The sequence below is a fragment of the Taudactylus pleione genome, unplaced genomic scaffold (genome assembly GCF_031769625.1).
Source record: "Taudactylus pleione unplaced genomic scaffold, aTauple2 ptg000110l, whole genome shotgun sequence".
In the NCBI taxonomy this organism is placed as follows: domain Eukaryota; kingdom Metazoa; phylum Chordata; class Amphibia; order Anura; family Myobatrachidae; genus Taudactylus; species Taudactylus pleione.
In genome coordinates, this window is record NW_028284512.1 from 2,228,176 (window position 1) to 2,300,264 (window position 72,089).

Here is a 72,089-nt window from a genome sequence, read left to right on the forward strand (position 1 = left end):
TCCTGACAACTCCATGCTCACCACTACCTCCTGACTCCTCCATGCTCACCACTACCTCCCTGACTACTCCATGCTCACCACTACCTCCCTGACTCCTCCATGCTGACCACTACCTCCCTGACTACTCCATGCTGACCACTACCTCCCTGACTCCTCCATGCTGACCACTACCTCCCTGACTACTCCATGCTCACCACTACCTCACTGACTCCTCCATGCTGACCACTACCTCCCTGACTCCTCCATGCTGACCACTACCTCCCTGACTCCTCAATGCTCACCACTACCTCCCTGACTCCTCCATGCTCACCACTACCTCCCTGACTCCTCCATGCTCACCACTACCTGCCTGACTCCTCCATGCTGACCACTACCTCCCTGATTCCTCCATGCTCACCACTACCTCCCTGACTCTTCAATGCTCACCACTACCTCCATGACTCCTCCATGCTCACCACTACCTCCCTGACTCCCCCATGCTCACCACTACCTCCCTGACTCCTCCATGCTCACCACTACCTCCCTGACTCCTCCTTGCGCACCACTATCTCCCTGACTCCTCCATGCTCACCACTACCTCCCTGACTCCTCCATGCTCACCACTACCTCCCTGATTCCTCCATGCTCACCACTACCTCCCTGACTCTTCAATGCTCACCACTACCTCCCTGATTCCTCCATGCTCACCACTACCTCCCTGACTCTTCAATGCTCACCACTACCTCCCTGTTCCTCCATGCTCACCACTACCTCCCTGACTCCTCCATGCTCACCACTACCTCCCTGACTCCTCCATGCTCACCACCACCTCCCTGACTACTCCATGCTCACCACTACCTCCCTGCTTTAAAACATAACCTTTAATGTTCCTAATCTTAAAAAACATTTTTGCTGTATCGTAAATTTCTAATGGCCAAATATAATAAAATCAAGAAGAAAGTAAAAAAGATAAGAAGATGTGAATTAAAAATAAATTAAACAGTTTGTTTCTCATGAACTATGTGTCTGGCTTATATTTAGTAGATGCCTTTCTTAAGAAATATTATATTTCGCCATTAGAAATTTACGATACAGCACAAGTGTTTTTTAAGATTATGCACATTAAAGGTTATGTTTTAAAGCAGCGCTAAACATCATATTACAAGTTGAGTCTCCCATATCCAAATACTCCGAAATACGGAATATTTTTAGCATGACTGAGAAAGTTAAACCTTTGCTGTCTGATGGTTCAATCAGTGGTGTAACTATTGCCCCCGCAGCCCCCGCGGTGGCTTGGAGGTGCCGGGCAGCTTGGGGGTGCCGGGGCCAGTGGTTATGCCACTGCAACTGTGAGCGCTGGCCTCTGAAGTGATCGGAGGCTAAGGAAGCCTCCGATCACTTCAGAGGCCAGCGTTCCCAGTAATGCATTGCGCGGGTGACGTTATGACATCACCCGCGCAGTGAGGAACCTGAGTGGCTGCGTCTGCTGGATCAATTGATCCAGTCAGCACGGGAGTCGGGAGAGACAGCCCAGATGACAGCTGCAGCCTGCACATAGTCAGGTAAGTAGAGGGGGAACAACTACAGGGTGCACTAATTGAAGGGGCACAACTACAGGGGGCAGTGAGCACTACTTGAAGGGGCACAACTACCGAGGCACTACTTGAAGGGGCACTAATCGAAGGGGCACAACTACAAGGGGCATTACTTTAAGGGACACAGCTACAGGGGGCACTTTATAAGGGGCACAACTACAGGGACACTACTTGAAGGGGCACAGCTACAGGGGCACTACTTGAAGGGGCACAATTACAGGGGCCACTACTTGAAGGGGCACAATTGCAGGGGGCACTACTTGAAGGGGCACAATTACAGGGGGCACTACTTGAAGGGGCGCAACTACAGGGGCAATACTTTAAGGGACACAGCTACAGGGGGCACTGTATAAGGGACACAACTACAGGGGGCACTACTTGAAGGGGCACAGCTACAGGGGCACTACTTGAAGGGGCACAATTACAGGGGGCACTACTTGAAGGGGCACAACTGCAGGGGCAATATTTTAAGGGGCACAACTATAGGGGCACAGCTACAGAGGGCACTGCCTATGGGCACAACTACAGGGGCCCCTGTATAATGGGTACTACTACAGTGGGTATTGCATAAGGGGCACAATTACAGGGGGCACAACTACAGGGGCAATACTTTAAGGGGCACAGTTACGGGGGCACTGCATATGGGCACAGCTATAGGGGGCCCTGGATAATGGGTACTATTACAGGGGGCATTGCATATGGGGCACAACTACAGGTGGCACTGTATAAGGGCCACTAATTTAATAGGTTATAAACTATGTTCCCAATAATCTGGTTCTACATGGACATAAAAACTGTGCAACCTGTCTTGAGCTGAGGTGACAGACTGGCAGGAGCGGAGAGGAGGGTTGATGAAGTAGATCTGTCAGGGTGAGATGTAATGGGCATTATTGTGTGGCATAAAGTGTAATGGGCATTACTGTGTGCACAATGTGCTATTACTGGCATTACTGTGTGGCATTATGTGTTATAAGGGGAATAATGTATAAGGGGCATTACTGTGTGGCATAATGTGAAATAGAGGCATTACGGCATCTCATAATTTGTTATAAAGTCATTACTGTGTGGCATGTGTAAGGTGCATTGCTGTGTGGCATAATGTGTTGTAAGGGGTATTACGGTGTGGCATAATGTGTTATTGGGGCATTCCGGTGTGGCATAATGTGTTATAAGTGGCATTACTTGGTGTGTCATAATGTGTAAGGTACATAACTGTATCATGAACATGAAACCGCACACCTTAAACGTCGTCTTAGGGTGTGTTTGTTTTTTGGGCAGGGCACTTGAAACTTTTTTGGCATGGGGGAGCAAAATTTATAGTTACGCCACTGGGTTCAATGTACACAAACTTTGTTTAAAGCACAAAATTATTAAAATATAATATAAAATAACCTTCAGGCTGTGTATATAAGGTGTATATGAAACATAAATTAATTTCATTTATGTACACAAACTTTTTTTGATACACAAAATTATTAAAAATATTGTATAAAATTACCTGCAGGCTCTGTATATAAGGTGTATATAACACATAGATGCATTCTGTGTTTAGATTTTGGGTCCCATTCCCAAGATATTGCATTATGGTATGCAAATATTCTAAAATACGGAATATTTCGATATCCAAAATACCCCTGGTCCCAAGCATTTTGGTTATGGGAGACTCAACCTGTATTTCAATATCAGAATCGCCATTGGGTACTCCCAGAGTACACCAAGAAATCTCATTCTCTTTTTTTCTCCTTGAATTGATACTTCGTTTCAATGCGTTTGGTGTCACCATATCTCACTACAATAATGTTAAGATATATAAATAAGAAATATAACAAATAATAATTACTAGAGATACATATAGGGACAGTAAGGGATAGGAGTGTGATAATTATCACGTATAATTATTCTGTGCAGGATTATTTGGTATTCAACTCTATACAATATATAGAGCGCCACAGTAAGCAATCTAGTTAGGATTACCATAGTAACTGGGACACTTATGAATTACACAGGTCCTGAACCAGGTGAAATGCAGGCTTGAAGTCAGTCAGTCACAGAACCTGTGTAATTTATGAGTGTCCTGGTTTAAAGGGATAGTATGGTAAGCCTAACTCTAGTAACCGTTAGACAACACAGGGACCATTTTGGTGACCATATAGAATACGGAGAGCATTCAAGTGACCAATTTTGCCTGGTCTGGGAATGGTATCTAGGAAATAGGAGATGGACGATAGTAAATCCATGAAGATTAAATAAGAGTATGGCGTCATGTCCTGCATCTGGCCTTTGGGTTTTCACAGGAGATGAAGACTCGAGGGCTCATGCTGCGTTTGGTGTATGCCAATTTGCTTTGTGTAAAATATGCTAATTTGTACTGCGCAAGCCCACACATAAATATGTACTCCTACATCCATATGCAGATTTCCATTACTCTTGTAGAGGTTGGACGGAGGAAGGACGTGGCTTGCAATAGCAGTCTGCGTACAGTATTCACTACAGTACAATTTCAGACTTTTGGGGTTGTCACGGTTACTGTTAGTTTGTGAAACAATGATGCTGAATAACATTTAGATTTTATGCTGCAGAGCAGCTGTTAGCTAAGAAGGTTGCAGCAAAATAAACATTGCACATAATTATATTATACACTGGGGCATATGAATTTGGTTTTGCAGATAGTTGAGCAACGTTATGGGAGTGATCAGATTTCAGGGGAAGCTGTGACATTAGTGATGGGACAGATATGCAAATTTACCATGTGTCACTTCTGCACCACAACAATCCCAATTTACAGACCTCACTCTGCTTATGGGGGAGAGGGTGAGGCTTTGTTGTAAACACTGTGGAAATATTGTGTACACTAGTCAGGAGCAATAATCAGCCCCATTCATGGAAATACAGATACTCAGCAGTTGGTTTCCTCCATTTTGGCCGAAGTGATGTCAAGATGGTCAGGTTCTGATCATCCATTATGACATCATAGCATATGGCCAGTTATAAAACACCAGGACCATCAGTGGCATTTCTTCAGTTCCTATATTTGCTGCTGAAGTTGCCTTTGTTGTCTTGGACAATATGAGTAGGAGAGAGTTACAGAGGCTTTTGGAGGATTAGAGAGGATGGTGTAGAGAAAATAGTAAGTTATTTGTTTGGGGCAGTAACACCAATTTAGGAAAGTTAGCAAAGCTTGTCTACCGTAATAGATGGTAACGCGTACGTCCAGACATCACAGTGATGTCTAGAATCACATCATACACTGAATTTTTCCTTTCTGTAATAAATCAAATTATTTTTGCTGCAGCTCATGTTACTGATCAACATTAATTGATGTTTATATTTTATCTATGAGTTATTACTAGCGCTACAATATAACTTTTATCTTTTCAGATGAACCTTACCAGGTTTTTATATTAGAGAGACTGCGCTCAGCCCGAAGGAGACGCCAAATGGAATGCACAGCAAATAGCGTTAGAGCACGAGAGAGAACATGCTCCAGGAGTCCTCATATGCAGGGTTCGGGTGACAATATACCAGCTAGACCGAACATTATTATAGATCCCATCCGCCGGCAGCAGAACAACTTACAGATAAGTGTCAGGTACACACTGCCTAGTTATCAGTATGCCTCGGATTGATCTACAGACTCCTACATAATCTGCATGATGGACTACCTTAACGGTGACCGCGTCTCTCGGCTGCCCTGCACACACCTTTTCCATCATGCGAGCTGTGCCAGGTGGATAATGAGGAACCCCAGCTGTCCTGTGTGCTGAACCCCGATATTTCCACCATTTGCGAGGAGACCCGGCTGCCCAGTGTCTTAAGGCGAAATCCACCGCACATATGGGGACCCAGCTTTCAACATCTACATGGGGACTCGGCTTCCATTCCCCTTTCCATCATCCACTTGGAGAATCGGATATACCATCTGCCGAGTGTTGTCCAACAGTCAGAAGTACACAAGCAGACCTGGCTGCACCATCTGCCGAGTGCTTTCCAACAGTCGGAAGGACACAAGGAGACCTGGCTGCACTATCTGTTGAGTGCTTTCCACTGTGCACATGGGAAACAGAGTGTAAATGCAAACTACGGCAGACCTGCGCTGAGCAGCCATATTGTCTGAGGGCTGATGCAAGTATATGCCAATGATGATGACTTTTGCCAACTTGACACTTTTAATTTGTTGAATAAAAATGTACCGCTAAATGTACCTCTAAAGCTGATGTATTTTTCATTTATTCTGTATATATTACATGAGTAATATTGAAAAAAACATTTTTGCAACTTTCTTTTGTACATGAGAAGGAATATTATATCTGCCATAGTATTATAATTTTTTATTGAGCGCAAACCTAATAGTGAATGCCTTCTTCACATTGAAAACAAATGTTAAATAACTTTTCATGTGCATATGACCTGCTTGGCTGCTGTAACTGTATCTTAGTGTATATATACACCTGACGTAAACCTGGTACATGAGCTACTGGTGCACATATACTACTGGTGGCAGATCTGGGTGCATCAGGTGCCTGCTTTTCAGCATAAAAGGGTATTTTTGTTAGAGCTTATTTGTTTAATACATATACATTAAATTTAGCATCAGCTCCTTGTCCATAATTCAGAGGGAATTAATAGCTTAGGTAAGCTGTTGGGTGCTAGGGTCCTCGTTTAAGCGATATAACTTAGTATAATACTCTGCACAATCAGAGGCGTAACTAGACATTTTGGTGCCCTGTGTCAGAGAGAGCACTGACAAACCAGGTCGCTCTGCTTCAGCCTCGTCAGACCTGCTTCATGTACGTCAGGGGACTCGATCCGTAGGACAGTGTGTAGTCCAGTTTCAGACCCTGGCGTCGGAATTAAAATGGAAGGAGGAGGCCCTTAAGGCGTCCTTCCTTCACGGACTTTCGGAAAGGATGAAGGACGAGTTGGCCTCCAGAGATCTGCCAGAATACTTTGCGGATGTAATTTCCCTCTGCATCAAAATTGACCTCCGTCACCAGGAGGGATGGGCTAGTAGAGGTAGAGGGGAACGCTTTCAAGTCCGGTCACACTCCTCAAGCCAGCCATTGCCCTCATCAGTGGGTGATGAGGAACCAATGCAGGTCAATAGATCCAAGCTCACTTCCACAGAACGCAATCGTCGCTTTCAAAATAAGCTGTGTATTTATTGCACGGCACCTGACCACATACTGAAAAATTGTCCTCTACTTGTGGGAAATGCGAGACCCTGACTGAAGTAGGGAGCATTCTGTTGGGGCTAATTCTCCAGTCATCCCAAATAACAGATTTTACAAGTATCGCTTTCCCATGAGTCCAGGACAAAAAGGATAAAGGCCTTAGTGGATTCAAGAGCTGCAGGTAATTTCATTTGAGACTTTAATCCGGACTTTGGGTATTCCAGTCATCTCTCTATCTAATAAGTTATTGCTCTCTGGTTTAGATGGTAAAACCATTCTGGGGGAATCCATTTCTTTCCTCTCACATCCTGTATCGATCAAGATAGGATGTCTGCACCAGGAAATGTTGGAGTTTTTCGTGTTGCCCAAATTCTCCTACAAGCTAGTGTTGGGATTGCCCTGGCTAAAAAAACACAATCCTGTATTCGATTGGGATAAAATGCAAATCCTGTCCTGGGGTCCAGATTGTTTTCAGGGATGTTTAACCAAGGTGGTTCCCTTACGTAGCCAAACTATGATTACCAACCCGCTGTGAGGTCCTCCTGTTCCAAAGTCTCTACAACTCCCCCTCAATCCTATTTACCTGAGATCTACCAAGACTTTGCTGATGTGTTCTGTGAACAGGCGGCAGATAAGCTTCCTCCGCATCGGCCGTGGGATTGCACCATTGATTTGCATCCTGGGAAGACCCCTCCACGTGGCTGTGTTTAACCCTTGTCTGTTCCAGAGACTGCTGCCATGGCAGAATACATTAAAGAAAATCTGGCTAAGGGGTTCATCTAGCCATCGTCCTCTCCTGCCGGACCCGGGTTCTTCTTTGTAGGAAAAAAGGATGGAGGGCTCCGTCCCTGCATAGACTATCGAGGACTCAATCAAATTACCATAAACAACCTGGTATCCATTACCTCTAATTTCCAAACTTTTTGACAAGGTCCAAGGGGCTTAGTTCTTCACCAAATTCGATTTACGCAGTGCTTATAATTTAATTCGGATAAAGCCTGGTGATGAGTGGAAGACCGCATTTAATACTAGAGACGAGGCACTTCGAGTACCTTGTGATGCCTTTTGGTCTCTGCAACGCACCAGCTATATTTCAAGGTTATGTCAACGAAATCTTCCGGGACATACTGTCAGGGCTCAGCCGGGGATCGGCGCCCGCTTACCGCACCGCCGGCTTCCCCTTTCATCCTGGGTGGTCGGTCGGCCTGCGCGACGGCGGGGGAGAAGCTGAGTATTCTCCCTGCTTGCTGTGGCTTCCTGGAGGGCTGGTGTCCGGCATCGCAAATCCGGACATGGGCGCCGCCATGACAGTCGGCCCATGTGACTGGATCCTTCTCCCTGATAGGCCCGCTTTCAGCTGATGCTGTGCACCTGTCTAAGGGTTCCCCTGGGTATAAAACTGTTCCACAGGTTATGGGAAATTACCTGAACAACGGTTGTCTCCTAGCGTGCTTTAGTGAGTTCCCGGTCCAGGTTCCTATTCACCCGTACAGCAGCAGTGTTACCACCTTTACCTGTGTGCCTAAACATCTCTGGTGAATACCCGTGCAGCAGTGTGACCACCTTTACCTGTGTGCCTAAACATCTCTGGTGAATACCCGTGCAGCAGTGTTATCACCTTTACCTGTGTGCCTTTACATCTCTGGTGAATACCCGTGCAGCAGTGTTACCACCTTTACCTGTGTGCCTTTACGTCTTTGGTGAATACCCGTGCAGCAGTGTACCCACCTTTACCTGTGTACCTATACGTCTCTGGTGAATACCCGTGCAGCAGTGTTACCATCCCCACCTGTGTGCCTTACGTCTCCAGTGAACATCCGTGCTTACAACGTACACCGCCTCTACCCATGTGCCTGCTATCTCTGGTGACGTCTCAAGTAACCATGAGTTGCTTCCCACTTGAAATCCTTAATGACGTTTGATCCTCGTGTCAAGGTGTTTTCTATACAGTATTTTAAGGGGCTGTTTTGTGCCTAAGCAGGCATATCTTCGCTGGGCCACGGGTGTAGTGTCTCTATCCCTGCAGGGCTTGGGTACCTGGTCAAAGGACCGCGACCTGCTCACGGGGTGCAGCTAAGCCCATATCCCAATTGGGGGGGACACTGGCGAACACCATCCTGTGGGTTAGACCGCACCTTTGCCCAGGTCTCGCCAACACTCAAGACCTGTGGATGAGGAGAACGTACATCCAGGCCCCTCGTCTCCGCTTCTTTCCCCAACTTAGGCCCACCACGTCCTCTTCTCCAGTTTCAGACGTGACACATTCTCTATAAATTAGTTGTGATTTATCTTGATGATATTTTAATTTTTTCTAAGGATTTACAGAACCATCATCGTCATGTATGGGAGGTCTTGTCTCGCCTTCGTGACCATTGCCTTTTTGGGAAACTGTCTAAATGTACCTTTGACCAAACATCAGTACCCTTTCTGGGACATATAATCTCCAGAAAGATTCTTCAAATGGATCCTGATAAATTGAAAGCCATCTCTGAGTTGGGGATTTACGAACTACTACAGGAGGTTCATTCCACATTTCTCCACATTGGTATCACCTATTACCTATCTTACGAGAAAAGGAGCCAATCCGTCCAATTGGCCTCTTCCAGTGGTACAAGCTTTCAAAAATTTAAAGTCTCCACAGCCCCAATTCTCCACCAGCCCCAACTGGATAGGCCGTTTACAGTAGAGGTGGATGCATCCTCTGTTGGAGTAGGGGCAGTATTGTCTGAAATCACCGAGGATGGGAAGACCCATCCTTGCGTATTCTTCTCCCATAAGTTTTCTCCTGCGGAGAAGAATTATATTATCGGTGACCAGGAACTTCTAGCCATGCGGTTGGCACTGGAGGAATGGCGTTATCTCCTAGAAGGAGCTAAATTTCCAGTTACGGTCATCACGGACCACAAAAATTTGATCTATTTTCAAACAGCACATCAGCTGAACGCCAGGCAGACTCGATGGTCACTTTTTTTTTCAAAATTCAATCTGAAACTTCAGTTTCCTCTAGGTATCTTAAACAAGAAAGCTGACGCTCTCCCACGTTCTTTATGACCAAGATGGAGGAAGAGGATCATCCTCAGGTTCGCCCCATTCTGGACCCAATGGTCTTTGCTCCCACTCAGGTATTATCTCCGCCACCTGGGAACATTTTTGTGGCCTCCAGTTTATGTAATAAATTGTTGACTTGGGCTCATGCTTCCTTAATTGCGGGCCATTCTGGAATTACTAAAACTTATCAATTTCTAATTCGATCTTACTGGTGGCCCACTATGAAGTCAGGGAATTTGTCTTATCCTGGGTTAAATGCGCTCAACATAAGACACCCCGCAGGAAAGTGATTGGTCCTTTACACACCTTACCAGTTCCAGTTACTCCATGGACCCATATTTCTATGACCTTTATTTCTGAGTTACCTTGGTGCAGAGGACATAGGGCCTGATTCAGACCCACTCGCAAGCGGCTGTCTGCTCGCAAGTGGGTCGATGGTGTGTACTGCGCATGCGCACGACGGCGGGAGTTTCGTCGTGCGCATGCGCCAGACGCGACGAGCGAAGGACTTTCCTTCGCTCGTTGTGTCTGATCAAAGGGGGCGTGCTGTCGATGTTGATTGACAGCACGCCCCCTTTAGTGGGCGTGCCGGTGGCGTGCCTCCCAGACGGAGGCGTTCCCAAGGGAACGCCTACCGTCAGAAGCCGGCCCACTGACATCACTAGTGATGTCAGTGGGAGTGATTTTGGCTCTGATAGAGCCAAAATCACTCCGGGCCTTGCGGTTGAGAAACTCAACCGCAGGCTCCGGCTCGCAGTGGCGATGGGCGCGATGGTCAAGACCATCGCGGCCATCAACCTGCACGCTCGTATAGGCTGTGGGTGGTGACCCACAGCTATAAGAGCGTCCAGGAGGACACTCCATAATTATGGAGGACGGTCCTCATTCAGAGCGTGCGCTCTGCTCAGAGCGTCCGGCTCTGAATGAGGGCCATAATACTGTATGGGTGGTCATGGACCGCTTTTCAAAGATGGCACACTTCGTCCCACTAGTGGGTCTTCCATCGGCTCCCCAACTGGTCAAAATTTTTATTCAGGATATCTTCAGATTGCACGGGCTTCCGAAAGAAATAGTTTCTGACCGAGGTGTTCAATTCGTGGCCAAGTTTTGGAAAGCCCTGTGCAATACATGTGGGATCAAATTAAAATTTTCCTCGGCTTATCACCCACAGACGAATGGCCAGATCGAAAGGGTTAATCAGGAGCTGGAGACCTTTATTAGGCTCTATGTGTCGTCTTCCCAAGATGATTGGGTGGATCTTCTGCCGTGGGCGGAATTCTCTCATAATTATAAATACAACTCTTTATCTAAATCCACTCCTTTCTTTACTGTCTTCGGGAGGCATCCTCAAATTCCAGACTTTGAGGATCTCCCGTCAGTAGAAGTTCCAGCGGTAACCAAGGAGGTAGAGTCTTTTTCAGCCCTATGGGGTAAAATTCATCATTCCTTGAAATAGTCTTCTAGAAATTATAAAAAATTTGCGGACAGAAAACGTCTAACTGTTCCATTGCTGAGAGTTGGGGATAGAGTTTGGCTATCCTCCAGGAACATTTGTCTGAAAGTACCAACCATGAAGCTTGCTCCACGCTTTATTGGCCCTTATCGTATCCTCAAAGTTATTAACCCAGTAGTATACAAGTTGGAACTTCCTCCACAAATGAAAATTTTTAATACGTTCCACATTTCTCTTCTACGTCCTCTGGTGCTAAACCGTTTCAAGTTGCATCCCCCAAGTTGCCTCAAGTATGAACTGCGCAGGGTACCGAGTTTGAGGTGGAGAAGATCCTGGATTCACGCCATAGGTTCAATACTCTTCAATACCTTATTTATTGGAGGGGCTATGGCCCCGAAGAAAGGGCTTGGATTAAAGCTTCTGATGTGCACGCTCCACAATTGGTCCGAAACTTCCATAGGAAATTTCCAGACAAGCCTAATGGGTGTTCGGTGCCCGCCCTGACAGGGGGGGTACTGTCAGGGCCCAGCCAGGAATCGGTGCTGCCTTACCATCGCGCCGGCTTCCTTGGACTTTCAGGGCAGTCGGGCAGCTGGTGCAGGCGGCGGAGGAGGAGCTGAGCATTCTCCCCAGGCTCAGGAGACAGCAGGTGGTCCCCAGGCTCAGGAGACAGCGAGTGGATGCACTGTGTGTCAGCGCATCCAGTGATCTCCGTGCAGCAGTGTATTACCATCTCTACCTGTGTGCTGAAACGTCTCTGGTGAATTGTCGTGCAACGGTGTATTACCATCTCTGCCTGTGTTTCTACGCTTCCAGTGATCTCCGTGCAACAGTGAGTTAAACATCTCTGCCTATGTGCCAAATGTCTCTAGTGATCTCTGTGCAGCAGTGTGTCTTCAGCTCTACCTGTATGCCAAACGTCTCTAGTGATCAGCGTACACTGTGTGTGCACGTCTCAGCCTGAGTGCACGATTACCAGCATGCTTCCTGTGCCACAACTGCCCTAACGCTACTACTGAAAAGTATTATAAGTGCCTTTTATTAGGCATTCTCTCCCAGGGCCACTGTTATTTGTGCCTCCATTCCCACAGGACTTGGGTACGTGGTCAAAGGACCACGACCTGCTTGCAGGGTGCAACTAAGCCCAAATCCCGCTTGGAGGGGTCACTGGTGAACACCACCCTGTAGGTTAGACTCCGCACCTTTGCCCAGGTCTCGCTAACACCCAAGATCTGTGGATCAGGAGAACATATATCCAGGCCCCCCGTCTCTGCTTCCTCCCGCAACCCAGGCCCACAGTTTCCCATACCTCTGCTACAGTGGTGACAGGGATGACACACCACACATGTATTATACTTGCCTCTGAGGCATCCACCATTTTCCTGGAGACCCGCGCATGTGCAGTCCAGAACATATAGAGGGCGCCATGCTCAGAGATGCCTGCACACACGCAAAAGACTCAGGGGTCTATTTACTAAGGAGAGATAAGGGGTTAGAAATGCTAAAGGCAGACAAAATCCCTGTACATACTGCTTCTCAGTACGTACTAAACGGATTTTCTCTGCCTGCAGCCTGCCAGTGCTACAACATTGCACTGCACCTGGGTCACGTAGCACTGCCATAAACACCTATTGCAGCGCTAAGTGTCCCAGGTATTTCTAAGAGGAGATGCCACTTACCGTCAGGTGTCTTCTCCAGCGCTGATACCGCCTCCTGTAGCTGCCGGTATCTGCTTCTTCTCATTGGAGAAGCAGGAAGTGCTTGTTGTAATTGTACAGTGAGTTAATAAAGATTTTACAAAAAGAAAAAAAGTCACTGCCGCAGCTGGAGATGGTGAGTCACAGAGGGCTGTCAGGGGAAAGGGGTCTCAGCTGTCACCTCCCAGGGGGTGACTTAACATTCACCCTCATTGGCGGGTCTATTGTTCGTGATACCAGCGGTAGCCAGCTCTTGCTTCGCAGTGGTAGCAGGCAAAGCAGGAGTGGCATTAACTAGTGTTCACTAGCTCCGGCGGCAGGCAGGGCGCCCGAGCTAGAGAGGGCAACCTTATGCGCGCGCGCCCGAAAAGGGGGCGTGGTTATGAAAAGGGGGCATGTCTATAAGACGCATCCCCTTTTCGTCATACTTGGCGGCGTGCCCGGCGCTTACGGACATGCCGGGCAGCCCCCAAGCACTGCAGAAAGGGAGAATAGATGCCGCATGTTTCTCCACCCACGGGACTCTGCGTCCTGCGGGTGAGAACGGCACCCGCAGGCTGTGAGGGCAGGGCGCTTTTTGCCCTCCTCCTGGAGGGCAGGGTGCTTTTTGCCCTCCAGAAGGAGGGCAGGGCACCGCGCCCCGCTAAAACAGCCTAGCGGGAACGCTACATTAACTCCACGATATGTGGAGTCAGTAAATAGACCCCTCCGTGCCAGAGCCTACTCGCAGCTGTGTCATGGAGAGAGGGGAATGGGCACACGGAGACTGCACATAGACCCCCCTCTTCTCTTAATCTGCCCCTATTAATATGTCTCCTATTGTCATGATTATTGTATTACACAAGTGGGGAGGGACTGAACTGTATTTTAGTAGAGAAAAAATGAAAAGCTGAAATGAATAATATTGCTTTCCTGGGAGCAGTTCCAAAGGGATGCACCTGTGTATGTATGTGAACATATGTGCAAAACGAAATTCTCGGAGGCCCCATATGTTCATCTATTCCTACACGTGAAATTAAGGGGCCTATTCGTCAAACGATAAATGGCCCGTTAACCATGCGGAAATGCAGCAAACTCAGAAAACTGAAAGTTTTCGGAGTTTGATTGTGAGATCAAGCACCATCTTGATGGCGCTTGTTCTCATAGCCCCGCTCCTATGGGAAGGAGTTCCGGGGCTGCGAAGAGGAATCCACCGACTTATCACTGCCTCCCCGGCGGCTTTGCGCATGTGTCATGCATGCGTCGAAGCGGCAATGAGGCATGTGGGCTCGGTGACGGGGGAGAGGTAAATAACTGCGCTGCTTTTCGGAGCTGCTGTGCCTGCACCAGAGCAATGATGAATTGCACCGGTGTTAAGTATCCCTCGCTGCGAGGTGGATACTTAATCATCGGGGGCTATACAGCCCCCTGATGAGGAATAGGGCCCTTAAACTTTAATTCATATTCCAATTTTAGCTTTAGGTGACAGGGCAGCAATGATGATAATGATGATGATAATGACATAGCACTGCCACTGCCATTTTACTGTATATATTAAGTGTAAAGGAACTAGGGGTGTGCACCGGCCACTTTTCGTGTTTTGGTTTTGGATCTGGATCTTTCTTCGTGTTTTGGATCTGGATTGGTTTTGCCAAAACCACCCTTCCGTGTTTTGGGTTCTGGGTTTTGTGTTTTGGATCTGTATTTTTTTGAAAAAAAGCATAAAAACAGCTAAAATCACAGAATTTGTAGGTTTTTCTGCTCCTATGCTATTATTAACCTCAATAACCTTAATTTCCACTCATTTCCAGTCTATTCTGAATACCTCACACCTCACAATAGTGTTTTTATGTCCAAAAGGTTGCACCGAGGTAGCTGGATGACTATGCTAAGCGACACGAGTGGGCGGCACAAACACGTGACCCATCTAGGCGTGAAACTGCAGTGGCAGACAGGATGGCATTGAAAAACTAGGCCCCAAACTGTACATAATGCAAAGAAAAAAAAGAGGTGCAAGATGGAATTGTCCTTGGGCCCTCCCACCCACCCTTATGTTGTATAAACAGGACATGCACACTTTAACAAACCAATCATTTCAGCGCCAGGGTCTGCCACACAACTGTGGCTGAAATGATTGGTTCGTTTGGGCCCCCACAAAACAAGCTGGCAATTAATCTGTCCCTGCACAAACTGGCTCTACGGAGGCAAGAAGTCGTCCTCATCCTCCTCATCCACAGATTCCTCACCCTCTTCAGTGTTATGTACATCCTCATCCTCACAGAGTATTAATTCGTCCCTGCTGGAACCACAGGTCCCTCTGTACGTTCTGGAGGCTGGTCTCCCTGGAAGAGTTGATCATTCATTTTATGAACATCATCTTCTCCACATTTTGTGGAAGCAACCTCCTACGCCTTTCGCTAACAAGGTTCCCGGCTGCACTAAACACTCTTTCGGAGTACACACTGGAGGGGGGGCAACTCAGGTAAAATAGAGCCAGTTTGTACAGGGACCTCCAAATTGCTTCTTTTTCCTGCCAGTACAGGTACGGACTGTCTGACATGCCTACTTGGATGCTGTCACCGATGTAATCCTTTAACAGACAGACGCACGCTTGTCGCTGCTGCTTTGAGGATTCAAGTGCGGCTACAGCCCACACAATTCACAAAGACAGAAAAAAAAAAAGAATATTTTTATTGTTTGTGGAGCACACTTTGAGGGTTACACCATCCTCTAACAGACAGACGCACGCTTGTCGCTGCTGCTTTGAGGATGCAAGTGCGGCTACAGCCCACACAATTCACAAAGACAGAAAAAAGAAGAAGAATATTTTTATTCTTTGTGTAGCACACTTTGAGGGTGTCACCACCCTTTAACAGACAGACGCACGCTTGTCGCTGCTGCTTTAAGGAAGCAGGTGCGGCTACAGCCCACACATTTCACAAAGACCGAAAAAAAAAGAACAATATTTTAATTGTTTGTGTAGCACACTTTGAGGGTGTCACCACCCTTTAACAGACAGACGCACGCTTGTCGCTGCTGCTTTAAGGATGCAGGTGCGGCTACAGCCCACACAATTCACAAAGACAGAAAAAATAACAATATTTTAATTGTTTGTGTAGCACACTTTGAGGGTGTCACCACCCTTTAACAGACAGACGCACGCTTGTCGCTGCTGCTTTGAGGATGCAAGTGTGGCTACATCGCACACAAGTCACAAACACATTAAAAAAAAATTTTTGATTTTTTGGAGCACTTTGAGAGTTACAACACCCTTTAACAGACAGACGCACGCTTGTCGCTGCTGCTTTGAGGATGCAGGTGCGGCTACAGCCCACACAATTCACAAAGACAGAAAAAAAAAGAACAATATTTTAATTGTTTGTGTAGCACACTTTGAGGGTGTCACCACCCTTTAACAGACAGACGCACGCTTGTCGCTGCTGCTTTGAGGATGCAGGTGCGGCTACAGCCCACACAATTCACAAAGACAGAAAAAAGAAGAATATTTTTATTGTTTGTGTAGCACACTTTGAGGGTGTCACCACCCTTTAACAGACAGACGCACGCTTGTCGCTGCTGCTTTGAGGATGCAAGTGCGGCTACATCGCACACAAGTCACAAACACATAAAAAAAATAGTTTTTTATTTTTTGGAGCACTTTGAGAGTTACACCACCCTTTAACAGACAGACGCACGCTTGTCGCTGCTGCTTTAAGGATGCAGGTGCGGCTACAGCCCACACATTTCACAAAGACCGAAAAAAAAGAACAATATTTTAATTGTTTGTGTAGAACACTTTGAGGGTGTCACCACCCTTTAACAGACAGACGCACGCTTGTCGCTGCTGCTTTGAGGATGCAAGTGCGGCTACAGCCCACACAATTCACAAAGACAGAAAAAAGAAGAAGAATATTTTTATTGTTTGTGGAGCACACTTTGAGGGTTACACCACCCTCTAACAGACAGACGCACGCTTGTCGCTGCTGCTTTGAGGATGCAAGTGCGGCTACAGCCCACACAATTCACAAAGACAGAAAAAAGAAGAAGAATATTTTTATTCTTTGTGTAGCACACTTTGAGGGTGTCACCACCCTTTAACAGACATACGCACGCTTGTCGCTGCTGCTTTAAGGAAGCAGGTGCGGCTACAGCCCACACATTTCACAAAGACCGAAAAAAAAAGAACAATATTTTAATTGTTTGTGTAGCACACTTTGAGGGTGTCACCACCCTTTAACAGACAGACGCACGCTTGTCGCTGCTGCTTTAAGGATGCAGGTGCGGCTACAGCCCACACAATTCACAAAGACAGAAAAAAGAAGAATATTTTTATTGTTTGTGTAGCACACTTTGAGGGTGTCACCACCCTTTAACAGACAGACGCACGCTTGTCGCTGCTGCTTTAAGGATGCAGGTGCGGCTACAGCCCACACATTTCACAAAGACCGAAAAAAAAGAACAATATTTTAATTGTTTGTGTAGAACACTTTGAGGGTGTCACCACCCTTTAACAGACAGACGCACGCTTGTCGCTGCTGCTTTAAGGATGCAGGTGCGGCTACAGCCCACACAATTCACAAAGACAGAAAAAATAACAATATTTTAATTGTTTGTGTAGCACACTTTGAGGGTGTCACCACCCTTTAACAGACAGACGCACGCTTGTCGCTGCTGCTTTGAGGATGCAAGTGTGGCTACATCGCACACAAGTCACAAACACATTAAAAAAAAATTTTTGATTTTTTGGAGCACTTTGAGAGTTACAACACCCTTTAACAGACAGACGCACGCTTGTCGCTGCTGCTTTGAGGATGCAAGTGCGGCTACAGCCCACACAATTCACAAAGACAGAAAAAAAAAGAACAATATTTTAATTGTTTGTGTAGCACACTTTGAGGGTGTCACCACCCTTTAACAGACAGACGCACGCTTGTCGCTGCTGCTTTAAGGATGCAGGTGCGGCTACAGCCCACACAATTCACAAAGACAGAAAAAAGAAGAATATTTTTATTGTTTGTGTAGCACACTTTGAGGGTGTCACCACCCTTTAACAGACAGACGCACGCTTGTCGCTGCTGCTTTGAGGATGCAAGTGCGGCTACATCGCACACAAGTCACAAACACATAAAAAAAATAGTTTTTTATTTTTTGGAGCACTTTGAGAGTTACACCACCCTTTAACAGACAGACGCACGCTTGTCGCTGCTGCTTTAAGGATGCAGGTGCGGCTACAGCCCACACATTTCACAAAGACCGAAAAAAAAGAACAATATTTTAATTGTTTGTGTAGAACACTTTGAGGGTGTCACCACCCTTTAACAGACAGACGCACGCTTGTCGCTGCTGCTTTAAGGATGCAGGTGCGGCTACAGCCCACACATTTCACAAAGACAGAAAAAAAAAGAACAATATTTTAATTGTTTGTGTAGCACACTTTGAGGGTGTCACCACCCTTTAACAGACAGACGCACGCTTGTCGCTGCTGCTTTGAGGATGCAGGTGGAATCTAGACGGGATTTGGAACCGAGGACACACTACCTCCATCAATTGTCTAAATCCCACTGCACTAATGTCGGATACCGGACGCACGTCTAACACCAACATAGCAGTCAAGGCCTCAGTTATACGTTTTGCTTCAGGATGACTGCTGTCGTACTTCATCCTCATCGCTAGGGACTGTTGGAGGGTCAATTGTTTAGTAAAAGTAGTGATGTTCCTACTTCCTCTCTGGGATGATGAACAACTCCCAGCAGCAGCAACAGCACTAGTAGGAAGTGGTTCTTGATCTTTCCCTATTTTATTTTTATCAGAGAAAGTTTGGTCCTCCATTTATGTTATATTGATATATATACGTGCGGCTAAAGCGCACACAAACACAGAAAATATTTTTTTATTTTTGCTGGAGAGTAGTGCACTTTGTGGGTTACACCACCCTTTAAGAAATGAGCCAGCCGGCTCTTTACTTATGGGACACAGGCGCACGCTTGGCGCTGCTCCTTTGTTGATGCACGTGCAGCCACAGTGCACACAAGTCACAAACACAGAAAATATATATTTTTTTGGTTTGGAGTGTACTTTGGGGGTTACAGAACCCTTTAACGGTCAAGCCAGCCGGCCCTTTACTTATGACACAGGCGCACGCTTGGCACTACTTTGTTGATGCACGTGCGGCTACTGCGCACACAATTCACAAACACAGAAAATAATTTTTTTTTTGGTTTGGACTGGAGTGTACTTTGGGGGTTACAGCACCCTTTAACGGTCAAGCCAGCCGGCCCTTTACTTATGACACAGGCGCACGCTTGGCACTACTTTGTTGATGCACGTGCGGCTACTGCGCACACAATTCACAAACACAGAAAATAAATTTTTTTTTGGTTTGGACTGGAGTGTACTTTGGGGGTTACAGCACCCTTTAACGGTCAAGCCAGCTGGCCCTTTACTTATGACACAGGCGCACGCTTGGCACTACTTTGTTGATGCACATGCGGCTACTGCGCACACAATTCACAAACACAGAAAATAATTTTTTTTTTGGTTTGGACTGGAGTGTACTTTGGGGGTTACAGCACCCTTTAACGGTCAAGCCAGCCGGCCCTTTATTTATGACACAGGCGCACGTTTGGCACTACTTTGTTGATGCACGTGCGGCTACTGCGCACACAATTCACAAACACAGAAAATAATTTTTTTTTTGGTTTGGACTGGAGTGTACTTTCGGGGGTTACAGCACCCTTAACGGTCAAGCCAGCCGGCCCTTTACTTATGACACAGGCGCACGCTTGGCACTACTTTGTTGATGCACGTGCGGCTACTGCGCACACAATTCACAAACACAGAAAATAATTTTTTTTTTGGTTTGGACTGGAGTGTACTTTCGGGGGTTACAGCACCCTTAACGGTCAAGCCAGCCGGCCCTTTACTTATGACACAGGCGCACGCTTGGCACTACTTTGTTGATGCACGTGCGGCTACTGCGCACACAATTCACAAACACAGAAAATAATTTTTTTTTTGGTTTGGACTGGAGTGTACTTTCGGGGGTTACAGCACCCTTAACGGTCAAGCCAGCCGGCCCTTTACTTATGACACAGGCGCACGCTTGGCACTACTTTGTTGATGCACGTGCGGCTACTGCGCACACAATTCACAAACACAGAAAATAATTTTTTTTTGGTTTGGACTGGAGTGTACTTTCGGGGGTTACAGCACCCTTAACGGTCAAGCCAGCCGGCCCTTTACTTATGACACAGGCGCACGCTTGGCACTACTTTGTTGATGCACATGCGGCTACTGCGCACACAATTCACAAACACAGAAAATATTTTTTTTTTGGTTTGGACTGGAGTGTACTTTCGGGGGTTACAGCACCCTTTAACGGTCAAGCCAGCCGGCCCTTTACTTATGACACAGGCGCACGCTTGGCACTACTTTGTTGATGCACGTGCGGCTACTGCGCACACAATTCACAAACACAGAAAATATATTATTTTTTTAGCACTTGGGGGGAGCACCCCTGATGGACAGAGCACCCCCTGGACAACACTACAGCACCTCTTTAGGACTGGGACACTGCACAGGACTTTGGAGTGGACACAGCCCCTATGGAGAACTGACTGCACAACACAGTCCAGCCAGCCCCTATGGACTTTGAAGTAGTGGACACAGCCCCTATTAACAACAGCAGCACAGCACAACACAGCCAGCCCCTATGGACTTTGAAGTAGTGGACAACAGCAGCACTACACTACACTACACTACACAGCCCTAACTCCCACCCTCCCTCTTCACTGTCCACAGCCGAGTGAGAAAATGGCGCCGACGTGGGTACCTTATATAGGATCCAAAACCCGCGAGATTCGGAAGGCGGGATGATGACGTTTTGCCTCGATTTCAGATCCGAGTCAGGCGGGAAAAGTCGAGCCTGATTCGGATCGGACTCGGATCGGGGGGGTTCGGATTTCAGAAATCCGAACCCGCTCACCCCTAAAAGGAACCAATATAATATAGCAAATGATGTTATAAAAGTGATATATTTAAATGAGTAAACAGGTTGACTTGTTACATTATAATTTATGACAGCGTTTGTAGCCTCAACACATGACTATAACATTCAATTGGCCAAATATCTAATTAACTAATGTCACTAAATCTCAAATAACCCCACAAAGCAAACTGCAGGGGAGCCGAAAGTTAACAGCTAATGTGAATGACTCCCCAAATTGCTGTCTGAGTGATCCAAGGGGAATTAGACAGAATCAGCCATCATAACCTCGTGCTCAGAGGAGGTATCTGTATACACTTGTATAGCATAGGAGGAGCTCAGATGGCAGCAGCAGCAGCAGAGAAGCCTGGCACAACTAAAGGTAAGTTTTTAAGGGGGCATTGAGAGAGCTGTGGAGGCAGTGGTGAAACTCCCAGAGTCAAAGGAGGCATTGGCCTCTGGGCCCCAGCTGTCAAGGGGTCAAAAAGGAACAGGTCTGGTGATTAAGGGTACAGGGGGCTCAGTTTTACTGGGCCCTGGAGGGGCCCACAGATAAATCCAGCTATAATCACTGCCTGCTGTAAACTGCAGTAGTACAGGCAGCAGTTATGCCACTGTGTGGAGGGCACAGCAGGAGAGCCATGGAAGAGACAATGATAGAAAGTTAAGAGGACAGTGAGATAACTATGAAGGGAGCAATGAGAGCCCTGGAGGTGGCAGTAAGAGAGCCATGGAGGGTGCAATGACAGAGATATGGATGGCGCAGTGAGAGCCATGAAGGGGGCAATGAGAGAGCTGTGAAGGTGGCAATTAGATCATACCTGCCTACTTTTGAAAAAGCATTTCAGGGAGATTGTGAAAACAGCACCTATGAGCGCACGTAACAGTGGGCGTGTACTGCTACATCTGGAGGTGTATCATAAAATTGCCTTACATCCACATGTAAACTAGCCCAAAAGCAGTCAGTAAGATCTATTGGTGTTGATGAAATTACACTGATACTTTCCAGAAAATGCATGTAGCCATAGGGATCATTGTGCTTTATAACCAATGCAGGGAAGTAATACTAAAGATCCCATGTTTATATCTCTGGGTTATTTTTTACTATAACAACTTCATAATGGGGGTAAGGTGCAATCAGGGAGATTGGTAGACTCTTCAGGTAGACAGGGAGATTTCTACTATTTCAGGGGGTCTCCCTGACAATGAGGGAGAGTTGGCAAGTATGAATTAGATATGGTGTGAACTTTCAGAGATATGTGCCGAGGGAACCAAGAGAAGGAGAGGGGGAAGGAGAGGTGCGGAGATGAGTATTTGCCCCTGGTGAAAGAAAGCCTAGCTTGACCCCTCCTCTGTATTGTACACAGACCATCCGTCAAGTCAACAGTAATTTCACTAGTTCCTATGAAATTAATAGGCTGCAATCTGTCATACTGAAAAGGATCTTTCATATTCAGCCATCATCCTCATACACTCACAAGACATATGCTCCAGTGCCTTAAGATGTTCTGATTGAAATCATGTGAGACTTTAGGTTTGTGATGTAATGTCAGACTTGGTGCACATGTGAATTCCAGATAGGATTTTATTGCCCAAGATCTTACAGATCACTTTTTACACTTACCCGTCAACATTATGCCTGTGGCTTGAGGTATGCTTTAATCCCATTGCTGCATGCATTTACCAACATATCTATAGTGTACACTGAAAGAACTACTTCTTTTGAAATATAGCAATAAAAGGCAATGTTCTATGCATTTTGCTTCATGACACACGTTTAATAATGCAGGAGAGCGAACCCTGGGCTACTGACCAATGACAGAACAGAGATCGTGTTCTCTGTAATAATGCTTATTTACATAAATACATCCTTCAAGTCTCTGATCACTTACATCCTTCATAAACTGTGTATGTTTCGGGTAAATCTTCATGTCTGAGAAATGGTTTGTTATAGCTCCAGCAAAAGTGTAATGTTGACATGGGCTGTCGGCACACTGCCTTTATCTGGTTTCTGTGACATGCCTTGGTAGCTACTAAGCAGGTGCTTTAGAGTTTACATTGTGATAGAAAATAAACTATCCATACTGTGTGGAGTGCCACAACAGAAATGTGTATGCCGACTGCAGAGAGCCGGCTAGGACCCACCAAAGCCATTACCATTAGGTCTGAGGACCTGATTCAGACTCGGATGCTAAGCCGCGATCGCTCGCAGCCAAATGGGGCCGGGTATGCAAATTCCACGATTGCACTGTGTGGCGTAAGGGCGCCCTCTATGTCTTAGACAGCAATGGCAGTGAGCGAACATTGGTGTATAAAGACGCCCACTTTCCTTTTTTAACACATGTCATCTCCAGGAAGTATATAATTAATCAGTAACATTGAGAGCCATCGGAGCTGCACGCAGCTCTTGAAGTAGACCCTACCCCGATGCAAGCACTGCAATCCATGCTGACTGAAATACAACCAGGTGACGTGTACAATGACGCCTCCATGCTAATTATGCACGCCCTTTAAATGCTGTTTTGATGCCCAGACACTCCTGTATTCGCACCACCACTTCCCTGTTCACAAGCACCTTCCCCTGTTACTACCCACAAAAGGCACTATGTGTCACTTAAAGTAGCGCTCAGTCTTTGTGCTACGAGTGCACGATTCCCGATCGCAGTGGCTGGCTCGCGCACTGAGATACATATGCATGCTCAGACGGGCAACAATTGCCCCCATAGCAAGTGATCACAGCTTAGCGTCCGTGTCTGAATCAAGCCCTGAGTTCCAATACACTGCTACTGTACACTGCACTTTTAGTGCGCAACTTTCTCCATTGGCTGTATGGATGCACCCCTGAGACTCTCCACTCCACCGAGTCATAGGAGGCCCTACAGTGGGCCCCAGTACCAGAGATGAGAGGTTTGGTTTTTGAGAAAACCGAACACACTCGAACTTAGGGATTCGGAGTTGAACCGAGTCCCAGTTTTGAATCACTTTGGGGTTTCTGGTAGAACCAAGTCTTCTCGCAACTCAGAACTCGGATTTAGAAAAACGGATCTCGTGTGTTTGGATTGCATTTAAGTCCCTCCATCGTGATTTCAAGTGATGTGAGGTGGTCAAAATTGACTGGAAATGAATGTTATTACGTATTGTTAAAAAAGTATAGGAACAAAAACAGATCCAAGTTACATGATTTTAACTGTTTTTATCAACTTTTAAAGAAATCCAAAAATGTATCCGAACCAAAAGACTTGAGGGTGGTTTTGGCAAAACCAAAACCTTTTGAGGGTGGTTGTGGTAAACTTCTCCCCACCAATAACCTGGGCTACCACCTTATACCATAGGGCAGTGGTTCCCTTTTCGAGGCACCCTTAGGGTCTCCATAATTTTTTCAAGGCACCCCTAAGTAAAAAGAATTACTGAGCAGTCCTGTGTTTAAGTAGTTCGGTCAAAATAATGTAATAAGTATTTAAAAAAGAAAGAGAAAAACGGTGCTATTCTTACCCTTTTCCCCCTCTGTCTCTCTCCTATTGCCCCCTCCATTTCCCCCTCTGTCTCTTTCCCTTTGCCATGTACGTGTCTCTCCCTTTACCCCTCCATGTCTCTCCCTTTGCCACCTCCGTGTCTCTCCCTTTGCCACCTCTGTGTCTCTCCCTTTGTCCCTTCATGTCTCTTCCTTTGTCCCCTCTGTGTCTCTCCCTTACTTACCTTTAGTTGTGATCGTCAGCACAGTTCTGCAGCATTGTAAAAGATATACTTTTCTTAATCTTCAGAAAGAGGACATTAATACAGTCATACTAACACATTTACATTCCTGACACTTTTCTTGATCTTTGATGAAAAGTGTAAATGATATAATCAAAGCTTGTTTCTTTTAAAATGTGATTTTCCCAGTTCATAAGTGCTAGGCAGCTCAGGCGATTGTCAGTCATGGTGGTCTATTTTTAACAAGTTTTAGCTAGGAAAATATCTTTCACTGTTAACGTAAGCCCAGGTCTGCACCCCCCCCCCCCCCTTCGTAATGTCCCCTGGCTAAGGGACATACGGCGCCCCCCCGGTGGAGCATGCAGCGCTGTATGCTATTTTTTATTTACTTTTGTAAGGAGGCATGGCTACAGATTTCTACGGCCCTGATCATAAGGACCAAGTAAAGTCGTAGGGCTATTTCAACATTAGGAAAAGAGACCCTGATTGAGATCCGGACGCTCTGACAGAGCGCTCGCTCTGAATCAGGGCCGTCCTTCTCTTTTTTTAGAGCGGCCTCCTGGCCGCTCGCATAGCTGTGGCGACCATCGGGCTTGTGACGAGACCCTTGTGGTAGGGTCTCGTTGCTGCAAGCCCTGGAGTGCTTTTGGCTCTATCAGAGCCAAAGGCACTCCCACAGACATCACTTGTGATGTCAGTGGGGCCGGCTCCAGATGGGCATCCACGCCCCCGGCACGCCCACCAAAGGGGGCGTGCTGTCACTCACCATCGACAGCACGCCCCCTTTGGTACGAGACCCATAGCGACGGCTTGCGCATGCGCACTGGGCCAACAGACCCACTCAGCGCTCGCGAGCAGGTCTGAATCAGGCCCAGAATCCTTAACTTGCTATTCCAACAATAATTTTTACATTCAACGCTCTTAACCTATATTTTGCATGTTGCGATCTCCTTGCCGATGGAACCGGAGATCTGCAAATAAACAGTGGTTTAGAATGGCACCAAACACGGTGTGCTTGTCATGTACTAAACCCTAGATATCAAATACCTGTATTTCACAACATAGTTGATAACAAGTAAAACCTCTAATATTTTAACATTAATGCTAAGGAACCTTATTATTGTTACAATTTAGGCCTCAGCCAAACATCCCGCTTCGACATGGGATAAAACTCTGAGTCCAAAACTTTTCAGATGGAGTCAGCTGTGCTTCAGGCGTCTGTTCAATGCTAAGAGGTGTTAGAGACACGTTAAGCTTGTGTGAGCGATGTGTCACATATTCCTTAACACCTGGATTTTCACCCCTTGTTGCTCATATTCTGGGAAACATTCCCTCTTTGCTTCAATTGAACCTTTTAGTGATTTTACTGCAGCAATGGCTGTATTTATTTATTTATTACCAGTTATTAATTTAGCGCACAGATATGCCACAGTCCCTGCCCTAGCGGAGCTTACAATCTAAGGTCCTGATTCAGCACAGGACGGATTTGCAAAGCCGCACACAAGCAGCTTTACAATTCAGTCTTTGCTATTATGTTAATGCAGCATGAGGTGTCAGGCCTCCAGCATGCATTAATGATCCGAGCTGCGTCCATGGACGCAGCATCAGATTATTTGCGTGATACACGGCCAGCTGAGTACCCATGGGATAATGCAGGCCAGCCATCGCAGATGAGGAAAACAGGACGGACCTACCTCTGTCAGCTGACGGAGACCCTGGCGTCTTCCCCACCCCCCCCCCCCAACGTCGGCAACACGTCTCCATTTTGGGAAACAAGGCCGTCGCCACCCCGCTGCCCAAAAATGGCAGCAGACTTTCAAACACTGACAGTCTGCTGCCGCTCTGCATCTAATCACGTAGGACCCGGGTCCTGCGCAGAATCATGACTATCAGGAATCTGCGATCATCCCCTATGTTCACTCCCACATGTGCACACAAATACACACTACGGTTCATTTTTTATTGGGAGCCTACCAGTATATTTTTGGTGTGTGGTAGGAAACTGGAGTACCTGTGGGAAACCCATGCAAACAGTTAGGGCCATGGTGGGAATCGATCCCAAGACCGTTAAGCAGTAATGCTAACCATTACACCATCCAGGGTTTTGCAGTGTCTGATTGGCTTGATCAACTCGATCTTGGATGTCGTTCCAAAAACTACGGATATATATCCCTGTTTCAAGCTTGGAAATCTTATTGTACAAACCTAGAGCATCACAACGGGCATTGACTGTTTTGTCATTATTTTGTGCAAATCTGTACAAAACATCTCTCATGTTGTCATACCCATGGACTAAAGTTTTAGAAGCATCTGCATTTTTTTACAATGCTCAGCTGATGTCAAGGATTTCAATCAGAAAACTGTGCCGGTGTGTTGAGCCTGTAATAAACAAAGAGTTTTTCTAAAAAAAAAAAATACAGCAATCTGTACCAGATTTTCCCACTAAATTCAGAGAATGCGTAGCACAAGCAATCCATAATGCTAACATGTTCTCTGCAGATACCAGTGCCTGAAGACCATTATATTTGCCACTCACTGAGGACATGTCATAGGATTGCCCATGACAGTTGTTGACATCTATATCATTCTCTTACAGAAACCTCATCAAGCCATCATACATATAGTATCTCGGTATCCCTGGTTAGCCATATATGTCAAAAGTCTTTCAGCTTTGGTTGGGTACAGGATGCCAGCGCTCGGGATCACCCTAAACCTAACCACCCCCCTTAGTGCCTAATCCTAACCCTCCCCGTAGTGCCTAACCCTCCTCCTAACCCCACTACTTACCTTCTGGATGCCAGCAGTCGGTATTCTAAGCGCTGGGATCCCATGTGCCAGGATATTGACAGCATGCTGTCTCCTATATATCAGAAAATAAGTGTTAGTTGATCCACGTGGCCTTCATCAGGTGTTGAGTCAAATTAAATTGAATACCTTGAATGTTTGATGCGGGAAATAATCTAATGAATAACCCATTCACCAATCACTTCTATAACTTCCTCAAAAATTGTTGATGAGAGATGTTAATATGGCAACTACCACGATTTCCATTGTTTTTAACATGCTATTTGAGAAAGTCATGATACTCAGCTGTTAGGGCCTGATTCAGACGCGGATGCTAAGAAGCGTTCGCTTGTTCTCAGCGTTTGCAAATTCGGAACAGACCCAGCAAGGTAGGCGATCGCATGGCAAGGCATAAGCACACCCACTATGTCTTGGCGTGCGATCACTTTATGTATGCAGATGACCACTAGCCTGTCTTAAGACGCCCACCTGCGCATGTCATCTCCAGGTAGTGTATGCAACCATCGGTACATCGGGGTACCATTGGAAGCGAACGCAGCGGTTGAGGTCGACTTTACCCTACCACTGCGATCACTTCAGTGTAATAACCAGCCAGGTGACATGTACTATGACGCTGCCTGTTAATTATGCACGCCTCTGCAACGGCGTCAAGATGCTCAGACACGCCTGTGTTCGCACTTCCACTTCCCCGTTTCTAGTGGCCTGCCCCTGTTACCACCCATAAACGGTTGACCTGTCATTAATTCAACTGGGCTGTCTATGCTGGGCGTGCGACCGCTTCCCGATCTTTCGCAGTGGTTCGCGCACACGCACTGCGATGCATACGCCTGCGCACAATGCAAACCATCGGCAGCTACGAGCGAATGTTCTTAGCGTCCGGGTCTGAATCAGGCCCTTAGTTCTAACAAACCAAGGTAATTACCAGTGGCGGCTCCAACTTTTAGACTTGAGGAGGGCTGCTGATGCATGGTATGCTTCATGACGACATCACTCACACTGACCTTGGATATCGCAGCCAACATGCCCGTCAATTTTTGTACTTGCGCAGTCGCACTAAAATAACTTCTAGGGACTGCATAGTCTGCAGGTAAAATCCGCCACTGGTAGTTACCATTACTTGTTGACCCAGGTATCTCTTTGTCACCACAAAATGCCAAACTTTTTCTTTTCAGCACATCTCGCCTCTGCTTGTTTGACCAGCTTGGTATCAATATGCCCCACCTCTAGCTAATTTGATTATGGCATTGAGATGACCCCTAGATGTTTCGTGATCTATGAAGTGAGTTGTAGCATTCTTCCTGTCACAAAATCCAAAGTGTGTAAATTGTGTGAGTAATATAGAAAGCAGTTTGCATACAAAACAATAATACTTGTACTTGTCTGTCATTCAGTGAAAGGTACAGCCAGGTACATTTCATCATTTCAGGATTGAAATTCTTTTGTTCAAACAAACTAGTCTGGCACTTTCTAACAAATGTATCATTTTGTTGAAATTATTTTCTTTTCAGCAGATCTTCATTGCAATGTTGAACTGTCAAGCTCCTCATTTTTATCCAGTAATCAATTTGCCCTGACATGTTCTCGGACCACATACCTAAGTCATCGTTGACACTTGACACAATATGATTATCCTCAAGCATGATGAATTTGCTGGTGCTGAAGTTGCTGGTGTTAAATCTTCAGTTGGGATATGAAAATGAAATCATGTTATAGACAATGACATACTGTACATTCAACTCTAAAGAAAGAATTTTGTTTCTTAGTCTTAAATTTCCATTTGTATTTTAATTTTATATTTACTGTACACTTTCTTCAAAATTCTGTGTATACAGTATGTGGTAGCTGCTGGACTTGCACAGTGCTAGTAGTAAAAATACGGGGGAACCCCGTGCCATTTTTCCCCTGTATATTTACTACCAGCATATGGGCCAAGAGCCTAGTGCTGGTTCATTAAATACGGGGGACCCCTTTGTTTTTTGTGATCCAGTGCTAGATCAAAGAGCCCGGGGCTGGTTATGCTTGGGAGGGGGGGCCCTATGCAGTTTTTCTAATTAAAATTACACTTTTGTAGCTAGACACAATACACACATGCAGCCTGCACGTATATCACTGATGTGTGCAGGCTGCAGGTTCTGGAGTGTTTGGCTATGGGGAAACACAGACAATACAGATATAAAACACGATCACATACACCATCGAAAAACACAATTCAGCAAAACACAATTCTTGATAAATTTTAGTGTTTCAGCTGTCAAAAGTCACCCATGTTCCAGCGATACTGTGCAGGTTTAGACTCAAACAATCTCACACCAGCCACAATTCTTAGTAAATTTACCCCCAAGTCTCTGTACTCTGGACCTCTCCAGTCTCCACTCCCCTCCAGGACAAACACAGTGCATGCTACTCAACAGCACAGCACATGCTTCAAACGCCTAGTTGTAGACTGTGGCACAAACAAACACAACGTGTGTCAGTGATAGTGCCAGCAGGCTGCAATCACGCAGTCTCACCGGCTTCTCTGCACCCACAACATACCGCCATCGGCGGTACACAACACACTGAACACAGGTCGTGGCGGACATGTGACATGATAAACCAGCAGAGCATGGAAGGGTGCTGTGCTGGTACAACACATTGGATGCATGAGGCAGACAGACTGCGGAGGCTTCTGGGAAATGTAGTCCCAGCCTCAAGGCAGCAAAGCCGTACTGTGAGTCTGTGACTGCACAATAGCCAGCTCCACCTCCACTACTGCTTACTGTGCATGTCGTGGGAGCCAGGTAGGGATTCAGGGCTGGAGAGTTCACTTCCCTGAGTGCTAATGGTTAGGTCTAAAATGAAGTGGGCTACAGGACCTCTGACGCCACAACCATGTGACCCGCGACAACAGGGGGAGGAGCAAGGTTCAGAACATGGGGCCCAACATGCACCCTTGCGGACTTGTTTCGCGAGCCATGCTTTGGGCACGGTGGCTCGCTTAGTTCGCCACAGGTGTATATTCCCCCTCTATGTCCACGTGGATAGCAAAAGTGGTAGCTGACTGGCCCTGCCGTACCGGTCACATGGTTGTGATGTCAGAGGTCCTTCTGCCTACTTGGATCTAGCATCAGCCAAGTGTTAATGGTGGGAGCCCTTGGGTGGTGGGGACCACAAGGCTGCAGCCTTATCAGCCTGCCCTTAAATCCGGCCCTGCGCAGTACTGTGTGTTGCATACATGTTCCAATCTACACTCTGAGCCACACTCACTCCTCTTGTATCAGTTGAGCCCTCTTTGAAAGTACTAAGCAAACGCTCCCATGAGCAGGGCCCCATCCTACTATTTGCTGCCCTATCTGCATTTGTCTTCTCTTCCCTCTGTGTCCCAGTTTTATATATGGTCTGTTTTACCTACTGCCCAGGGCTGTGGACAGCGGAGAAATCAACAATCTGAAAATTCCCACAACCAGTATAAGGTCATTCATACCACTATCACACAGAAACCCGGCTTTTACCCAGTATTTGAGTGCCGGGACGTTTTGCCGGTCCCAGCCTGAAAAGCAAATTACCTGGTCAAGCATTTCTACCACGTAATTTGTTGATCAACACAGGTATTTCTTCTGTGTGAAAGGATCAACCCGGGTTGAAATTCCCAGTTCTCCAGGTAATTTTGACCCGGGTTGACCCTTTCACACAGAAAAACGACCCGTGTTGATCAGCAAATTACTGGGTAAAAGTGCTGTACCCAGTAATTTGTTTTTCTGTGTGAAAGGACGGTCAGAAACTTTATAGAAAATATTTAGTTGGTCGATTTCATCATTCCTAATACTGGCCTTTTTTATTTAGGTTACACTATTGTGTGGTTACAAAAATGACGCTTGTTTGTACTGGCCAAAAGGTAGTAAGAAAACAGAAATGAATTTGCAAGTAAGAGAGTAAACATCTATAATAGAACATATATTCCATTACTTTATAATGTTATCACACATTCATTGTACAGGTAAAACTTCACAAATTATAACGTGTTTTGTCAGACACGATTTTCTGTTTGATTTTCTTTTTTCCATTCTGCAGGACGCTTTAATCTTTGTTTAGTCTTTGTAATAATTCCCATCAGGCTGTGGAGATAGAGTACCTATGGGGTGCAGCCCCAACAGGCTTGTAGCTGTGACAACGAAAGTTACAATTATCGCATAACCCAACTCCCCAAAGGCTCCTCCATAACATGCCTGTAGTGCTGGTAAGTGCAACACACACGGCTAAAGTTATACAGGTAAAACATCTAAACAATAGAGCTGAGAAGAAGAGTCATCTAATGGCATGAGTGATTGATCTCAATTGCAGAAGTCATGGAGAAACAGGTAAGACAAAACAGAATTAGAAACCTTACAAACTTCAAGGTTGGAGGGAATGGAGTACATTTGCTTTTCAAAAATATTCATATATGTATAATGATCTATACACAAAGCCAAAGTGTAGTCTGCTAAGCTATATTATGTACACAGTTATGCTCCCACAACCAGGGCTGCTGACAGCTCTGCCAGGCCTCGGTACTGAGAAGGGGTGTGGCCAATTTGGGAAGGTGTGGCCAGACTCCATCCTTACAACAAATAAACAATATACTATGTTTTCAGCTACACAGGGGGGCTCCAGTGACAGATCTGGTGTGTGATTGGGTGGCGAGTGCAATTTCTCATCCCCGCACATGATGCAGGGAGAGAGAGAGGGCTGATTGCTGCTGCAGCGGCCTCTCTCCCTAGACCAGCATACAGCGGCGTGTGTGCTGGGCTGGTGAGAGAGGCTGCGGCAGCAGCAGTTTTTGCTCTCCTTGCCCAAAGTACAGCATCCTCTTAAGTGAACGGGGCGGCAAGATTCGAGCCCCCGCCTGGCCCATCCAACATTACCTGCTCACCCCCCCTTCCTCTCGCGCCCCTATCTACAACCATAGATGATAATCACTAATTTCCCAACACAGTCTCTGCCATGTCTGGCGTGTTGCAATCTTTTCTGACACTGATTAAAGCAGATTCTAAAAAATTTATTTTTATTGCAACTGATCAGATCTTATATTTATATATATATATATATATATATATATATATATATATATAGATAGATAGATAGATAGATAGATATAGATATATATATACATATATTGTGATAGAAGCACTGTAGAAGTGTGGAATGGCTTCTATATCTGTCCAAGATTCCTGTCTTATGTCTTTTGAAACCCCCAGGAGAGTCTGTTGGATAAAGCAGACTAGAAGTGTTGGCTTCTGTGAAAAGCCGGAATGGGTCCTGGGGGTGTGGATGTGAGGAGAGGGAGGACTCCATCCACAGGCCCCTCCAGGTGTTGGGCCTGGCAGCAGGCTCATTAGGACTTGCACCTGGAAATGGCTGATTTATGCTGGGTTTAGTGAGGGCTGAGTGTCTCATACCTGGAAAAGCAGGCCCGCAAGTTAGTTTGCTCAGAGACACTGTTGGCTACAAACCAGAAGGTACTGTGGACGGGGATTTATTTAGTGTTCTGTTAGTGAGGGAACTTACTGTCTAGTTAGTGCCCAGCCAGGCCAGGGTTTATTTTATGTTTGTTTCTTTGATTATTGATATTGCACAATAAAAACTGGCGCCGACCAGCTTGCACGAAAACCAATGACTGGAGTGCTATTTCCTGGCTGCTGTGTGTAAGGAGGTGTCCATTTACCCCAGGAGAGGGACCCCCTACCCCAATCTTATCAATATATATATATAAATATATATATATATATACCACAAAAAATCCCAAACTGCGCTGATCAATTCACATACAGCAGCACCCTTCAGTAAGTCCCCTGTTAGAAGGACTAATTCAAAGATATACAAATGGATTACTGATGGGGCGCTAAATTGCAACACAATTTATTTTAAAATTTGTAAAACACAATGCAATCTCTCCAAAGGCTTATACGTCTTCTTTTTCTTTTGAAGAGACAACTTCACCGTTATTCCTACTCGTTCTCAATTTTGATCAATTAGTCCAAACTATGAGTTCGCATTAAGTCCTCCTCGAGGTTCTAAAAAAGATACCCTTGTACCAAGACACCCAAACACAGGCCCAAGGCCAACGTTAGTAAGAATTAGAAAAATAGAAAGTAAAATAATTCTTTATTAAAATTTAACAGTATGCTAGATGGACAATCTTACACAATTTGGTAATGCACAGCCTTCCAATCTTAGGAAAGGGATATCATACACCTTTCGATCAGCAGATGTTTAAATGTAGTGTCCACCTTTCATTAAAATCCTACGCGTTTCATCTCTTTATGAGACTTCTTCAGGGGTAGATCTAAAATATATGATATATATTATATATACTAGGTGTCACTGGTAATGAATTGAACTCAAAACAATGGTAATATTCAAATACATCTCTTTCAAAATGACCATGTCAACAGTGTACGGGGCGGTTATAGTAGGTTGGTGCCACACGTGACAAGGATTGTCACTGTGAGGTCCGACGTATATGAATGTTAGCCGGAGGTGGGAACCATGACAACGGCAACATAGATCAGAAGCAGGTCTATCACATGGGCACATTTAACCAATGGAGAGAAAAAAAAATAAAGTATAAAAAAAAACACAGATCAGAAGTAGGTCTATCACATGGGCACATTTAACCAATGGAGAGAAAAAAAAAAAAACACAGATCAGAAGTAGGTCTATCACATGGGCACATTTAACCAATGGAGAGAGAAGTAAAAAAAAAACAAATCAGAAGTAGGTCTATCACTCCCTTTATGTTTCTGCATTGTTGGAGCCCTTGGACTCTTTTTGGTAGACACCCCAGAAATACTATTTGTATATAATCCCCTGTTCTACACTGTCCCAAAGGTTCACAAGAGCCTCAGTGATCCCCTTTGTTGTCCTATTATATCGGCCAGGGGGTCACTTTACCATCCACTTTCTGTGTTCAGAACATCCCATCCTATTTAAAGGACAAGACCACCTTACTACTGTATGTAAACTTCAACAACTAGTTAATTCACCTAAGAATGCAATAATGTGTAGTGCTGATGTGACTAGCCTCTACATCTGCATTCCATATGATGAGGGTGTAGAGGCAGTTAGAAATAGAACATAACCCGCTATACAAGGGTCTTCACTTGGTTCAAATCCCGACAGCGGCATCCCGGCAGCAGTGACAATCCTGATCGTCGAGAGGTAAGTATTCACTAACCTATTCTCCCCCCTAACCATCCCTTAGGGGTGTCTAACCCTAACCTCCCCCCAAGTGCCTAACTCTAATCCTCCCTCTAAGTGACTAAACCAACCCCCCCTTCCCCGCTGCCAAACCTAAGTCCCCCTGGGGGTGCCTAACCCTATCCCTCCCTTCCCATACCCTAAACTAAATCCCCCCAGGAACCCTAAACCTTGGCCCTCCCCCCGCTGCTGTCCGCGCCCGGCTTACCTGCGATCGGTAAGCCGAGTGTCGGTCTCCCGGTGTAGGAAAAATGACAGGCGTCAGGATTTCGACGCCTGTCATTTAGGGGTCTATTTACTAAGCAGTGTTAGGAGAAGTGAAAAGTGAAGAGTGAAAAGTGATAAGGTGCCAGCCAATCAGCTCCTAACTGCTATCTCACAGGCTGTGTTTGAAAAAATTACAGTTGGGAGCTGATTGCCTGGCACCTTTTCACTCTGCACTTTTCACTTCTCCTAACACTGCTTAGTAAATAGACCCCTTAGCCCTTGTAGGTATTAGACAGTCGGGAAGCCAACGGTCGAGATTCCGTCCATCAGCTTCCCGACTGTTTCCCCTATGTATGTTGTGTTCTTGTCATATGTTTGTGAGTTTTTCCTCCTCATGAAATTTATACATTTTTTAGTCATAATAGTATTAAAAGCTACGTATTCATTTTTGTGTAAATTACATTTATGTATGATGGACTAGTCCCCCACCAAAGAGAGTACTTTCTACTTTCCCGCTTGTATTCTCATATACTCTATCTAGTCTCATGGGAGCACCTCAGTGAACCACTTATATAAATTATTATCACATTCATCTATCACAAGAGTATATCCATCATCCTCATTTATTTTTTCATACTTCCCTTCATAAGGTCATTTCTACTGTGCTCATGTCAAACCCCTCATTTCCCCATCCCCACACATTTCTCATATGCATTTTTATGCCAGATCAAAAATCTGGAAAGTCCCACTCAAAGTGTCTGCCCAAACACATGCAATTGCTAATAATGTGTGCCTAAGGGTTCCCTGATTCAGTGGGGGACACTAAGCAGTAGCAGCAGCGACTTCTGTGGCAACCAGTGGCGGCTCCTAAGATGGGGCTGCAGCACAGTCCAAATTTCAAATAGGGGAGCCACACCAACTGCCATTTCAAACGCTGCCAAACATAGATGGCTGAGACTCACTGGCAGTTGGTGTGGCTCCCCTATTTGAATTTTGGACTGTACTGCAGCCCCACCCCTAGAGCCGCCACTGGAGGCAACCGTCACTGTGAAATTATGCTAATGCTATAGCCGATGGGCTGTCTGTTGAGATGCCCACCAGTTACGGCGCTAATCCGCCATGTTGCACAAAGGTGCACCATCGAGCGGACATTGGCCACAACATCACTCTTCCGATGCAGTCCCTTACACTGGCACGTCCCCGACATGCCCGCCATCATGACCCACCCCTCTGTCACCACACACAAATGCCTGTGCAGTTCCGATTTGCACTCGATGGTGGTAACATTGGACGCTTGCGCATAAATAAAACATTTTGCGCTTGTCACCGATGTTTTACTTATGTCCAACTCTGACTCAGGCCCTAAGCTTGAAAAACTTCCCAAATCGATGACAGTAATACTTGCGTCCGGGATTGGCTTGCTTTCATTTTATATTACTGTGAGATTCTGAGTGCAGGGAGTGGAATCGACCGGTTGTATGTGGAAACACTAATTAGTGTGAGTGGTTCCCTGAGGGCCCCTTAAAATTACTTCACAAACTTTATAATCCATGAGATGTGTATTTAAAGAAACACAATGAAAATACTAATTTTGAAAGCATAAAACAGATGCTACTGTATGAAGCTTTTCCTTGCTGAGTAAATTATTGTTCTTAAAGCGCGTATCCAGTAGACGATATGCTCCATGAGCGATATTGTCTAGTCTTTGCCCTGCAGTGCCAGGCTCAATGTCATTAACGACATTGAGCATCCACACTAAACGATATCATTAATGATATCATTCAGTGCCGGCACCCTTCCTCATCCCCATTACTTGCAGAACCTAACAATATCGTCAGGTTGCCCTGCAAGTACGGGTGATGAAAGATATCGTTAACCACCAGTGGGAGTGGGCATCGCTGGTCGTTGACGGTATACACACTGAAAGGTATTGCGGACAATGGGCCTCATTCAGAGCCGCTCGCTAGCGGCAGTACGCTCGTTCCGAGCGATGTTCGCACATCTGTGCATGCGTACGGTTTTTAGTACGCATGCGCGAACCAGTCAGTGCGGCCGAAAATCGTTTGTACGCTATATAGCGAGTGCCTGCTTTTTTGAGTGACAGAATGAGGCATATGTGGGTGGTAACAGGGGAAGGTGCTTGAAAACGGGGGAGTGGAATTCGAACGCAGGAGTGCTTAAAGGTCAAAACGGGCGTTTTAAGGGAGTGCATAATTAATACAGCAGCGTCATTGACCACGTCACTTGTTTTTTTTTAACTCAGAACTGCTCGCAAAATAGCAGTTGAAAACACCAACCACAAGAATAGCGAGCAGTTCATACGCTGTACGATGTACTCGATTAATCTAATAAATAGCGGACATGACGTATGGTGCATGCGGCCAGGGGGCGTTTTTATCAAATAAACGAGCGTATGTTTTGCTCGCTCGTTCAGACTTAGAGGTGTGAACAGACTGCAATTTGCGAACGGATCATTTGAATAGCCACCCCTTGTTTTTGAACGAACGACCGCAAATAGAGAACGGCTCTGAATCAGGCCCAATAAACGATAACGATATAATTCAAAATGTCCACTTTATCGTTTAGTGGATACGCGCCTTTAAGGCATAAGAGGTGCTTTGCTCAAAAGTTATGACTGCATATTGGTAAAATGTAGAGCACAATAATACATAAATGGGACTTTTAAAAATGTCTAAAACTATGAAAACAAAGATAAATAATCATTCAGTATTATTTTGCTCTAGGAAAAAAGTTTATTTAAATTAATAAAGCATTTTTTGTGCAGTTTGCCCCTACAATTACTATCCTGCTATGGCGATTGTATCTACATTTTCTGTAGGCTGCCCCTGCACCTTCATTTTCAGCAGTCTGCCCCTGCTATCACTATCCTGATATGGGGATTTCACCGGAGGCACCTGTCGACCAGCTTCTAAGCTTGGTCTTCCCCCGGCATTAGCCAGCAATAATCTTTTAGTAGATAGGGTTGGGAGAAGTCCTATCTTCAGAGAAAACTCTTGTTTTTGCATACCTTTAATAAATGAACCCCTTAACCTCAGTTGTTGGGTCTCCATGTTACTGCAGATAAGTTTGTTTTCTATACAGACAGGGATAGCAGGGTGTAGTGCACTCTTGTTTGTACTGTATGTTATAAATGAGATAACTTTATGATTATGCACAAGAATTTGAAAAAGTACATTGTAAAAACACCCTGATGTCATTTCATTATTTCACTGCCAGGCCTTACATTGATTCACTACCCAATCAACTTAAGTCAGGGCCAAATTTACTCTACAGAAAGGAGTAGCTGAAATATCAACTGAATGATGTAAACATGGGAGATCCGTTCAGTGCCTGTTCTGTCCCTGCAGAACAATAGAAGTGAGGAGAGATGTGGATGCTGTAATAGTTATATAAGTATGCAGGCCGGATCATGGCCAGATTGAAAGAGGAAAAGTAACTCTAATGGTGGGTACACACTACACGATATGCTCCCTGAGCGATATCGTGTAGTGTTGTCCCCGGCAGGCTGTGCTCAATGTCGTTGAAGACATTGAGCACAGCCGCTGAACGATATAATTAACGATATCGTTCAGCGCCGGGCTCTCTCCCCCATTCCCTGACATGCAGCAACCTGACGAGATCGTCAGGTTGGCCTGCATGTCAGCCCGATGAACGATGATGACGAACGACCCGCGGGAACGCGCGTCGTCGTCATCGTTCATCTTTTTGGGGTTAAAAATGGACGATAAAGTGGACGACTGAACGATAACGATATCGTTATCGTTCAGTAGTCCACTTTATCGCCCAGTGTGTACGCATCTTTAAATATACAATTATTTAAGAAAAATAAATAATAACAGCTGATTAAAATACAATGTTACATTTCAGGTGAATGTGCTATTTAAAGGAATGAATGGAGTATACAGTATATAGGTCCCTTTGGGCCTTCGCTACTTGTGTGCCAAGCAATGCATAGGGACATAACAGCATAGTAGGGGCCTTAATTAGGTTTATTAATACACAAATTGTAATTCTCAAAATAAACTTCAATTGTGCAATTTTCCATGACTGTATGTTGCCTTTATGTAGTAGACATTTTAGATAAGATTTGCTTTTGAGAGCACTTTTTTAAAACACTTTTCTATAGTATCTTAAGTCTGCTGTTCCAATTAGAGATGCCAGGCAAATAAGACATACAGTATAAGACACTAAGGGCCTGATTCAGAGCCACTCGTAAGCGGCAGCTCGTTCGCTCCGAGCGATGTTTGCCCAACTGCGCATGCGTACGGATCGTTATACGCATGCGCGAACCAGTCAGTGCGGCCGAAATTCATGCGCTCGCAAAATAGCGAATGCCTGCTAATTTGAGTGACAGGATGAGGCGTATGTGGGTGGTAACAGGGGAAGGTGCTTGAAAACGGGGAGTGGAGATCCGATCGCAGGCGTGCTTAAAGGTCAAACGGGCGTTTTATGGGTGTGCATATTTAAAACAGCAGCGTCATTGACCACGTCACTGGGTTATTTTAGAGCCAGAACTGCTCGCAAAATTGTGGTAGCAAAAACCAACCACAAGAATAGCGAGCAGTTCATACGCTGCTCGATGTACTCGATTAATCTAATAAATAGCGGACATGACGTAGGATGCGAGCGGCCAGGGGGCATAGTTTCCCAAAAAACGACCGCAAGTTTTGTTCGCTCGTTCAGACCTAGAGGCGTGATCAGACCGCAAACAGCGAACGGTTCATTTGAATAGCCACCCCTATTTTCAGGACGAGCGAGCGCTAATTGCATCCGGCTCTGAATCAGGCCCTAAGAAGAATGCATAAAGGACCTGATTCAGCAAGGATGCCGCAGGCCGCAGGAAGCTTAGCAATGTGATCCTTACAATCATGCAAATGCAACAGGAGGTGTATGACACCCCCTGCTGCATTTGTGATCCCAGTACTGTGACGGAGGTCGCAGTGCTGGGATCGCCATCGCGACCATCGGCTTACTCAGGCTGGCTGGCATGCGAGCCCGGCAGACTGTGTACGTCCACGCAATCTCTGGGATGGCCACTCCCAGAAAATGGGGCGAACGCAGCCCGTTTCCGGGAACACTGGCCGCCCCCGCACTGCCCCTTAAATGTCTCTGCCTGTCAATCAGGCAGAGGCATTCAAGGGCTAGCGTGCATGTTAGCAGGCCCCATTCTGCATACTCGCAGAATGTGTCCTGCGCATGTGCAGATTCCCGATAATCGTGAATCTGCGTTCAGCCGAATTAGCCCCTCACTACGGATCGCTATTCTGCTTATACGCATACAATGCAGTAGCAAAAACCAACGGTGACATGTAAATGTTTGCATTCGCATTGCGATCGCAGCCTGACATAAGGACGCCCACTTCCCCTTACTCACATCCATATACTTGGCCAACATAGACAAACATCGAGTAACATCGGACAGTTAATGAAGCCCAGACCTTACTCAGGAATTGCTTACTTTAGCACACGCTATGAGGCCTCAGGCGGTATCTGGTATCGCAGTGGCTAATTTATGCACGCCCCTGCAACGCCGTTGAAACGTACTGGCACACCTGTGTTCGCCCGACCACCCCCCCATTACCACCCATAAATGACACTTCCTGTCAATTACTCTGCCATGGGTCTGCGTATCCTCTGTGATCGCTGTCCTGATCGCAGTGGCTAGTTTGCACACATGCACTGAGATGCATAAACATGCGCAGTACGCATACGCAACAATCGATTGCATGCGTATAAGCAACTGCGTTCCTTGCTGAATCCTAGCAATCTTTATTATCCTTGTCCGTGTATTGTATTGTATTGTAAGTCGCTGGTTAATTATTTGTTTATGTACTTTGTAAGGCGCTGTGGAAAACTTGTGGCATCATATAAATAAATAATAATAATCAGGCCCAAAGTCTCTTAATCGTTTAGATGTATGCTGCATGCCTGCATTTTAACAACTGAAGGCCAGTTTTAAATTTCTGACTTTAGCAGCAGATCTAACAACTGTTGTTATAGTCTATGCAACAAGGTACAATTCCAGACCGTTCCAAAGTTATTTGTGTATTACCCATATCCCCTTTTCCTAATTGTTTTGACTGTCTTTATTAGTCATTTCTGTATTTTCACTACTGCACTGCACAGGGTTAGGTATGAAATCCCGGCTCTCGGGATGCCGCTGGCCAGAATACCGACAGCTGCATCCCAACAGCCAGAATCCATAGGGAAGGCGGGTAAGTGTTCCTAACCCCTACCCTAACCCTCCCTCCCCGGTGCCTAACCCTAACCTATCCCCATGTGCCTAAGCCTAACCTCCCCCTCCCGCACCCTAAACCTAACCTCCCCCCTAGTGCCTAAACCTAACCTCCCCCTCCTCACACCCAAATTCTAAACCCCCCTCCCCGGTGCTTAATCCTAACCCTCCCCCTAGTGCCCAACCCTAACCTCCCCCTAACACCCTGATAATTACCTTCGGGATGCTGGCGGTCGGGATACTGGTGCCGGGATCCCGACTTGTCGGGATTTCGGCGCCGGTATACAGACCATCGGCATTCTGCACGCCGAGATGCCGACTACATCCACACTGCACAGTATGGTGAAGGGTAAGTCACATATATGCCAATATAACCTGATGTTGACTCAGGGTCTGATTCACTACCATACGCAACTGCGGTTATGCACGCATTCGGTCGATTGTTGTGTATTGCGCATACGTATGCATCGCAGTGTGCATGCACGAACCAGCCACTGCAATCAGGACTGCGATCTCAGTGACTACACAGATCCATCGCAGAGTGATGGACAGGAAGTGCCGTTTGTTGGGTGGTGATGGGGACGCAGACGTGCCAGTACTTTTCAACGGCGTGGCAGGGGCGTGCATAAATTATCCAGTGCAGTGGCCTACGCAGGCTAAGGCCTGATAGCGTGCATGGAAGTTAGCAATTTCTGAGTAAGGTCAGGGCTTGTGCAAATGTGTGTGAGGCTACGATGGTACTCGATTGTACCAATGGTTTTGCAGTCTTGCTAAACAGTACAGATGTGTATGGTAAAGTGGGCCTCCTTATTTAGTGCTGCGTATAGCATTGAAAAGCAAGGGGCAGGGCTACAAAGATGTGATTGTGTCATTATGCCCCCAGACACACCCTCCTCAGCAGAGACCCATGCTCCTCCACCCCCAAACCCGCCCACCTTTGCCAAGCCCCACATCCCGCAGTGCTGACCTGAAGCAGCCAAAAGGTCAGCAAGTATGGGCAGAGGGAGGATGTTGCAGTATTAAAAGAATTTTGAGAGTCATTACAAGGCCTCTTTGTTGACTACATTGTGTGCTATTTGGCCATGGTTGCAATAGCAATCAGATAACATTCTGATTTAAATACCAACAGGTGTAGTGGAATAAATATATTCTGTTTTCCATTGTAATTCTCACAGAAATGGTGGAATGACAGAAGTTATTTGAAAAAGGAAACAATATTCTGGATTGGTAGCTCAGACATTCATGGATCCTCACAAACCTCGACTCCTGTTTGTCTCATTAATGAGAAATTAAGGTATGAGCCTTAATTGTATATGTATAACAAATACATTTGGCAGTGGCATCCCTCCCTGTGGTGTCACCCGGTGAGGGGACAGATTATGTGTGCGCGGCTAGGCCGCCAAAAAGGGGGCGTGACCTCGTGCACAGGAGCGTGGTCACATGGGAAGGGGGGCTTGGCCTCGCGCCCGAACCCCGGGGGTCTCTTTATTACTGGGGGGCATGAGTGGTGCCGGAGGTGCGGACTGCCCTGTGTGCAGTGCCGGTCGGCTCCCTCACAGTTATCAGGAGCCGAGTGCAGCACACTATACAGTGCAGGACCCAACTCCTGTTACTGAGGGGGAGTCTGCACCTTGGTGTCACCCCTCGGTGGGTGACACCCAGCTTCGGCCCTGACCCCCCTTGTGATGACACTGACATTTGGTATTGTTTGTCTGTATTTGTATTCAAAGTAATTAAAACTGTTTGGAAAGAGTTAATATCGGTCATGTTTTATTCTAAGGATTCCACAAATTATGTTTCCTAGATATCCGAAATGGTCTTTGAATTCGATTTTTGGGGTTTGGTACATAGGGATCAGATTATAGTTCCCATTGATAATAATGGGGACTGTGATCTGTAGCACTAATTAGCCTTCTGCAAGAGATTTCTGTAAAATCTCCTAAATTAAGTTATTAGTACATAGCAACAATTCATAACATTGTACAGAAACTGCAGTTTCTACATCATTTTATGAAAAAAGTTTAATAAATAGGCCCCTTAAAGTCTTACTTCATTACGGGATTCGGTCAATATCCTGGCAAAGGGAATGCCGGCGCTTAGAATACCGGCACCGGAATCCTCACACCTGTCATAATCCCGGCGCCGACATCATGACTGCCGGCATCTCGAAGGTAAGTAGCTAGGTAGGGGGAAGGTTAGGGTTAGGGGCTACGGTTAGGCACTAGGGGGAGGATTAGGGTTGGGCACCAGGAGAGAGGGTTAGGTTTAGGTAGCGGGGAGGAAGGGTCAGGGGTAGGAGAAGGGTTAGGATATCTATTGACAGGTGTCAGTATCCTAACCCTGTCGGGGTGCTGGCGTCGGGATTTTGACCGCTAGGATCCGGACCGCCGGCATCGCGTACTCAACCCCTTCATTACACTCCTGTTTTATAGATTTATTTATTCGATTGGTAGATGGAAACATTAATATCACGTTTTATCAAAGTTACAGTAGAAAGTCAGAGTAAGCTCAATGTATCTTACTGTCACTATATAATTGTCGTTTAATCGATGCATTGTTGAATAATTGCAATGCCTTCTAGTAGCTAGCTGGAACTAATGTGAAATATTGTCTGTTAGATTTGTGTTTGCAGAGTGCACCTGGGAATGTCCAGGACGTTAACGATGATCCAATAAGTAACTGCACTTAATATTTTGCAGGAATGGACTGCGGAATGCCAGACAAACCCAGCCTGAGCAGGAGGCAAAACGCCCACCTAGCAACAGATCCATTGATGTCTCAAAAAGGGAAAAACATTTAGGGCTGACAGGTGGGTTAAATATTGTACTTAAAAACAAACCATTATTGTTGATATTCTTAGACATGCATTAAAACAGTAAGTAAGCTGTGCTACCTATTATAAGTGCATGGTCATTATTGTAAAGCAAGCATGTTAATACATCACTTTATATCGGAATTAAGGAACTCTCCAGCAAACAGTCCTTTGTAACAGACGTTAGTTTTTACAATACAGCTAAAATTAATTTTTGCATAAAAGTTTTTAATTTTTAAGGTACTTTTCAAAACTGTGGATATATATATATATATATATATATATATATATATATATATATATATATATATGAGATAATGCTGTAGAAAATTTGTTTCTCTAGACTGTTAGGCTGATGAAACACAGAGGAGGTGCTAAATATTATTTGCATGCTGCAAAATACTGGGCACATAGGGCCTCATTCAGAGGCGGTCGTAGGATGCAAGCGGTCGTTCTGAAACAGGGCGGCCGCTTGCATCCTGAATGGTCGCCTCCATGTCGGTCGTTAGGCTGTGGGTTAATACCCACAGCTCTAACGACCGCTAAGGGTGATGGTCGCGATGGTCAAGACCATCGCGACCATCGGGGCTTACGACGAGACTCTAAGGTAGGGTCTCGTCAACCTTAAGCCCCAGGGAGCTTCCTGCTCTGTTTGAGCAGGAAGCTCCCCACTGACATCACTGATGATGTCAGTGGGGCCGCCCCCAAACGGCATGCGTTCCGATAGGAACGCCTGCGTTTGGCCGGGCACGCCCCCGGCCCGCCCAGCAAACGGGGCGAGCTGTCACTCAACATCGACAGCTCACCCCGTCTGCAACGAGACCCCTAACGACGGATCACCCGTCGTTAGCCGGGTCTCGCGCATGCGCACACACACTGGAGCAACATCGACCCGGTCGCGAGCTCGTAGAGCTAACGACCGGGTCTGAATAAGCTCCATAGTGCGGGATGTAGTCATCATTACGACAGGATGCCGACTGTCACCATACTGACAGCAGTATCCCGACCGTCAGAATACCAACAGATTGCGGAGGTATGTATTAGGGTTAGGGGGAGGGTTAGGGTTAGGCACTAGGGGAAGGGTTTGGCAGTAGGGGGAGGGTTAGGGTTAGGCTGCAGGATGGGAGAATTGAGTTAGGCTGCGTTATGGGTGGGTATGGGTCTTGACCATCGCGACCATCACCCTTAGCGGTCGTTAGAGCTGTGGGTGTTAACCCACAGCCTAACGACCGACATGGAGGCGACCGTTAAGGTTAGGGGAAGGGTTAGAGTAAGGGTTATAAATACTTGTCGGGATTCTGACTGTCGGGATGTCGCTGTCTGTATTCTGACCATCAGGATATGGGCTAATTGTAAGTCTTAGCAAGTAGTATTATCTCATATAAGTTTTTGGAACTGCCTATTCAGCTGCATTTGCAGGACTGCCGGTCTGGATGGAAGTGCTCTGGGGAAAGAGTAAAATTATCGCTTCAGAATTCAGTTTACTATCTCTTTATTATCGCTCCTTCATTCATTTCAACTTTTATCAACCTCTCTCTAAATAATACTATAGAGCAAAGCCTCACTTATGCATACTTGCCTAGCCTCCAAGGATGACCAGTAGAATCTTGAATTTCGGAGAGTAGGTCAGCCTCCAATATCCCCAGTGAAGTTCACAGTCCAGTGGCTTGATTCATGCTCCTTGGTGATTCATAGTCTGACCCTCACTGTGCCATGGCACAAATTACGGTATTGCAATGTGGGAGTGGAGCTGCCATATAGATGTGCCCTCATGCACCTCGCATCTATATGCCATATGGTTCAAGATACCGGACATGACTGAGGAGCTCCGAGAGGAGTAGCATACCATATTTGTCTTTACATTTTCCATCTTATGCGCATCACAGAATCAGCGAAAAGCCAGTCACAGTGTACCAGAGATGCTTGCCTGCGACTTTAACCACACAGGAATAGGTTTTACACACGTTCAGAGATTCAGATTAAGCACATCGGAACTTGGCATGAGGAAAACTGCGGCTGCTAATACTGGAGCCCATTTGCACAAATTCACACTCAGTCACACACAGATGGACAAGTTTTGCAAAGCACAATGGTCTGCATACACTAGCAATGCAGCTTTGTGGCTTCCAGTAATCCTATTTGCGTGAATAAGGCACACATTTCAGTAAAATGCCACTTGGCATGGCCGAGCCGCCCAGGACCTGACACGCTGAGAGGGACTATTTGGAGCGACTTGAGCCACCGTGTATGAGGACCCATCTGTAGTAGACTGATATAAGACATCTGGCCATATAAAGGGATCATGTAAAGATAAATGGCACAGAAGCAGTCACAAAGATCACTAAGGGGACGTTTGAAAGAGCTGCAAATTTTTTTTAACAAGTAGTTGAAAGTGATTGCTGGTATTGTGTGAGTGTATTCAGTATGTGCTGTGTGCTCCAGGACTCCCTTCAGCTACAACATCACAATATAAATACAAAAAGGTCTACACCCCATCATCAAAGCATCTTGTATTCTCCCATTGGATCTCTCTACACTTTTCTTACCCCATCTCTTTCTCTCCTTCTTTTACCCTCTGTCTCTCTCTATCCCTCCCTTGTGTCTTTCTCCCATCATATTCAGTTACATTCCTGATCACACCGCACCTCATGTCTTAATCTTTGCCAACATGATCTTGCTGAGACTGCCACCCCTGGAAGAATGGCACACTCATAGTTGGGTGGAAGTGGGCAGAATGTGGGAGAAGTGCCTACACTTCCGGGGGGGTTGGGGGTTACCTGAAAAGTCGGGAGCCTCCCGCAAAAACCGGGAGGGTAGGCATGTATGAATTAAACACGTCCAAACATGTCCAAATTACATGATTTTAGCTGGGGTTTTTTTTCAATTTTTTTTTAAATACAGAACCAAAACCAAGAAGATGAATCCAGATCCAAAACCAGAACCAAAACACAGGGTTTTATTAGTACACAAATGACCAGATTTTTACATCACCTCTGCACCATTTATAATGGCAGACCTTTTACGACATAACTTATATAAGACAATCATTAGGCTCCAGCGAGCAGGGTGCAGGTAGTAAGCGGTACTTGGAGATTACATCATCATCAACCAATTTTAAAAGAGCATAGGTATGCTCCCATGAATGTGCACAGCTGACAAATATCATCTCCACTTTTAACATGCTGATACATTTTGTGACTCCATAGGGAGATGTACTAAGCCTTGGGGATAGTTAAAGTGGAGAGAGATAAAGTACCAACCAATCAGATCCTAACTGCTATTTTTCAAACACAGCCTGTAAAATGACAGTTTAAATTTGATTGGTTGGTACTTTATCTCTCTCCATTTTATCTCTCTCAAAGGCTTAGTAATTTCCCCCCATAGATTATTTACAAATAGAACTCAAATAGTCTAAAATTTTATCTATACCAAGTACGGTTCTGTTTTCCCCTCACAGACCCCCTTTTTTTTCCACACAAAATAACTATGTAGACTAACTAAGTTATTGGACCAGGATCCTTTCAGTCTCTGCCCCCTGCTCAACCCCGTCCTGCCCTCCATTCTGTCAGATTACTTCCCCTCTGTTGTTATGAACCCTGCCGCTCCCCCACTCACTCCCCTCCCCCTCTGTCATTCTGTCCCGCACCCATCAAACACCCACCCACGACACCCACCCCTCTGGCTCCCATATCTACATTCTTCACGCTGGCTGTTCCTCTTTCATGTCTGCCTCCCTTGCAGTGGAAGCAGATGAGGCACACGCCCAGGCTTCCACTGCACTCGCATTGAGGAGCCAGGACAGACCTTACACAATTATTATGTATATTTCTGTTACTGCAGCATTGTATTTTTGTATTTTCTATGAAGAAAAGGTGCCTGTACTCACATAGGGGCCTGTTCATCATCACTTAATTTTCACAAAAGCAGGTGATAATGCACATTTTTCAGCTGCAATTGTAAAAATTAAGTTATCGTATCGGGCCATTCATCAAGTAGGTAAAGCAGGAGATATCACAGATATATCCTACTTACCTTCCTCTTGCGGAATGGCCTGCTGTCCCCATACACTAGTATCACAGATATCTCCTACTTACCTTCCTCTTGCAGAATGGCCCGCTGTCCCCATACACTAGTATCACAGATATCTCCTACTTACCTTCCTCTTGCGGAATGGCCCACTGTCCCCATACACTATTATGGGGACAGAATTCTTCAAGCTCCGAAAATATATTTTCAGAGTTTGACTGCGGGAGCATTCGCCATCTTCAGATGGCGAATGCTCCTGCTCCGGCATCACAACCCGCTTCTTCCCTATGGGAAGGAGGTCTGGGTTGCGATGAGGGATCCTTTTGGACCCCTCTGACCCTGTCCGGCTCCTTCCGGCGAACGTTGGTGCTCTTGTGCGCATGCATGACCTGTAGGTCGTGCGTGCGCAGTCCCGTCACTGTTCTGACAGGAGCAGTGAAAAGATTCACTGCTCCGAAAAGGAGCAGTGAAGAGGCTCTCGGGGACAGCTGATATCGTATGGAATGATGAATTGCTCCGGTGGCCGCTGCGAGTCAGAATGTTAATTATCGGGATCTGTTCAGACCCTGATAATTAACACCATGAATAGGCCCCAAAGTTACAAGTTGATCCAAGATTTAGTATCTTCCACACCCTGGATAAGTGTGCGGAGGCTTATTTTATTCAGTTATCAAATGCTTAAACTGATTTCTTCCCGTTTCTGGAACTAGTTATAAATGTGCGGAGGCTTATTTTATTCAGTTATCAAATGCTTAAACTGATTTCTTCCCGTTTCTGGAACTAGTTATTAGAATTAAAAATTAGACCAAAAAACAACAACAAAAAAAGGTGCCAGTATTGTGTGTACCCCTGAGTACCACCACAAAAAGCACAGGTTTGCATAGTACTATAGATGCTGGTTTAGTACATGCACTGTGGCTTGCCGCTTAGTTTACTAATAACGGAAAGCTTTAAATCCGATAATGCCTTAACATATATTCTCACATCTCCAGCAACTAGTAATGACATAATATATTACATTTCTGTGAGTGTAATCACTGCACTGTCTTCTTGGGCTACCAGGAGATTAATTAAATGTTCAGTTTGTTAAATCCTTCATTTGAGTTGGTTCCATTTTCTCACAGTGACTGATGGAAACATCTTTCTCTGCCGTTCGGTTTTGGGATCCTAGCCCAGAAAAAAGGCCAAGCATTTCATCCCACAAAAACTTTTACTTTCCTCTAAAAGTAATTGTGGTTATCCGTTAAATCCTTTGAGTGGCATTTTTCCCACAGTCGGGAAAGTTTTCCTCCTAGAATAGTTACTAACCCTAGATCATAAGCTATCTCTTATTTCAGACTGAGATCACCATGTGTTTAGCATCATGGGGGGGAGATGCTAGGAAATACTTTCAGGTCCTTCATGTTGTTTGAAGTTTTATCCACTGGTGAACAATATCCCTGTTACAAAAGGAGTTAATATAATCCAAAGTGCCTTGTGCTAGTAGAGGAAGTGCTTTTTTTAATTACATGTATAAACATTGCTGGCATATAATTTCACACCAATACCGTATCAAATGATGTTTACACGTTGTGACATTAAGTTATATAAATGACAGGAATGAACTAATGTAAAAAGAAAAAAAGGTTAAATTGAAGCGAAATTGTGAAACATTAATCACATAATCACCGGTAAATAAATAAATATATATATATATATACAGTACTGTGCAAAAGTTTTAGACAGGTGTGGAAAAAATGCTGCAAAGTAAGAATGCTTTCAAAAATAGAAGTGTTAGTAGTTTATTTTTTATCAGTTAACAAAATGCAAAGTGAATGAACAGAAGAGAAATCTAAATGAAATAAAAAATGAACCAACCTTTGCCTTCAAAACAGCATCAATTCTTGTAGGTACAGTTGCCCCCAGTTTTTGAAGGAACTCGGCAGTGAGAACTAACCACAGATCTTCTGTCTCTTCATGTAATCCCAGAAAGACTCAATGATGTTGAGATCTGGGCTCTGTGAGGGCCATATCATCACTTCCAGGACTCCTTGTTCTTCTCTACGCTGTAGATAGTTCTTAATGACATTGGCTGGTTTCTGCCAGTTCTGACCTGATTTCTACACCTGCCTAAAACTTTTGCACAGTACTGAAAATATATATATATATATATATATATATATATATTTAAGACGGATATTCAGATCGGCACTCAATCCAACCAGAGTAGCATGCCCAGGTGCCTTCTGGAATGGAGGTAAATACAAGTAACTGGAAACAAATAGCGGCACTCAGGGACTTGTGAAAAAATACAAAAGTGTATTGCAATCAATACATGATCCGACGTTTCGGGACTCGCACGTCCCTTAATCAAGGTGTATACATATAAAAACACTTACTGACTTTATATAGAGAGAAGCCACCGCAGCGTGCTCACACCGGAGAAAGAACCGGAAATCACTCACCAAGTTGCCGTCGCGGCCCGTACTGATGACGTCACAGCGCATACAGCGTCCGGTCACTATGGTGATCGGAACGCCAGTAGTGTTAAGTGTAAAAATTTCTGCACATAATTCACTATTTCAACCCATATCTGTGTTTCTTGACAACATACTTCAACCTCTAATTCTAAGACAAGATGGATATATTAAGGACACCACCGATTTCCTTAAAGGATTAATGGATATTGATATGGTCCCTTCAGGGACGATCTTATGCACAGTGGACATATGTAGCTTGTACACTAGTATTCCCCATGTACAGGGCCTAACGGCCATGAGGAACTTTTTGATACGCCCGTGTTAAACCCTGCTATTTACCTGGGTTGGATTGCCGGGTCACTCAACCCGGCGATCCAACCCTCTCCCCTTTTACACCAAGGAGCTGCCCGGGTTAACCCTTCAAAAACCCGGGTTTTAGTTCAAGTGTAAAAGGGGTATAAGAGATGTGTGGGTCCGGTTTTCAGAGAACCGACAACAACCAAATTTTGGGGTACCGAGTCGAAACGAGTCCTGGTCGGATCTTCCCTGCCGTAACTCGGATATATATATATATATATATATATATATATATATATATATATATATATATATATATATATACAGTAGAGATGTGCGGTTCGGTTTTGCTCAGATTTACTCGGATATGTTCGGATCTTAAAAACGGCATCATATTGGCTATCCGGCTGTCACGTGTTTTGGATAGCCAATAAAAGACAACCAAACTAATCCAAACTAACGATGATTTGGCGATAAGAACCAAGTAAAACCGAACCCGCACATCTCTAATATACAGCAAATGTAATAAATGTATATGTGTGCGTGCATTTGTTTATACTTCTTGGTGATGCCCTCATGACTGTGTTTTACTAGATAATACATGACACTGATACATAAATGCTTGTGTACCTTACTTTAGCAGTTGAAGGTGCTACCTACAGCCTTCAAGAGAGGCTCAACACTCAGGAGAGATTCTTCTCCCCTATGTCACGGCCCAACCTCCGCCAAATGATTGCTGTCACTGTGTTGAAACCTGAGATTGGGGAATTCAGTGCAACCTACCATAGTGATTTTCAACATTTGACACCAGGTGAGCTATAACAAGAACCTCACTAATATGACTTCGGCTTCTAAGATGATGCAATAATGAAGTGCATGTGAGTAATATAGTTATAGGGACTTTAAAAAAAAGTATATTTAATGAATGTCCTTTTGCTGAATTGATTGGTGCACGTATTCTGCCGTTGGTACTGTTATATTGCTAGCTTTTCATTAAAAGTTTTTTTTTACTTGATTGAGCAATCAAAAATAATGGGAGACCCTCACCCACAGGCATATTAATATATTATTTACTTGAGATTTTTTTGTAATTGAGATTATAACTACAGCAAGATGCAGTATCACATAGTAAACCTGATTTCCCACTGTTACAGAGATAGAATGATAAATTGTGCTTTCATCAATGCATTACTGCTTGCATAATTTAAGAGCTGATTCAAGCCATCCATTTAGAGATCTACTGTACACTACAACAGACATTGGCCATGGCTATAATTAGCTGGCACATACTGTTATGTTAAATTGGCCTGCTGGGAAATGGGAATTTTCTGTTGTGTGTCTTGTTAACTCCAGAATAATTCTAATTATGAAAAGGTTAGGCTTAATTACTGCATAGGATATGTTACATAGGATCTAATAGTTACAAGAAGGAAGATGATTGGAACATAAATGTAAATGGTGTGTTATATTCTATTTTATGGAATGGGATTGAAATGCTGGCGCCTGTTTAGCCGACAGCGGATGCCCGACAGGATCAAGATCCCGACAGGGGCAGGTAAGTACCCTAATCCCCCCTGTCCTCCCCTAACCCTCCCTTAGTGGTGCCTAACCCTAATCTCCCCTGTTAGTGTCTAACCCTAACCTACCCCAGGGGGTGCCTAACCCTAACCTCTCCCTCGGGGTGTCTAACACTAACCCTCCCCCGTAGGGGTGCCTAATCCTAATCTCCCCCCCCAAAAAACATAACCACTAGACTCCCTAATCCTAACCCTCCCCCCCGCTGCTAACGGTAAGGGCGCCCCGGACTTACCTTCATTCAGGATGGCGTCCTCGGCGTTCCGGTGTCGGGATTATGATAGGCGTCGGTATTTAGATGCCTATCATAAATCTCTAGCCGGCATTCCACTGTCGGGATTGTGACCGGCGCCCTTGCGGCAGCCGGTCACATGACTAAATCCCCTATTTATATATATTTCATGGAGGCAAACACTGTTTTTCTCCACAGTGCTGTGCCTACCCACACTCAGCCATCCAGCATATGGGGCAACAATGACTACACCCTGTTAACAACACCCATACTGTCCTAGAATGGAGCAGCACTCTGTACTGGGGCTTATTTATACTTCTGGCCAACTCTGCATGGGTTGCAATTTTGTTGATACGCCCTCTAACTGCACCAGCATCTTGTTTGTCCTGAACGGCACCATAAGTCTCAGCATGGTAGTTCCTCTTATTATGTTTAAAATTAGAGTGTGCGGTCCAGCTCCTTCCCCTATGCCCTCTACTTTGCCTATGTGAGAATGCCCTGTTACAGCCCAGATCATACTTGCCGACATTCTGGCTGCCAGGAGGGGGCAGCCAGATCGGCACGATGGAGGATGTCTTGGCATAAGGGGGGCGTGGCGGGGACTTGACACGGCATTGGGGGCGTGACCGCTTGATCACGTCATTGTGGCCCGACCCTGTTACACAATGCCGAGATTACTTGCATTGTGAGGCAGGGGACGGGGTCATGATGACGCGAATCAGCGGGGTCCGGGGGTAGGCGGCAAGCTGGGAGACTTGCCCACTTTTCCAGGCAGCCGGGAGCACCACCCGATTTTTGGGAGCCCCACGCCCGTTCCGTGAGAGTCGGCAAGATGTGACTGAAATACACATACCTCTGTATCGCCTTTACTTGCACATGCTCAGTCCAGAATACGCAGAGCTCCAAACCACACAGGATACGCTCTGCAAAGGCGCGTACGTTAACGTTCATGTGTGCATCAGCCCTAATATGCTCAGTTATATCTCAGCTTGCCAAGCATTTTCTGTGTAATCACCAGAATCTACCATGTCGCTCACCTACAGGTAGGTCAAATGGCAGAAGTACAGATCCCAGCAAACAAGATATAGCACAGGCTCCATTCAATTTAAACCCTCGGCTACTAACTGATGTACAAAAATCAGAGACAAATAAATTGCACCTCTACCTCCCATCTGCTGATTCCTATGAAGAGGACGAATCTGAAACTGCCAGGTACATGCACTGGTCTTTACACATTGTCTGTTCTTATTTACTAGACTGACCAATATTTACCTTATAATAGAGTGTAACATCTGAGTTTTGATTTTGTTTAATACAAATAAGGTAAATTTAGTTTTTTTGCCTTTTTTGTTTTTACTACTTGTCTTACTTGGGCAGCACAGACGGTGTAATGTTTAGCATTACGCCTCACAGCACTGAGGTTGTGGGTTCAATTCCCATCACGGCCCTAACTGTGCAGAGTTTGTATATTCTCCCTGTGCTTGCGTGGGTTTCCTACGGGTACTCCGGTTTCCTCCCACACTCCAAAAATATACAGGTAGGTTAATTGGCTCTCACCAAAAAATTAACCCTAGTTTGTATGCGTGTACATGTGATAGGGAATATAGATTGTAAGCTCCACTGGGACAGGGACTGATTTGAATGGCTAAATATTCTCTGTAAAGTGCTGCGGAATATGTGTGCGCTATATAAATTACTGGTAATAAATAATAATAAATACAGCATCTAAGTTGTGTTACTGTTAAACCCAAATTCGTTGATTTTTATACACTACACTCCTTCCTTGAATGTGCAGAACTATTCCCATATCCAGGAAACCCAGGCTTCCAAGAAACTCATGAAAAACAGAGAATTTGGAATGAACACACCACAGATTTGTATGAGCCAGAACAGCTGACAATGTCAGACACTTTTTGTTTTTTATAAACTGACAACTAGTAGGAGAACTGCGCTAGATAAATTACAAACCCCCAGTGAGATACTTCAGTGTCAACAGGAACATAAATTAGTAAAGAGGAAAATCCCAGGGAGAACAAGAAGGGCAGACATGGGGCAGTGGAGACAAGAGAATAGAAGGTGATAGATAAGGCATCTGAAGACAAAGGCAATGGACAGGCATTAGTCATGAGAAGGAAAATAAAGGAGGACTGATATAAATGATTGTGGCCCTTACGGTAGTTTTGCTGTTTCTAAGCACAGCTTGAGTAAGTCAGCCCCAGGAATGCCATCTAAAGGTTCCTGGCCCATACTGCTATTACTGTGCTGCATCTGGTATTATACCACTTCCACTTATGTTGTTCAGTATGCAGTGGTGTCCCTCCCCGCTATTGCACCCGAACCCTGCAACAATTGGGGAACTACGGTGGAGGGGGGGGCCCAGAGATGCGAACTGCATCCGTGGATCACTCTGCGGGCAGTGCCGGCTCCCTCACTGTGTCAGGAGCCGAGTGCTGCACGTAATGTTACAGTGCAGCACCCGGCACCTTTCACTGAGGGGGAGTCGGCCCTTTGGTGTCACACCCAGGAGTGGCCCGCAACCCCCTTGTGACGTCCCTGTCAGTATGATTTATGCCATTCTCAGTATTTATTCTTACTGTGTATGTATGCATATCTGCCTATTACTACATCTGTACATTTGTATTGTGTTTTATAATTTATGGGTCCCATCTTTTGACACCCATATGATCTGACATTTGGTAAGCCAATAAAGCCATCCTACAGATGTGACCTCATACATCTAGCCTCAATATGCCACGCAGCACGACTTGCTTGGTGTGAGTGAGGCGCCAGGTCCCATGTAACTCTGCTAGTGTTGGATGTCTGTGCTGATTAATTTGATATGTGACTGATGTATATCTGTCTGCACCTGAGTCTGTATATGAACCACAACAGAACTTGAAATGAGAAAAGCTGCGGCCACTACATTGTAGCACTTCGTATACAGGTTCAGAGGGATTTATGTAATAGGGCGTGATCTTCTGCCATTGCGGGAACTCCTGCGAGTCTTCCCACATTTTTAAAGCGGCAATCATGTTAAAGGCAAAACCAGCTTAATTTAGCCTTTAAAATTATTGCTGCTTTAAAAATACGGGAAGACACGCAGGAGTTCCCGAAGATGCAAAAGATTGCACCAAGCCCCAGAGACTCAGTCGCGCACAGATATACAGGTGTCACATATCAAATTAGTCAGCACCATCTGCTGGTGCATCCTAGTTGCATCACATTGCAATTTAAAAACATTTTCGGCAAAAAAAAAATGAAAAAAAGGCCTGGCGAGTCTCACGGGACCTGGCACACCAAGATGGGCTTTTCGGTGCGACTGCAGCAAAGATGTGTAAGGACACATCTGTATGCTTCCTTTTTGGTACCTGATACTGTAAAACAAGCAGCTACTCCAACTAATTCAGTTAATCTGGACACGAGTGGTCTGAATTACAGAAAAATAAGAATTCAATGTTAGAGACCTTCAGCATGAAAAACCAGGACTGCACTAGGAAAAACAGGACACTTGCTGGATTTATTTCTCAGTATCTTTTCTTTCTTTCTATCAGTGTCGGACTGGGGCAAGTAGGGCCCACCAGGGGAATGCAGTGGTAAGGGCCCATTTTTAGGGGGTGTGGCCAGCCACCAGAGGGGTGTGGCCAGCCACCACAGATGCTTGACCAACCATTAGGTGAATTTTGTGTAGTTTCTATAGAAGTGCACCAAGCACCCATCTATATCAGTGGTCCTACTCAAAGAGGGAACTTACCGTCTAATAGAGTAACAATGTATAATTCGAGAGTACAGCCAGGGCCGGTGCTACCATTAGGCAACCTTACACAGCCGCCTAAAGGGGGCCAGCCACTGGAGGGCACCGCTGACTCCACAAAAAATGAATGGCATAATTCATGGCTGAGTGGCATATAATGAATTTGTGGCACAGCTGTGTGGCATATTATGAATTGGCGGCAGTGTTATGAGGTGCATTATGATTTTGGTGGTCTGCTGTGTGTAATATTCTATATAGTATATTATGAATTTGGGACACTGCTGTGTGGCATATGATAAACTTGGGGGGCTGATGCGTGGCATATTATGAATTGGAGGGAGCAGGGGCGGTTGGTGAAATGTTGCCAAGGGCGCCCGGAAACCTTGCACCGGCCCTGAGTACAGCCTGGAACCTGACCCCTAGAGGAGGTGACAGGCCCTCTGGGCCAGTCCAACCCTACTTTCTATGTATGTATGAGTGGGAAATCTTGGCTCAATGGTCTTTAACATATTGGACTGATGACAGCTATATAATATGCTGAATTTAATTCTCACAATCTCTTCTTACTTTCTATGTATGAATATGTGATAAATTTTGGCCCACGGCGCTTTATAGCAAATTGGACAGATGAGAAATCCATATAATATCCTGTACTATATTTAGAGATGAGCGGTTCGGTTTTGTTAAAAACTGAACACACCCTAGCTCCCAGGTCAGATCATTTTGGGGTTCCGAGTAGACCAGAGTCCTGACTCGCAAGTTCAAACCTCAGATCTGAAAAACGGATCTCACATATTTTTTATTGCATTTAAATCCCTCCCTTGTGATTTCAGGTGCTGTGAGGTGGTCAAAATTGACTGGAAATGACTGATAATAAACGTTACTGATGTTAATAATACTAATGGAACAAAAACAGGTCAAAGTTACATGGTTTTAGCAGTTTTTATACATTTTTAAATAAAAACTAAACTGAATCAAAACAGTTGAGGGTGATTTTGCCAGAACCAAAACACGACGATGATTTAGAAGCAAAGCCAAAAACAAAACACATGGGTCTAATTATAGTCTTTACTAATGAGTGCTTTCTATGCTTTCCAATATGATTTAAGGCTGTGGCTTTTGTTATATCATTACCAATTCTTACTTTTTTTTATATTATTATTATTATTATTATTTTGGTAATTCCATTAAAATATAGCACTGGTCGAGAGACAGTAATAGTTTTCAAAGAATAAGTCACGCTGGTGTCTGTTTGCATTATGAGTCTAAATTGGTATGTAATCATTATGTTGACACCATGGTTGAAATTTCTACATTTATAATGTCAACTTGGTCATTATGTCAACATTATAAATGTCACAGTCATAATATTGACAGTACATGTCAGCGTTGGGTTTAGGGTTAGGGCTTAAATACTGTAAACATGCTATGTCGACATGCGCAATGTCGACATGCTGTCCATGCCGACATTGTGCATGTCTGAATTTAAATTGTCGACATAACCTCAATGTTGACATTCTGCACTTCACCTGTCGACATTAGCTACACAAGTTACTATTTGCAATAACCTTTCACTCTAATTTGCATGGGCACCACTGATGTTTAAGAACTATTTGTGGACAACTTATTTTAAGCTGCGCAATGGGTGACAGTTTTTGTACAAACTCTCCTGGTAATAGTTAGGACAAACAACATTTTTTAAATTTCAACTTCCCCTACGTACATTTACTTTGTAAATCTATTTGCAACTTTTTGACTATTTGTAACTAATGTATTACTCTCTCACAGGAGTAAGAAACACGTCTCAGAAAATAATGACACAAGAATTTTCAAAAATATTTCAAAGCCGGACCCACGAAAGCCACTGCCCTTGCACCCTTCAAGACGAGTGATAGATAAATGGACACCATGCAAAGAAGCTCTAAACACAGCTAAGGTCTCTGTACAATTCGGTGGAGATAATAAAGGATTTTGTTTATCCCCCAGTAGGGGGTATTTGCTGGACAAAGCCAAAAATAGGTTTTCTATATGTGAGGACACAAACCACAGGAATTGTACCCAGAGATCGGCAAGTAATATAGGATACAGGTTAGGGTCTTATTATACGTTCCAGACAGCAGAGAGTTCTGAGTATGGACTTAATATCAAGTCTCTGAATTTAAACAATGATAAACCCAAAGGAACATCATTATCCAATCAGTGCAGGGGACTGCAAAAGGGAGAACATTTATCAGAAGGTCAAGGGAACATCCAGTGATTGAAAAGACAAATGTAAGATGTAAAAGTCAACCAGACATTTTAGATGTTAAAGAAAGATGCGCATATCTCTAAAATTCCCCAGATAGTTATCATTCCAAGTTCTGCGAGTATGAATTACAAAAACAGGTTATTTCATATTTTTTTAGGTCTTCGTAGATGTTTTATACCTCATCTCATTCTGTTAAGCATTCCAAAGTTGATCAATAATGTGTAATGTTACACAAACTGTATGGTTTATTATCTACAGTTACCATACATAGACAGACAGATAATATGTACGAGGTGCATTTGGCAAAACACAGGTACGTATATTCTAAAATGTAAATTCAGCTCTTGGGTTCTCAGAAAATGCTATTTATCTGCACATTATGAAGTAAAAATACATGAATAAATTAGGGGTGTGCACCGGCCACTTTTCGTGTTTTGTGTTTTGGTTTTGGATCTGGATCTTTCTTCGTGTTTTGGATCTGGATTGGTTTTGCCAAAACCACCCTTCCGTGTTTTGGGTTCTGGGTTTTGTGTTTTGGATCTGTATTTTTTTTTTAAAAAGCATAAAAACAGCTAAAATCACAGAATTTGTTGGTTTCTCTGCTCCTATGCTATTATTAACCTCAATAACCTTAATTTCCACTCATTTCCAGTCTATTCTGAACACCTCACACCTCACAATAGTGTTTTCATGTCCAAAAGGTTGCACCGAGGTAGCTGGATGACTATGCTAAGCGACACGAGTGGGCGGCACAAACACGTGACCCATCTAGGAGTGACACTGCAGTGGCAGACAGGATGGCAGTTAGAAAAACTAGGCCCCAAACTGTACATAATGCAAAGAAAAAAAAGAAGTGCAAGATGGAATTGTCCTTGGGCCCTCCCACCCACCCTTATGTTGTATAAACAGGACATGCACACTTTAACAAATCAATCATTTCAGCGCCAGGGTCTGCCACACAACTGTGGCTGAAATGATTGGTTCGTTTGGGCCCCCACAAAACAAGCTGGCAATTAATGTGTCCCTGCACAAACTGGCTCTACGGAGGCAAGATGTCATCCTCATCCTCCTCATCCACCGATTCCTCACCCTCTTCAGTGTGTACATCCTCATCCTCACAAAGTATTAACTCGTCCCCACTTGAATCCACCACCACAGGTCCCTCTGTACCTTCTGGAGGCTGGTCTCCCTGGAAGAGCTGATAATTCATTTTGATGAACATCATCTTCTCCACATTCTGTGGAAGCAACCTCCTACGCCTTTCGCTGACAAGGTTCCCGGCTGCACTAAACACTCTTTCGGAGTACACCCTGGAGGGGGGGCAACTCAGGTAAAATAGAGCCAGCTTGTACAGGGGCCTCCAAATTGCCTCTTTTTCCTGCCAGTACAGGTATGGACTGTCTGACATGCCTACTTGGATGCTGTCACCGATGTAATCCTCCACCATTCTGTCAATGGTGACAGTATCATATGCAGTGACAGTAGACATGTCAGAAATTGTTGCCAGGTCCTTCAGTCCGGACCAGATGTCCAAACTTGGTCCTGCCTGCCCTGCATCACCGCCAGTGGGTTGCTTAGGATACCTAAGTTTTTTCCTGGCAGCCCCAGTTGCGGGAGAAAATGAAGAAGGAGCCGTTGACGTGTCACGTTCCGCTTCAGCTGACAGTGTGTTCACCAGCAGGGCTTTGCACCTCTGCAGGCTTGTGTCGGCCGGAAAGAGAGACACCACATAGGCTTTAAACCTAGGATCAAGCACGGTGGCCAAAATGTAGTGGTCTGATTTCAACAGATTGACCACCCTGGAATCCTGGCAAAGCGAATGAAGGGCTTCATCCACAAGTCCCACATGCCGAGCGGAATCGCTCCGTCTTAGCTCCTCCTTCACTTTCTCCAGCTGCTTCTGCAAAAGCCTGATGAGGGGAATGACCTGACTCAAGCTGGCTGTGTCTGAACTGACTTCACGTGTGGCAAGTTCGAAGGGCTGGAGAACCTTGCACAACACGGAAATCATTCTCCACTGCGCTTGAGTCAGGTGCATACCCCCTCCTTTGCCTATGTCATAGGTGGATGTATAGGCTTGTATGGCCTTTTGCTGCTCCTCCATCCTCTGAAGCATATAGAGGGTTGAGTTCCACCGCGTCACAACCTCTTGCTTCAGGTGATGGCGGGGCAGGTTCAAGAGTGTTTGCTGGCGCTCCAGTCTTCGGCACGCAGTCGCTGAATGGCGAAAGTGGGCAGAAATTTTTCGGGCCACCCAAAGCGTCTCCTGCATGCCCCTGTCGCTTTTCAGAAAATTCTGCACCACCAAGTTTATTGTGTGAGCAAAACATGGGACGTGCTGGAATTTGCCCAGATGTAATGCCCGCACAATATTGGTGGCGTTGTCAGATATCACAAATCCCCAGGAGAGTCTAAGTGGGGTAAGCCACTGGGCGATGATTTCCCTCAGTTTCTCTAAGAGGTTGTCGGCGGTGTGCCTCTTACTGAAACCGGTGATACACAGCGTAGCCTGCCTTGTAACGAGCTGGCGTTTCTGAGATGCTGCTACTGGTGACGCTGCTGCTGTTGCTGCGTAAGGTGATACATCTACCCAGTGGGCTGTCACAGTCATATAGTCCTTAGTCTGCCCTGTTCCACTTGTCCACATGTCCGTGGTTAAGTGGACATTGTGTACAACGGCATTTTTCAGGACACTGAGGACACTTTTTCTGACGTTTCTGTACAGTCTCGGTATCGCCTGCCTAGTGAAGTGGAATCTAGACGGGATTTGGAACCGGGGACACACTACCTCCATCAATTGTCTAAATCCCACTGCACTAATGGCGGATACCGGACGCACGTCTAACACCAACATAGCAGTCAAGGCCTCAGTTATACGTTTTGCTTCAGGATGACTGCTGTCGTACTTCATCCTCCTCGCTAAGGACTGTTGGAGGGTCAATTGTTAAGTAAAAGTAGTGGTGTTCCTACTTCCTCTCTGGGATGATGAACGACTCCCAGCAGCAGCAACAGCAGCAGCGGCAGCAGTAGGCGTAGCAATGCAGGATCCTCCAGAGGAATCCCGGATAGGAGAGTCAGTCATGCCAGTGACATGGCCTGCAGGACTACTTCCGATCCTGACTAAGGAGGAAATTGACGAGGAGGGAGTTGACGGTGTGGTTTGCAGGCGCTTGGATACAACAGGACAACGGGATTTAGGTGTCCCTGGACTGCTTACGGTCTTAGCCAAAGTTTCTGAACTTGACAGTAACTTTTTATGAACGCGCTGCAGGTGCCGTATAAGGGAGGATGTTCCTAGGTGGTTGACGTCCCTACCCCTACTTATTTCACCTTTACATATGGTACATATGGCAAGACAGTTGTTGTCCGGATTTGGATAGAAATATTGCCAGACCAAAGAGGTGGAATGTTTGGTCTTCTGCCCAGGCATGACCGTGATGGGCTTTTTCATCCCACGGACAACAACTGTCTCCCCCGGAGCCTGATTTAAACAAACCACATCACCATCAGAATCCTCCTCGCCAACTTCCTCCTCAGCGCCAGCTACACCAGTATCCTCATCCTGTTGTACTTCAACAGTGACATCTTCAATTTGCATATCAGCAAGTGGACTGTGGGTGCTCCTTTCAGCACTTGCAGGGGGCGTGCAAATGGTGGAAAGAGCCACCTCTTCCCGTCCAGTGCTGGGAAGGTCAGGCATCGCAACCACCACCACACTTGGACTCTCCTTGGGGATTTGTGATATCTTCTTAGAAAGCACAGTTCTTTGCTGTGCTTTTGCCAGCTTAACTCTTTTGATTTTTTTAGTGGGAGGAGGGCTTCCATCGTCATGTGAAGCTGAACCACTAGTCATGAACATACTAGGGATCGACCTTAGCCGTTCCTTGCCACTCCGTGTCGTAAATGGCATATTGGCAAGTTTACGTTTCTCTTCAGCTGATTTAAATGTCTTTTTCAAGGTCATTTTCCTGAACTTTGCCATTTGGGATTGTATGTGCCCTCTACTATGACATTGGGCATCGGCCTTGGCAGACGACGTTGATGGCATGTTATCGTCTATGTCATGACTAGTGGCAGCAGCTTCAGCACTAGGAGGAAGTGGTTCTTGATCTTTCTCTATTTTATTTTTATCGGAGAAAGTTTGGTCCTCCATTTATGTTATATCGATTTGATATATACGTGCGGCTAAACACAGAAAATAATTTTTTTTTTGGTTTGGACTGGAGTGTACTTTGTGGGTTACAGCACCCTTTAACGGTCAAGCCAGCCGGCCCTTTACTTATGACACAGGCGCACTCTTGGCACTACTTTGTTGATGCACGTGCGGCTACTGCGCACACAATTCACAAACACAGAAAATAAATTTTTTTTGGTTTGGACTGGAGTGTACTTTCGGGGGTTACAGCACCCTTTAACGGTCAAGCCAGCCGGCCCTTTACTTATGACACAGGCGCACGCTTGGCACTACTTTGTTGATGCACGTGCGGCTACTGCGCACACAATTCACAAACACAGAAAATAATTTTTTTTTGGTTTGGACTGGAGTGTACTTTCGGGGGTTACAGCACCCTTTAACGGTCAAGCCAGCCGGCCCTTTACTTATGACACAGGCGCACGCTTGGCACTACTTTGTTGATGCACGTGCGGCTACTGCGCACACAATTCACAAACACAGAAAATAATTTTTTTTTTGGTTTGGACTGGAGTGTACTTTCGGGGGTTACAGCACCCTTTAACGGTCAAGCCAGCCGGCCCTTTACTTATGACACAGGCGCACGCTTGGCACTACTTTGTTGATGCACGTGCGGCTACTGCGCACACAATTCACAAACACAGAAAATAATTTTTTTTTGGTTTGGACTGGAGTGTACTTTCGGGGGTTACAGCACCCTTTAACGGTCAAGCCAGCCGGCCCTTTACTTATGACACAGGCGCACGCTTGGCACTACTTTGTTGATGCACGTGCGGCTACTGCGCACACAATTCACAAACACAGAAAATAATTTTTTTTTTGGTTTGGACTGGAGTGTACTTTGGGGGTTACAGCACCCTTTAACGGTCAAGCCAGCCGGCCCTTTACTTATGACACAGGCGCATGCTTGGCACTACTTTGTTGATGCACGTGCGGCTACTGCGCACACAATTCACAAACACAGAAAATAATTTTTTTTTTGGTTTGGACTGGAGTGTACTTTGGGGGTTACAGCACCCTTTAACGGTCAAGCCAGCCGGCCCTTTACTTATGACACAGGCGCACGCTTGGCACTACTTTGTTGATGCACGTGCGGCTACTGCGCACACAATTCACAAACACAGAAAATAATTTTTTTTTTGGTTTGGACTGGAGTGTACTTTCGGGGGTTACAGCACCCTTAACGGTCAAGCCAGCCGGCCCTTTACTTATGACACAGGTGCACGCTTGGCACTACTTTGTTGATGCACGTGCGGCTACTGCGCACACAATTCACAAACACAGAAAATAATTTTTTTTTTGGTTTGGACTGGAGTGTACTTTCGGGGGTTACAGCACCCTTAACGGTCAAGCCAGCCGGCCCTTTACTTATGACACAGGTGCACGCTTGGCACTACTTTGTTGATGCACGTGCGGCTACTGCGCACACAATTCACAAACACAGAAAATAATTTTTTTTTTGGTTTGGACTGGAGTGTACTTTCGGGGGTTACAGAACCCTTAACGGTCAAGCCAGCCGGCCCTTTACTTATGACACAGGCGCACGCTTGGCACTACTTTGTTGATGCACGTGCGGCTACTGCGCACACAATTCACAAACACAGAAAATAATTTTTTTTTTGGTTTGGACTGGAGTGTACTTTCGGGGGTTACAGCACCCTTAACGGTCAAGCCAGCCGGCCCTTTACTTATGACACAGGCGCACGCTTGGCACTACTTTGTTGATGCACGTGCGGCTACTGCGCACACAATTCACAAACACAGAAAATAATTTTTTTTTTGGTTTGGACTGGAGTGTACTTTGGGGGTTACAGCACCCTTTAACGGTCAAGCCAGCCGGCCCTTTACTTATGACACAGGCGCACGCTTGGCACTACTTTGTTGATGCACGTGCGGCTACTGCGCACACAATTCACAAACACAGAAAATAATTTTTTTTTTTGTTTGGACTGGAGTGTACTTTCGGGGGTTACAGCACCCTTAACGGTCAAGCCAGCCGGCCCTTTACTTATGACACAGGTGCACGCTTGGCACTACTTTGTTGATGCACGTGCGGCTACTGCGCATACAATTCACAAACACAGAAAATAATTTTTTTTTTGGTTTGGACTGGAGTGTACTTTCGGGGGTTACAGCACCCTTAACGGTCAAGCCAGCCGGCCCTTTACTTATGACACAGGTGCACGCTTGGCACTACTTTGTTGATGCACGTGCGGCTACTGCGCACACAATTCACAAACACAGAAAATAATTTTTTTTTTGGTTTGGACTGGAGTGTACTTTCGGGGGTTACAGCACCCTTAACGGTCAAGCCAGCCGGCCCTTTACTTATGACACAGGCGCACGCTTGGCACTACTTTGTTGATGCACGTGCGGCTACTGCGCACACAATTCACAAACACAGAAAATAATTTTTTTTTTGGTTTGGACTGGAGTGTACTTTCGGGGGTTACAGCACCCTTAACGGTCAAGCCAGCCGGCCCTTTACTTATGACACAGGCGCACGCTTGGCACTACTTTGTTGATGCACGTGCGGCTACTGCGCACACAATTCACAAACACAGAAAATAATTTTTTTTTTGGTTTGGACTGGAGTGTACTTTCGGGGGTTACAGCACCCTTAACGGTCAAGCCAGCCGGCCCTTTACTTATGACACAGGCGCACGCTTGGCACTACTTTGTTGATGCACGTGCGGCTACTGCGCACACAATTCACAAACACAGAAAATAATTTTTTTTTGGTTTGGACTGGAGTGTACTTTCGGGGGTTACAGCACCCTTTAACGGTCAAGCCAGCCGGCCCTTTACTTATGACACAGGCGCACGCTTGGCACTACTTTGTTGATGCACGTGCGGCTACTGCGCACACAATTCACAAACACAGAAAATATATTATTTTTTTAGCACTTGGGGGGAGCACCCCTGATGGACAGAGCACCCCCTGGACAACACTACAGCACTCCTTTAGGACTGGGACACTGCACAGGACTTTGGAGTGGACACAGCCCCTATGGAGAACTGACTGCACAACACAGTCCAGCCAGCCCCTATGGACTTTGAAGTAGTGGACACAGCCCCTATTAACAACAGCAGCACAGCACAACACAGCCAGCCCCTATGGACTTTGAAGTAGTGGACAACAGCAGCACTACACTACACTACACTACACAGCCCTAACTCCCACCCTCCCTCTTCACTGTCCACAGCCGAGTGAGAAAATGGCGCCGACGTGGGTACCTTATATAGGATCCAAAACCCGCGAGACTCGGAAGGCGGGATGATGACGTTTTGCCTCGATTTCAGATCCGAGTCAGGCGGGAAAAGTCGAGCCTGATTCGGATCGGACTCGGATCGGGGGGGCTCGGGGGGGTTCGGATTTCAGAAATCCGAACCCGCTCACCCCTAGAATAAATATATATATATATATATACATACATATATATATATTTACATACATTAATATATATATATATATATATATATTAGGGGTGAGTGGATTCGGTTCTACTCGGTTCCGTTCGGTTTTTTTAACCGAATCTTATTGGCTATCCAAAACTCGTGACAGCGGATAGCCAATAAGATTTGGTTTAAAAAACCGAACGGAACCGAGTAGAACCGAATCCGCTCACCCTTAATATATATATATATATATATATATCAGGTAATAAGATTACAAGCTGTCCTAGACATGAACACCTCACCTGCCTCACTTATGATTTCTAAGTAAAATAATTTGAAAGTTATTTATAGTAAATATAAGGAAAAATTAAGCATGACTTGCCTGCTCTTCCAAAATGTCCAGAAGATACCCACCCACTACTACAACCAATTACGTCCACTTAGCATGGTGCCCTCTTCATGAGGGGGGCAAGAAATGCCATGACTTCCCACAATAGCCATCTGTATGTATGGCAAATAAAGACTGTGGAGACTACTCATCAATAATATATTTTAATTTAAAATAATAACTGTCTCAATATCCTCATTTACTTCTTTATTGTTTCATAAATCTATAGAAAACTTGTCGTCTTTCCTGGCATAGTCCAGGTGTATTCAGCACAAAGCTACTGTACTTGTTCCTGGCAGAGCGGTATGCCTAACAGTGGGCTGTGGCAGACAGAATACTACAAGCACCAGCATTCCCAGGTAGCAAGGACTTTTTGTTCCAAAATAGTCTTATTACAGTAACACATATTTATACCATCTACTATAAGCTCCAGTACTATTAGCACAAGGCTGGTATGCCGTGGGGAGACGGCACACATTTTTTCCCGGCCCAATTTTCCTAGGGAATTATGCCCCTTGCTGACAAGGATGTAGCTGGTTTCACATTATCACAAGGGGGACCCACAATGCAATCTCCCTATCATGTTATGGCCAGCCAAGCCTGGCATAGCGTGGTGCTGGTCGCTGCTTTTTTTGCCATGTTTTGTGCCCATCTGTGTTAGCATGAACAAGTCCAGGAAATATCACTGGTGTTGGTTACTTATATTAGGGGGAAAGGGAGCAACTCTTGCAGTCAGGAGCATAAATAAATACAACAGGTCTATCTAGGCCATATTTCCAGGGGTGTGCTACATTTTTATGTGACAGCAACTACTGTACTCTACTTGTGCCCCCAAAACGTTCCTATCCAGACATGAGGGGGCTGATTCTGTGGATGCAGAAAACAAATGTTTTTACATACAGCGCATGCACAGATGCAAATTTAGGAATTCTTGTGTATCTCCGCCCTAGGGCTGTATTTACTAAGTGCAGGTTTATAGAAGCGGAGGTGTTTCCCCATAGCAAGTAACCAATCAGATTCTAGCTATGGTCTAGAAGGTGCTAGATAAATGATTAGTATACTCTGATTGGTTGCTATGGGCAACAGCTCAACTTCTAAAAACCCGCATTTTAGTAAATATACCCCCTATTCTGAGACAGACGGCACTTGGGTAGATCTGTTTTTCCTTGATATTGGAAGTGTTGGGGCGGGCATTGGGCGGCCACAATGTGAGTACACAAAACCGTCCTGACTTGTGAGAGTGTCATGGGCTCTGTGTGACTCTGAGTTGTGCGTATGGTGGGAGGGAAGCCTGTGTCTGACGGATCCCTTGCACCTAATGTAGCATATGGCTGGCGCACATGCCGGTACTAATGATGACAGTTACCGGTGGTAGGCCTAAGATCAATGGGCGGCACAGGGTTTCCACTTGAACACAGACACATGAACCATCGTATTAGACCTCACATTAGCATAAGGTACTAAATCAGGATCCTGTGGGTGCCCGCAGCCACAGCAACTTGGTATGTGCCTCAGGATCAGCCCCAAGGTGTAGAAGTCATTCAATACTTAGGCCCGCATTCAATTAGTTTCGCACCCACGATAAAGATTTGTCTGCTGGACTTTGAGCCTACATCGCGTGTTTTTGATGCGGAAACTTATCAGGCGCGCCCCTGCTATTCGTCGTATTCAATTCCAAAACACGCAAAAACGGCAACCCGCAAAGTCGGAACAGGCAGAAACTGCTGTCAGAAATGGGGACACCTGCCAGAACACCCCAAAAAGATGCACTAACATTGGGGAGCAATGTAGAGGTCCCTGAATAGCCCTAATAAAGCTATTTGGGGTACTTAAGTTATGTCTGTAGGCTCTAATTAGCGTCTTTGCACAAGTGGTGAAGAATGGCACTAAGCAGTATTTTTTTGTGAAAATAAGTAGTCATGTCAAATCTGTGGTACTTGAAACTGGGTGCAAGCATATTTTAAAGTCTGTAAAGTGAAGTTTAAAAAATCGTGAAAAATGCACCTGTTGCAAGCACCTGCAATCACAAAAACACCTGACCCATCCTTGCCGACCTCCCAAAAGTCTATTTAGCTCAGGGGTCAGGGAACTTTTTTACCTTTTACCCCAAAGTATATTTAGATACGCTGATGTTACCCCCTTGATTTGAAGGGAAGAAAATCATATAGTAGTGCCTCCATATAATGCCCCTGTAGTAGTGCCCCCATAGTTATGCCCCTGTAGTAGTGCCCCCGTAGTTATGCCCCCATATAATGCCCCTGTAGTAGTGCCCCCATAGTTATGCCCCTATAGTAGTGCCCCCGTAGTTATGCCACTGTAGTAGTGCCCCCATATAAGGCCCCTGTAGTAGTGCCCCCATATAGGGCCCCTGTAGTAGTGCCCCCATATAGGGCCCCTGTAGTAGTGCCCTCATGTAGTGCCCCTATAGTAGAGCCCCCATATAATGCCCCTGTAGCAGTGCCCCCATATAATGCCCCTGTAGTAGTGCCCCCATATAGTGCCCCTGTAGTAGAGCCCCCATATAATTCCCCTGTAGCAGTGCCCCCATATAGTGCCCCTGTAGTAGTGCCCCTGTAGTAGTGCCCCTGTATTAGTGCCCTCATGTAGTACCCCTTTAGTAGAGCCCCCATATAATGCCCCTGTATCAGTGCCCCCATATAATGCCCCTGTAGTAGTGCCCCCATATAGTGCCCCTGTAGTAGAGCCCCCATATAATGCCTCTGTAGCAGTGCCCCCATATAGTGCCCCTGTAGTAGTGCCCCTGTAGTAGAGCCCCCATATAATGCCCCTGTAGCAGTCCCCCATAGTTATGCCCCTGTAGCAGTGCCTCCATATAATGCCCCTGTAGTAGTGCCCCCATATAGTGCCCCTGTAGTGCCGCTTGTACAAAAGAAAAAAAAAACACTTACCTTAATCCCCACTCCTGCATCCGCCGCCATTCTGTCCGCCCGGCTGGTCCTCGGAATTATGGGAGAAACGTCATGACGTCTCTCCCATAGTGCGCATGGAGAGAGCTGGAAGTTGGAGTTCAGAAGAGAACTCCAGCCTCCGGCTAACGAGGCGCTGCATGGAAGGCGCCGGGTGCCCGCTGGTAATAACATCTCAGCCGGCGTCCGGCTTAGGGTCTCCCTGCGGCGCCGGGCTGGAGGACACTGCCCGGCTGTCCGTCCATTACCCCCAGGAATTTCATTTTTACCCCATTTGGGGTAATTTACCCCTGTTCCCGACAAGTGATTTAGCTAGTTATAGTACCCCAACTTTGCACTTTTTCACCCCCAAAACGAAAGTACTTTTTTGGGGTGTTCTTAAGTTTTTTTTTTAGGAATTTTTTAAAGCAGTTATCCTTTGGGGGGCTGTCTTAAGGGTTCTGAGTGGTTTCCCCACCTTTGTACCCCAAAATAAAACGATTTTGCACTTTTTTTCTCCATCTATTCCAAGTAGAATCTTTTTCGCCTATTACATTGCATTGACTTTCCGCGGATGCGAAAAGTGTTTAGAATTGAATACAGAGATAAGTTTCCGCCAGGCGATTGCCGTCATCTGCAATACTTTTTTGCGTATCTCGGCTTTTCACTTCTAATTGAATACGGGCCTTAGAATCCAGTCGGGTTTGCACGCCTCACAAATAATGCAACAAAATGGATTTTTGCGGCCAACAGTTAGATTCTGGCCCAATACCAAATCAGGCCCAGACTACAGTATGTTGCAGAATTATTCTCCCCAGTTATTGGAGACCAGTAAGTGAGTGAGCCCTTGGTGGAGCTCCAACATAATATGTACCGTACACCAGGGTTGCCTACCCTCTCTATTCGGGCGGGAGCCTCCCGATAACCGGGTGCAGCTCCCGCCCCCCCGGAAAGGCAGGCAAGCCTCCCGCATGCCGCCGATCCCCTGCCCCCCCCGTCAGTACCTGATAAACCCCCTACAGCGGGGGGCCGCTGACGCGATTCGTGTCATTTTGGCCCCGCCCCCTGCTTCACAATGCCTGTATTTCGGCATTGTGTAGCGGGGGCGGGGCCAAAATGACGCGATCGCATGGCCCCGCCCCCTGTCACACCCGGAAAAGGCCTTCAGCCCGCCCGGCCACGCCCCCTGTTCTGCCGATCTGGCTGCTCCCTCCCAGAAGGAGCAGCCAGATAGTCGGCAAGTATGCCGTACACACAGAAAGGTTTGCAGTATCTTTAAGTAGAATCTGGTGAAGACACAGGTATGTGAATATGTGTTTGCACTTTTCTTATTCAAGATAAAATTACATTTAAAATATAGAAAAATCATAGTTTTTTGAATACTGAGGTCAGAGAGTACGTTTTTATTGTAGTCAGTTAGGAAACCTCTAATACAAAATCACATCCACTTTATTCCTCAGATTTGTACACTGTCCTCTCATTAAGAGCCTGGACTGGCCTAAAGTTGTCTGCCATTGGGATCTGAATTTCTTCTTCCTCTGCGGTAAAGTACAATGAAGAGACGATTGTGTTGTACTATGGGTATAAAAGAAGAAAAGGATTCTGTCAATATTAACAATGCATTTTATTACTAAGTAGTTATGGGGCTTATTTAAGAACATGGTAAAAAGCGCATGCCCCCAGTGTGTGGGGCTGGTACTGCGGTATAGCTCTCTCCTGTAGCCTGTATTGTTTATGAAGTCTGTGAAATTCTTGTTTGCCCTTTTGAGCCCACTCAGCAATGAGTTCAGAGCAACCTTCCAGAGTACATAAGGCTTGTGAATAGGTTGCCCGGGCATTTTGTGGCCTGTCCAAGTGCCAAGCCCTGCTTTGTATCCATGGATTTGAACTTGCTGCACCCCGGTCTAAAGCCGCATACACACTTAACGATATGCCCCATGAGCGATATCGTTAAGTGTTTTCCCTGAACTGCAGGGCTCGACATTGAGCATACACACTGAACGATATCGTTAACGATATCTTTCAGTGACCACACCCTCCCTCATCCCTGAACATGCAGAACCTGACGATATCGTCAGGTTGCTCTGCATGTTCGGGCGACGGCAGACATCGTTAACGATTTGCGGAAGCATGGATCATTAACGATATTGTGCATACACACTGGACAGTATTGATTACTATGGGCCTGATTCAGACCCGCTCGCGAGAGGGTCGACGTTTGGCCACTGCGCATGCGCACGCCGGAGCCGGCTCCGACGTGCGCATGCGCGAGACCCGGCTAGCGACGGGCGCTCCATCGCTCCGGGTCTCGCTCCAAAAGGGGGCTGCTATCGATTTTGATCGACAGCTCGCACCGTTTTGGAGGCGGGCAGGAGGGGTGGCTGGCCAAACGGAGGCGTTCCCGATGTTTGGGGGCGGCCCCACTGACATCACGAGTGATGTCAGTGGTGAGCTTCTGGCTCTGTTAAGAGCCAGAAGCTCACTGGGGCTTGCGGGAATGAGACCCTACCGCAAGGGTCTCGTCGCAAGCCCCGATGGTCGAGACCATCGCGACCATCACCTGGCTGCTCGCAATAGCTGTGGGTGGTCACCCACAACTATGCGAGCGGGCCGGAGGTCGCACCCAAAAAAAAAAAACGCCCTGATTCAGAGCAAGCGCTCTTTCAGAGCGTCCGGCTCTGAATCAGGCCCTATGAACGATAACTATATCGTTATCGTCCAT

At 45.6% G+C, this 72,089-nt stretch overlaps 1 long non-coding RNA gene and 1 pseudogene across 1 annotated transcript in view; one reads left to right on the plus strand and one right to left on the minus strand.

The window, feature by feature from the left end:
* The first annotated feature begins 9,801 nt into the window (after positions 1-9,801).
* LOC148525171 (uncharacterized) lies at positions 9,802-58,565 on the plus strand (annotated as a pseudogene).
* A 12,263-nt stretch (positions 58,566-70,828) lies between these two features.
* LOC148525172 (uncharacterized) overlaps positions 70,829-72,089 on the minus strand; it is a 7,692-nt gene continuing 6,431 nt past the window's right edge. Inside the window, exon 3 of the long non-coding RNA XR_015878302.1 lies at positions 70,829-70,942. This is a non-coding gene — a long non-coding RNA (uncharacterized LOC148525172). The remainder of the gene's footprint in view (positions 70,943-72,089) is intronic.